A 71,338-nucleotide genomic window follows, 5' to 3' on the forward strand; every position below is an offset into this window, starting at 1 on the left:
ACCGAAATGCCCAGGGTACTCATATTTGGCCTATAACAAGCTATGCGCTATGTTCAAATGTATGATCTTGATCTACAGAAAAGGTCACAGGTTTCAAAAAGGTTTAAATCTTAAACGACCTTCATTAAAAGTCACAGGGGTCAAAAAGGCTAAAATCTTAAAACAACTGCTTTTCAATAACCGAAAGGCCCAGGGTAATCATATTAGGCCTGCAGTATGCTTGTATGAAGTGCTAACAAGTTTGTTCAAATGAATGACCTTGATCTACATTAAAGATCACAGGCTTCAAAAAGGTTGAAATCTGAAAACGACTTCTCAATAACCGAAAGACAAGGGGTACTCGTATTAGACATTCAGAGATCGTAAATGGTCGGAACCAAGTTTGTTAAAATGAATGACTTTGATCTTTATTAAAGGTCATTGGGGTTAAAACACTAAACAATTTCAACTATTTCTTGTGTAAAACTAAGAGACCTGATATTGGACATGTGACATCATTGGATGACGGACTATCAAGTTTGCTAAAATTAATAACATTGACCTACATTCAAGGTAACAGGGGTCAAAATGGCTAAAATCTTTTAAGACGTCTTTTGAATAATTACAATGTAATAGGCATAGAGAGCTGATATTTAGCATGTGACATGCTGGGCTGAAAGGCTTCCAAGTTTGTTCAAATTAATGACATTGACCTTCATTCAAGGTAACAAGAATCAAAATGTACAAAATCTTTTAAACGCCTTCTTGTAAATAATTATAATGTAGGAGACTTAGATACCTGATATTTAGCCTGTGATATGCTTGGATGAAGGGCTACCAAGCTTGTTCAAATGAATGATATTGACCTTCATTCATTGTCACATGGGGTCAAAATGGCTAAAATCTTTATACGATGTCTTGTGAATAACTAAGAGGACTAGAAACCTGACAGTGAGCGTGTAGCATGCTTGGATGAAGGGATATCAAGTTTGCATGTTCAAAGGAATGACCTTGACCTTCATTCAAAGTTACAGGGGTCAAAATGTATTTCCGTTCTATTATATATTGTATGAACAGTCAGATAACCGTTAAGGCCTATTGGGCCTCTTGTAAAGTAAAAGCAATCTTGTTTCTGAAAAAAACCCTATACAGTGAAGATGTTAATTTTGTTGATACATGTAAGACTAATTGGACCCTTGAATTTTCTGTTTGTTAAATACAAGCTGGCATACAAATATTTGACTTACTTTTAGGTCAAATATCAGGTCTCTTGGCCTTTCAGAAATTGACAAGAAGAAGCTTTGATATATATTTAAGGGGTTTTTTTGGCCCATGTGACCCTTGATGAAGGTCATGGCCATTCATATTAAGAAAATAAGCATGCTACAGGCCCAATATCATGTATCTAGTCCTTCCATAACATGGTATGAAGTTGTTAGATTTAATGTTATTTGGCTCATGAATGGGACCTAGATTTTATTTAGACTTGATAATATATTTAGGCAAAGACTCATATGGTCAAGTATAAATGATAGCCTTACTAATAACCAACTCCGCTCACTTTGAGAACGCTAATGAGGGATCCACACCTACATGTATTACACTGTATACCAAATGACAAGTAAATACTATACATTTTAATCAAGTTCATTCAATACGATATCGAAGAAAATGAACTTTTACTCCCGTTGAGTTTGCGTAAAAAAGGCTTTGATTGAATAATTTATTACAATTAGCAGTATGACCTTTTGATTTTTAAATTGGTATAGTTTTCGTTTTCCTATAAAACAATTATTCCCAGCTTTCGTCATATGCAGTGTCATATGTCCTAATATGGTGCTTGGCTTCCTGTTACAAGTCTATTACCAATTCCAGGTAATGTAAGGGTCATGCTTCGTTATTGCCAACCAATGCAGTTACTAATAATAAACACATAATTATATACTGTAGATTTGAACTGCTATCTAGGGGCAGCTGGGGTGATCAAAAGGTAAAGTAGGATAGCTTTACTTTGCTCTAAACTATGAATTTGTGATAAACTGACGCTAGTTCCTAGTGAATACTATTATATTTAAATTGCATTTCACAAATCGACAATAACGATCTGTTTAGGCCGCATGATTGACGAGATACATGTATTTTGTACATTTCGCATTTTAAAACTATGATTTCATGATGAATAAATTAATGCACAATACATGCCCTCAGTATTTACAAGATAATCTAATATCTTTTGTTAATACTCTATATAAAATATTTTATACGTGTATATAAAATTATACATATTTAAGTGAAGACATTATCAAATAGAATGGTTATGGCCTGTGCATCATTAATGCACAAGGACATTTTGTCACCTAACTGTTTATCATTCTTATTGGAATGTCATTTTTCACTAAAATCACTCCATCTGTTTGTGTAATGGTGTGCGTGTGCATGTATTTATGTAAAATGTATATATAGCCTAATTAGTTACATTTTCTATGTTTTGTTGTTATATAATTATTCATTTCAAAATATTGTTAGCTTTGTCTGTTATTCAAAATATTGTTAGCTTTGTCTGTTATTCGATACTTTTGAATGCAACATTGTGTCACTAAAATTTGTTTAAATGAAATATAAAAACTATTTAATCTGCATTATAAAAGGTATGATAGAATCGTCGGAAAGAAATCGTACCTTACTTCAACTCTACGATAATAAAAAGACACCCCAGGACGGGGGGGGGGGCAAACATGTCTTTTTGCCCCCCCCCCCCCCCCCCCCCCCCCATTTTCGCCGACTGAAATGTTCTAAAAATACATATTTGAAAGAAAAAAAGGGTCCTCCTGCACTTTTTTCGTACTTCATTCTAAAAAAAATTCCGCTGCGCGTCGCATTTCCTAAAACGTTCAAGCACATAATGTTCAAACCTTTAATAGTAGAAATTCAATACACATTCACTACACTAAAAATGTCCATTAAGGGATTCTACGTACTACATTTGTATTTCAAAAAATGTCTCTTAAAAGATTACTTTGTTTATATGTCTTGACAAGACAATTAATTCATTATTATTTTAAGTTACAAAACAATGTGCCGATGGTGTGAAGCCGGAATGTTCAGATCGAGCAGGGTTGCACTATGATATGACGACACAATTATCACAATTATCATTTCTAAATGCAGGTTACTTTAAATCGAAAAATTACCATGGTAAGAACGCTTTAAAATCATTAAAATACATCGTAAAACTCATCTCAGCAATTCTAAATCGTAATTTTTTTCTCGGGGGAGACCCCCGGACCCCCCAAACACCAAAATCTTGCGCCTTCGGGCGCTCGCAAATTCATCAAAATGCATCGTAAAACTCATCTCAGCCATTCTAAATCGTAATATTTTTCCCGGAGTCGACCCCCAGACCCCAAAATCTCGCGCCTTCGGCGCTCACACGTTAATTTGGCCAATTTGCGTATTCGTTAATTTCCTTTTAGCACCCCACTGTCTATAAATGTGTTCAAGGATTATATTTAATGATATATGAAAAAGTATATATGATTGTGTGTTGAATTAATCTCCTCCTGTAGGTGCGGCGAGGGGGGTGGGTTACAAAATGGACCTTTGCCTCCCCCCCCCCTCATTACGTTTCATCTTCCTACGCCACTGTATCACACTGAATAGAATTACGGTTACTGTTTGTGAATGCGCTTATTATTTACACTCTCATTCGGTTAAGTGAATGAATCTTTACCTCCGCATCAAAGAAGCGTCTCGCTTCGAGCGAAACAAAGTAAATAACTGTCATCTCGGCTTTCCTAAGTCTCGCACCAAAATAAACCTTGTATTGTAAGATACTAACCATGTATTCTCTATATATATGTATCTAACAACAATTCGGATATTAGATTTCACTGACAAAATGACCAACTGCGATCCCTCTGAGGTACCTTGACGGTGTGTTCTTGTTTCTCCCACTATTTTATAATAACATAGGGGCAGTTATGTTGTGACAGCAGTTATAGTCTGCTTCACATATCCCTTACCTGTATTTTACCTGTGTTCTCCCACATTACCTGGATTTTACCTGTCTTCTCCCACATTACCTGGATTTTACACAATGTTTAAAGTTATCTAATTTCATCATTATTTAAACAATATTTACATATCATATACCATATTTGCAAAATTACAGGTAAAAAATTTACCTGTAAGTCAGTACTTTATCAGAACTGACTATAATTGGTCTGCCATTGTTCTCCAATGTTTGTATAATTCCTTTGATATCGAAAAAGTGGGAGAAAGAGGAACAAACCTCGCATACGTCCTGGTAATCCAATTATAAAACCACAGTTTGTTTTTATTACCCTTCTTCATAAAATGAGTTTACACCTGAATAGCCACGGAACTGTGTTAACTTTTACCGACTGCACTTACACATTGTTATTGAATGTCATCTCGTCTGTTTAAATACCACTGGGTTGTAAGCAGGTAACATGTATAATTATGCTATTTCGTCTTCTATGTAGTCGTACCTACGCCAACGAAGTTAGTAATTTTCAAGCATTATTGACAATTATATAAAATATCTGCGTTATATGGTTTTTTACGATAAAAAACTAATCGCGAGTATTTTTTTCTTCATATAAATACTAAATCCTACTTTCTGGATGGTCAACTCTTTTTCTTTATACCTCTATGAAAAACAAGAGACCCATATGCCTTAACGGTCACCTGAGTTCGGATTCAGAATGAAAGGCGCTATATATTGGCCTATCAGGCCGTTGACGTCAGTCAGTGATTGTTGTATAGAATTTTTAAGAACTTCATTGAGTTTGGTTCCATCAACTCTGTGAATTCAGAAGATTTTTGTTGAAATTTTAGCCTATTTGACCCCTTTTGACCCAACCCTCTGGTGCCTGGGGGAATATCTGACACTGTGCACACACTTGTACAGCTGGTGACTGTAATATATATTACGGTCGTCATTTGAAGATGGATGCCGACGAAATCGGTAAGTTTCGGTTTTTAGCTGATTTTGATGGTTTCAGATGACGTTGTATGTTTTTAATTACTCTTCGAAAGAAGAATTAAACCTGCTGTATCTGAAAACCATGTCGGTTTACACTGAAAGTGTTTACTTTTAACGGAATAAAAACTAGACATGCTAAATCTAACCCCCTCACCAGGGGAAACGTGATACCCCAGGGTCATATATTTCACAATTTTTGTTAAAGACCTTAAGACCATTCATCTATGGAGAGTATTTAACTATACCACATTTATGAGTTGAAAAGAGCATTTTTGAAATTTCAGCAGTTTTGGAGAAGAAGTCGAATATGTAAATTGTCTACGGACATACGACGCATGACGGACGACGACGGACAAAATGCGATTAGAATAAGTAACTTGAATCTCAGGTGACCTAAAAAAAAAAAAAAAATGGCGCAAAAATCCGACGTAACACAGGAAATATGTGTATCGTGACATCACTATAGAGCCGTCGACGCTGCGTATTGAATGAATAGAATCGTTCGTTTCAATGTATTTATGTTTATCAAGTAATCTGAAAAATACATTATTAGCATTGATGTAACTATTGCTTTGAATTTCGGGTGATGAACCGAATTTTGTTTGTAAAATTTTATGAGAATCCGTTTACAGGAAAAAAAACCCATAGAATATTAAAAAAGTCAGAGTTTGAGAAATTGGGTGAGAACTTTTTTTGACGATCAGTTTTGATTTAACCGGTCTGGTTTCTACTTACTTTTTTGTGTCTATCATAACATCTATACAATAATTAAGGCATACATCTTACTGTGTTCAAGTATAATAGCAGTCAAACGTTTAGAATTGGGGTGGATTTGAGAACTGACGTAAATCGATTAAAGTTTACCTTAACTTGGTCAAGTTACATTACTCCTTGCACGTATAAGAACACCTCGGCAAAGATTGAGTAAATGTTTTGTTATTTTGTACTTTTGAGGTGAAAACAAACTTTTTTGATTTGCATAAAAGTTATAAAACCTATTTAAATAAAACTTGTCTTACTTCATTTTGTGCTTACATTCTATACATATGACACTTGTTAAGGAGAAATATGAGTCATGTCTGTCTGCTATCAAAAGAAATGATATTTATTTGGAAAGCGAGATGGGCAAGAAGAAGATATAAAATGTAATAAAAGAACCCAGATCATCCAATTTTATAGTTTAGGTATTAACTGCTCTAGGTTTTAAGTAAATATTCATATTGCTCAGTTAACGTTAAGTATGTTTCACTGTACAGGAAATAGATGATCTATTAAATGTTATATAAGGTCAATCAAAATTGTGAAATGTTTGGCTCCCAACCCCAGGCGCTGTGGGAGGGACAAAAGGGGGTAAAAGTCACTAAAGGCGGGATTGCGAAATCCGCCTACGCTCCGACTTTTTTTCTTCAGATTTTGCAGTGTTAAAGATCTAGGTATATTACTACTTTATATGTGTTTTTAAACCATTTTGTAGTTTTTCAAAATGCATAAAGTTCGGCGGCAAGTGACACGAAAAATATATTTTTTATGTAAGACAAAAGAAAATTATGCGGGGATTTTTTTTCTTTTACGTGCTAACATAAAACTTATTACGTGAGCACGTAAAACATTTTGTGTAAGACAAGAATCCTTTTTTTATGTAAGGTGAAAAAAATATTATTTATGTAGGGCGAATTTTTTTTCATGTAAGACAATTTTTTTTATGTAAGGTGAAATACATTTTTTTCCGTGTTGAACATTTTTAATTTTTTTTAATTGTTTGTGTTAAAAGATACTTCAATCTTTATTTTAAACCGATTTATAACGATATTTATAAATCATATTTACTACAAGTTGATTTTTCTAGCAAAAAAAAAATATCAAATTTTTGGAAGGATAAAAATGAGGATATTGGGTTTGCTCGAATATTTGACATGTTAACGATTTTCCACACTTTTTAACCGCTTTAAAACATGTTATAGTTATAATCTTATAACAGATACTTGTTCGAAAAAAATGAAATCCGGGAAAATAGCTTTTGATAGACTGAAACGTAGCCAGGATAACTTTCTAAAAATTGATATTTACCCTTGATGACTGTAAATTCAAAATTGATCATAGATACCATAATAAAACAACAGTTAGTGATAGAATTTTGTAAACTAGCATATACTATCAAATACGTGCATTTTATTCTTGCCTTTTCCCTAATGGAAGATGTGCTCTTGGATGAAACAACTAGTTTCTTTTTTAACATCAGATATCAAGTAATTATTGGAAAGATATATATTTTCGTCAACAACCCCCAAATCTCAAAATACAGATTAAGGTTATCCATCCCTCTTGTGTAGATAAAAACTATTTTAAATTGAAAATTGATTTAAGAGGGAAACAGAGTTACTCTTGATTTTCAAATAAAATATATTTAATCTAAAAAAGAATACCAGCACCACAAAGGCTATAATCCTAACTTTGACCAATCAAGGAACCTTTTTTTCGTTATAATGACAACAAATTATTTAAAAGTGTTATTATCTCATTCGACCACCCCATAACCCCTACATACCAATTTTCACTTTAATCTGACAATATCTAAATTTCAACCAATCAAAGACCTTCATTTTGTTTCCATGACAACCAATCATTTTGAAAATGATACCTTGCTATTCATCATACCTCATAACCACTTAATAATGGCATCATTTAAATTTCAGCCAATCAGAGGCCTCCGTTTTATTACCATGCCAACCAATATTTTTAAAAGTATTACCATGATCTTAAGCATCTAAACTTATTACTGTACACTATTTTTTATTTACATAGGACTAAGGTATCATAAAATGGAAATGCATAGCTTTGAATACTAACCAGAATTCAGTATTCAGTGGTTCGTTGCTACCTGCACTCGCTATTTTCAAATCACTTAAAAACTGTTTTTCTGGATTCTTATTTCGAAACTAATTTGAACATAGACAGAAAATGTCATGAGAATATTTTTAATGCGGGGTAAACTTGCGGACAAAACCCGTAACAGGATAAAATGAGATAATAAAGAGTATTGTTTCCTTTTCGTTTTTTCCCAAAAGTGTTAAATTTCCACAAAAAAATGATTTCAAACAAAATTTTCGGTTTAAAATCTAAAGGAAACTACTTAGATATAAAATATACGATCTACTCAAATGGTTTATGAATAAAAAATGTAAAATATTTAACCAAGGCTAAACTGTTTTTGCATGTTTGTGCAGGTATTCTAAATGAATACGAAGGATTCAGGCCATTTGGGTCTTTTTAAAATAGCAAAATGAAAAAGTAATGTCAAATTAAATGGATAACTAGTAGTACTTTCGATATGCAAAGTTTCAAGAAAATAGGGTTGTGGGTAGTTTCAATGGGATTTTTAACATTAGCTTGAACACCACCTTTTCATTTTTTACCCGCAGATTTAGTAGAATCAAATACTTTTCCTAGATTGAAAGGTCTCAAGGTCCCACCAACAAATGTAAATTTCATGGCCCTGGGGTCTCAGATTTCCCCTGAATAGGGGTCAAACCAAACTTACTATACTTTATAGAAGAAAAGCGCATATATGAGCATTTTTTGCTCAGTTTTTATAGGAACCGAGTCGAACTTGGTTAGACACTAGCCTGAGATGGCATTTTAACATCACATCCATATCGGTCCTCGCTGATACCCAAAGGCTAGATAGGCGGGCTGAAATGAGCCAAAATCACTAAAATTTCAAAAGTCTTGAATTCACAGATTTGATGAAACCAAACACTTGTCATAGATTGAAAGATCTTAACGATGCTCCATCGCCGACAGAGCATATATGATACTCTTCATTTGAACAATAATTCGGATTTAATAGTGTACATATAAATTATTTTTGTATGTCTAATTAACACAAAAATAATATAAGATCATTTATTTTGCATTTGTCGAATGTGCAATCAGTACTTCATTCCATATAGGATATAGAGTCACAGATTTTTTTCGGAATGCGATTAATTATTTTCAATATTTTTATCTTGAAGAGATATAGGAAGCTCAAACTTTTCAGTGGTGGTAATGGTGTAAATTAAGTAACTTTTGTAACTAAAAAATATTACTAATTCGTCTGCTCGTGTTTGTGATAAAGAAAAAAATACCTTCCGTCAGCCACGGAGCATCTTTAAGGCCCTTCTTGTAATGCATAGATACCTGATATTTGGCCTGTAGCATGCTGGGTGAAGAGCTACCCTACTTTTAAGTTCACTGAAGTTAAATATGTAAATCTTCAAATAACTTCTCAATAATTAAAATGCATGAAAGATATTCACCTGTATCATGCTAGATGAATCTCTCCCAAATTTCCGTTACTTAATAACTACATTGGTCTATTTTGTCAATATATGTATATATGTATCATAAACTAAATATTCTACTGAATAGTTCTTTATATCCAAGATCCTAATTGTTAGTCGAAGAAAGTGTGTATAATTTCAACGTTTGATATTGTATTTTTACAAAGAATGATTTCCACTAATGTATACTTCACCTGTGTTGTATTGTACCGATAGTCAAATGACCACATGTTCAATATCTACATGTATTGAATACGTGACGATGTGAGTGATGAATGGTTGGTTGTGTTTTGTTCATTGAAATGGATAGTATCAACAGAGTTATTTAACAAGTATTTAAAAAAATATCAGTGCATTCAGATCTGGTGTAGTACATAGTATTCCTCTGATTGTGTGATTAAACTAATTGGTGATAGGCACCGTGCCTCGTACCAACCCCACACAAACTCTGATAATCTCTGTAAGCAATTAGAATGAAAAGAATTGTACAAGTCTTTGAATATAAAGTGGAATAAGAGCCATGCAAAATAGATTTTAATTTATTTTAAATCAAGTTGTTAGGTAAAACCATTAACCGGCCAGGTTTATGCGTATTCGATATCAAAAATAAAAACATGCCGAAATGAGATTTAAAACGCTTCATGACAATAAAAGGCATTGTTAGCCTCTTTTCCAAATATTCGCTCGATAAATGCACCTATGAACCCCAAACGGATAACTTTTTAGATAAGATTAAAAGAATCTCTATAAATGTAGCAAGAATTGAAATAATGTCAATTGAAAACACATAACATTAAACATTTTTTGCTGGTGATGGATTAATTCGGGTTCACAATCTCAACGAAAGAACTTACTAAACTATGAAATAATGTTTTGTTGTTGACACTACCAGAAAATGGTGGTTGTGATATACTAGTTTACCGTTGATCTTCAGGTCTTATAAATTCCAAATTACATTTCCCAATAATAATATGCACATTAATTTATGTGACTTTGAAGCGAACGTAAGGGAAAAAATATTTCTTGATCCAAGTTGGGTCCTGTTATATGAAAAACCGGATGTGCTAATTGGTTACAACACATCATTCCAAATATTTCAAGTGAGGTTTGAGAAATGATTTTGATTTCGGGATGACTCTTCTTGTAATATGTCCAAAATTGCTACACAAAAGCTTTCACATTGTTATCAATTTAGCTAAATCCTTGTTTGGTGATCCGAATAGGCTCCCCTCTCCTTAATGACAATACAGTACTAGTCTGTACATGCCATTACGTTTACTTTTCCAAATACAGATCGAATGTATTCTTTTATCAAGCACACTTACGTCATACACACTATAGACTGTTATATGTCCTAATATGGTATAGGTGGTTCAGCAGATTCCAGGTATTGTACACGTAATGTTTTGTTGTTAGTAACCAGCGGGTTGCTATAATGAAACAAAAGTGTGCACGCCATAAACGTCTTTCCATATGAGGTAGTTGGGGTCTTTCTCAAAACAGGAGATTTTTGACAAGACAGGTAGGATATTTTGTTTTACGAAACTTTTTTGTAATATTTGTTTTGCTGATGGACCGTTATGAATCTTTAGCTTTCCAGATCCGAATAAACAAGGTGAGTTTATGCGATTCTGCGGCGTCTTTATAGTGTATTGACTGAAAATTGTACAAATGGTCAGGCTCACTAGGCCAGGTGTTAAATGGCGATTTTCCAAAAACGTAAAAAAAAACTAGTTCGCATTATTCGTTTTTGCACAGAAAAATTCTGGATGATACCATCGCGGCATCCTCGCGGAATTTTAAATATTAAAGATGGCGGTCAATATAGTGGATCAACTGAAATATTCTTCAAGTCATCATGGAACACAAGTCTTAATAATGGAGTTATCTCTTATAACTAGAGTTTAAAATAATAAGTAAATATTCAAATCTGTAATTAAATGATAAAACTGCTTTGTTTTATTAGTAATAAAGATTGGTACTTTTTGTGATATTCATTAAGTCAATACTTTAGATTTCGATAACACAGCTTTTGTTTACTAGGGTGTAAACTGCGTTAGCGCCCCATATTGAATATATTCTTAGAGGAATTGCTCCATACAAGCATGGTTAACATAAAAGCGCAATCCAATCCCTATATTTACACTCACACGACTTTTTATTTATACTTTATGCAATAAAATTGTCATTTGAAAGTGACGTAATTATTCAATAAAAGTCGGTCAAAAGTGGGAGGAGCTTACTCAATTGAACAGCGAATTATGACGCTTCACGTAAGATAGAATTATTCATCCGCGACGACAAAAAGTTCAATATTTTAGTGTTAAATAAACATGCCAAAAAAAAGTAAATTTATGAGATAATTTTATTTAATCAGATCAGATTTTTATATATATATTCAATTTTGCTAAAAGTTAATATATAGCGTAAAAACATAAAGTATTTGTACTCAGCCACATGTGTGAACTCGGTGACCGTTGTGCAACGAGGCGAAGCTGACGCACGCTTACACACTGGAGTTTGCCGAAGTTGTCAAAAACCGAATTTCAAGTAGCTCAATATGTGACTTGACGATATTACATCCTTGGGAGCCATGTGATTATATAATCTACGCTTAGATCTATCGTCATCGATAGATTGAATAACTTCACTTGTGTTCGATGGGTACAATGTAGCTGTGTTGACGCGTAACTGTCAACACGCGGATTACTAGCGGTGCATGTTTTATAATACACACGATTAAATTCTCAAAGAACAAAGAGAACAGAGACAAGAGGATATGTTTATAACTGACCTCTGTCAGAGGGTCTCACGCCCGTCCACCCCAAAGACTTGATCGTAGGACGAACACAGACACGGAGGTAATGTTTACATTTGCCATCCATCATTTTTAACAAAAGTGAAAGCACTGCACGTCGCCCCGGTCGGGATATTTTCCCGTTTCTTTATACAATTGTTAATTTAAAAAATGTTTGTATCATGTATAGATATAAAACATATATGTATTGTTCATATTTTTCCAAATTTCTATGAAAAACAACGATATGCACGTAATGTTGCGTCAAAATGTAAACAAAGTCATGTGTTTCTTTAAAAAAAGTATTTCATACGAAAGTTCAAAGTTCAATGTTACCATGCAGTTATGGTAAACAAAATCGGCTAGTACTTGCGTATAGTGAACAAGCCTAGCAAGTGTAAATATTTATTTATATTGTGTAATATTTGCGGTATTTGTTTAATATATGTGATTTCTTCATTTGTTTTTATTTTCATTTTACTCATGAACTATAGATAGCTTCACCACGTAGCTGACAATTATCAGAAGCAAAACGAAGACTTAAAATATCAGTTTTACAGATAGTGTTGAAGTACACTTTCAGATGTTTGGTATGTGGAGTTCTATGATCAGCTCGAGAAGTACTTGACTCCAGCTTAAGATTGATAAAATATTTAGTTTGAACATAAATTCCTGGGGTTTTACACAGGGATGTTCTACATTGAATTTGAATATATAAAATGTTTTATCAAGATCAGTGTATATTCGCTCAATTATTTACAGTGTCCACAAGCACAAGTTAAAGTTATATGTGCCGTAACTGGGCGATAATTTTGACATGCTATGTTTTCAACATTAATGTATTAAAAACCATAAGTTGTGATGAATTAAGCTGTAAAAACCAATCCAATGGCTTCAGATGACTTATAAACATTAGTTATAACACAGATTACGAAAAACATTGTAAAAATGTGTAATGAAATAGTAGACCACAATTTGGCTTCATGGTCTCATCGTATGTGCTCATTTCACTTCACTTTTGATGTAAATAAATGATTTTTGGCAGTACTGCCAAAAATCATTTTCAGCTCTTATTTGTACATGTAAAATTAAAACCTATGCATTGAAAGCACTGTAACTTTCAAAAAGTTGGTAATTTTTGGTGATGAATAACATATTAAAAGCTCATCTTGATTCGTGAGTATGAAAAATACGGCACATATAACTTTAAGACATAAAATCCAATATTAACTATTCCAATGGGCAATAACAGAGTCAGTAAAAAGTTTTCGAACTTGTTAAAAATGTTTTAATGTTAAGCTATATGTACCTACAGAATTTCATTAAGTTCAAGATCAGTGAATATTCGCAAAATTATTAACAGTGTCCACAAGGAAAAGTTATGACATAAAATCCAATATTAACTATTCCAATGGGCAATAACTGCGTCAGTGAATAGTTTTCGAACTTGTTAGAAATGTTTTAATGTTAAGCTATATGTACTTACAAAGTTTCATTAAGTTCCATGATTATAAACTCATATTACTGTGTTAACAAAGTCTAATAACGATGTTATTACAAAGGGGATTAACTCATTAAGTAACAGTAGAAAAATATTGAATAAATTATGAACTCTGCGTTATTACTGATGTTGAGCTTTAAAAAATCTAATCAAGCTCAATTAATATTTACTTAACTTGTCGTGTTTACAAGGAAAGGTTAATTCACAACGCACAATTACGGACAAAATACTATCCTATGTAAATATACGTCACCATGACTGAGGTCAAATGACATAAAATGTCATCAAACGGTTTCACAATTATTACCAAACATTTGCTTATCCTAAAACTAGTTAGATTTGACATCTCAATTATATTACCTGCACAATGAGTGTCAATAATTTGCCTATATCAACATTTATCATTAATTAAACGAGGCTTGTCAGGGGGGATTCGGGTGGACTTTTTATGGGGATTGTTGTACCTTTACTGAACCCAAAACAGTTGAGACGCTTGTGTTAATGGTTTTGTCTAACCTAAATTGCTCATTGCAACACCTACAATAGTCAGATGACATTCAAGGTTCAATGGGATTCTTGTTATTCAAATGTAATCAATATATTTAACATGAGACTGATTTTGTAGCGAGATATCCTCAACGGTATATAATGCACCATGCTGTCGTGCCATTGATATCAAACTGGTTTTTAAAGGTTGGTTATTTTTGTCCATTGAATTTGATAGTTTAATGCTAAATAGCTTTGGATACAAAGTGAAATGCAAATCATACAGAATAGATTTTAATTTAATCAATTTAATTTAATTTAATTTTAGGAATTAGGTGAATCATTTCGCTGGAAAGGTACATGCGTATTCGAAATTTAGAAGAAAAACAAACCATAAATTAGTTTTTGCTTTAAAACGCTTCGTGATAATATAAAGCATTGTTACTCTTTTTCCCCAATTTTCGCTTGATATATTCATCTAATGATAATACATGTACTTGGCATTGCTTTTATATTTTCAAATAGTTAGTAACCAACGAGTTGCTAGGACGAATTAAGTATTTAAACGCCACAAATATCTTTCCATATGAGTAAGTAGTGATCTTTTTTTTTCAAATCAGAAGATTATTGACAAGGGCAGGTAGGGTACTTTGATTAACAAAATGTACTTTAAAATAGTTGTTTTGCTGGTACATGTAGACCATTATAAATGACGGAGGTGGGTTTATGCGATACCGCGGCGTCCTAACTGAAAATTGTACAAATGGTTACGATCACCTCCATGAAACCGGAGGGGCGGGGTCAAAAGAGGTCAATTTAGCTGGCTGCATCCATATAAACAATTCTTCTCTAAAGGATGGGTGGTGGGGATTCAAAATTGTATAAATTGTGGGCATCACCCCCCCCCCCCCCTCCAGAGCCTCAAGGGGCTGGACCAAAAAGGGTCAATCTGGCGAAATTCACAGAAACAACCTTGCAAAACGCAAATAAAAATTCCTATCTGTTAGTTGTATGGGTGGTAAATAATCCCTGGCATCTCCACAATCTTGAAAGACTGGCGACCTAGCAACCGGCATTGAACGAAAAAAATCTTAAGCTTACATAAAAAATTCCAATCTATCCATTTGACAGACCAATATCGGTGAGATGGTATTATGTACATTTCTTGATTTCATATAGTAAGCCACTTCAAGTGTATAGTAATGTCATTTTCTTATACATGTAAATTAGCCACTTAGTTTGATATTGAGTCTCGTCTCGTCCATTGTTCTCTTTTGATACCAATGTTTTGTAAGTAGGTACTGTGTAACTACATTGTATATGCACAAAATGTTTCAATAAGATAGACGTTGTTTAAAGAAGTGTTCACCTATGAAAGTGCGTACTCTGTTGAGTATTTAAAACATTCTAAAGATGTGATACATTATTTTATAAAAGCGTTTATATAGGTAAGATATACAAGTTATTCTTTATTGTATATATAAATATACTCCAGGGGTTACTCTGATTTCCTTTGATGTTAATCAAAAGAATCGAATAATGGTAAAGTGCGGTTGATTATGATGCCTAGCAGTTAGTCGTCGCTCTCCATATAATTGCCAAAGGAAATTAACCTATAATTGGTCAGTTTTTTTTTCTGAACTGCTTTCAGTTTTACTATAGGATCGTCTAGAAGTGGATATATTGGCAGTGAAAGTAACCCTTAGAGTATCAACGATTGTATTGTAAGCTATTAGCACAGGAAGGGTTGTCAGTTATTGTTTATATAGAGATATATACTATTCTTATAGATCGGGCAGGTAAACAGACAAAAAGACAATTTGGTATCAAGTGATTCTTTTTTTTGATTTCCAGAATGGGAAACGACCACTCTTGCGATATACACGATTCGCATCCAAACAGACACGCACGCGACGCTTGTATTCAGTATGTATGATTTTAATAACTCGAATTCGAATAGAAAAACAGTAAGCATTCTTACAATGTCAATGATGTCCAACATGATCCGCAATTGATTCTTTCATAAAGGATGATCATACTTAATTAATCAAAATTCTAGATAAATGAATGTCCCCTTGTTATAAATAAAGACATAGAATGTTGATTATTTACACTAAAAGTAGCAAAACACTATATTTTCGCTATCAACGCCTTATTAAAAAACTGGGATTTTTTGTTGTCATTATACCTTGTTTTATTAAGTATATTTTTCTTTCTGCTTATAATGTACAAAATTGGATACTATTTTCAGAGAGAGGAAATCAGCTAGCGAAATACGAGAGTTGAAGAAGCAATATCAGGTAAATACTGTCTAAATGACTTTAACACAAATTCATAATCAGTGTAGAATCGGTCTCTATTAGCCTACTGCAGACTAGGGGACTTGTCTATTTCTCGAGGTGAAGCCTCGACAAGGTCGACGGGAGAGTTGCTACATTCTCGCAACTATATACTTAAACTGTTCTAACGACATGATTTGGCCAATTGAAAGCTTTGTTCGTTTCATACGCTGTATTAGTTCCTGCTTTAATTACCATGGTCGTTTGGGACTCAAATTTTAAGCATATAAAATTTAGACTTGACATATCAAATTATTCCGTGATGTCGAAAGTGATTTAATTTTTCCGTTCTGTGTTTCTTCTATTCAAACTGAGATTCAGATTATGGATCTGATTCAATTTTGGTTTCCAAATAATTTACATTTTCTACTTGTATCATGTGAGGCTCTTTTTCCACGTTCATCGCACACTTTGGTTTCGGGTTGACGTCATTTGCACAGAAAGCGATGACGTCAGTTTCCCTGCTATTTTTGGATTGTCTTGCTGCTATTTATTCCTTTTCATCGCAAAATGATGATGATAACCGATTTACTAGCCAGTAATGAACCCGCCAATACAGTTTTTCATATTTTGAGATACATTTTGCAAGATGTTATCGGCAACTTTATAATTTTAGAAATATCGTCGTCAGGATTTTTTTGGGTTACCTAACTGTGAAATGGATGACCATATCTATTATAACAATATTTATGGAAACTACAAGGACAGTTTTCTTATCTTTTAATGGAATTGTTTTTATTGCTTTTTGTAATCATAAACATATTCCAAAATTCATAATTTTAAACATTACATTTCTTTTATCCAAGCCATAGAATGTATTGCAATTAAAATAAAAGCATATCTTACAACAAATTATTTTAAAATTGTTTGCCATTCCATTAAAAAGTGATAAAAACAACTAAAATTGATATAAATACGATTCCCATATCACTGGTCATTTTTTCCTATCTTTTTTTTTATCAGAATTAATATAGTTTTCATGGATAATACTGATAGAATAAAAAAAATATCTTCATATGTCATAAATCATCTGTGAATTTCGTAGAAATGTTGTTGCGTGAGTTGCACGAAAATCTTGTCGGCAACCGGAAGGTATGATTGAAGTATCGTTTTCCTTGTCAGCTAGGTTTGAATATAGGATGAGACAGACCTTAAAAACAACCTAACTTAATCATCAGCATTGGATAAATTTATGTGTATAAGGACTAGTTTGACTTTCGTTTATTTCTGAATATTTTTCAAAGCCCTCTTTGCGCGAAAAAACGATACCTCGCAGATATCACTACGCATTTTTAGGTCACCTGAGACGAAGTCTCAAGTGACCTATTTTAATCGCCTTTTGTCCGTCGTCGTGCGTCGTGCGTCGTCCGTCATTGTCCGTAAACAATTTACATTTTCGACTTCTTCTCCAAAACTGCTGAAGCAATTTCAATGAAATTTTGCACAAACCTTCTAAGGCATAATGCCAATCAAAATTGTTAATTATATGGTCCCCACCCCACAGGGAGCTATGGGAGGGACCAAAAGGGGTAAAATTTAAAAAATCTTCTTCTCCACTCACAGATGTGATGGCATTAAATACTCTTCATAGATAGAAAGGTACTAAGGTCCTTTACAAAAATTGTGAATTATATGACCCTAGGGTCTCAGGTTTCCCCCTGGGGAGGGGGTTAAGTTTACTATAGTTTATATAGGGAAAACACATTTTTGAGTATTATTTGATCATTTGTAATAGGAAAAGAGTCAAATATTGCCAGAACTATCAGTATGAGATGGCCATTGAATCCTATTAACCAATTTTCCATGACTGACCCCAAGGGGCCTTAGGGGCGGGGTCAAAAGGGGTCAAATAGGCTACAACTTCAAAAATCTTCTTCTGAAATTCTGGAAATGGTAGAATCACATACTCTTCATAGATGGACAGGTCTTAAGGTGTTTTATATAAATTGTTAATTATATGACCCTTGGGTCTCATGTTTCCCCCTGGGGAGGGGGTCAAGTTTACTAATTAGTTTATATATGGAAAACACAATTATGAGCATTTTTGCTCAATTTTCATAGGAAATGAGTCAAACTTGTTTAGAATTATTAGCCTCAGATAACATTTTAATATCATGTCTATATTTGTCCAGGTCAACCCCCTCGGGGCAGAGGGGCGGGGCCAAAAGGGGCAAATAGGCTAAAACTTTAAAAATCTTCTTAAATACTGGAAATGGTAGAATCAAATACTCGTCATAGATAGACAGGTCTTAAGGTGTTTTATGAAAATTGTGAATTATATGACCCTTGGGTCTCAGGTTTCCCCCTGGGGAGGGGGTCAAGTTTACTTTAGTTTATATAGGAAAAACACATTTATGAATATTTTCTGCCTAGTTTTCATAGGAAATTAGTCAAACTGGGTTAAAATTATTAATCTGAAATAGCATTTTAACATCATATCCATATTGGTCATGGCCGACCCCCAGGGGCCAGAGGGGTGGGGCCAAAAGGGATCAAAATGGATAACATTTCAAAAATCTTTCTTCTAAATTCACAGATTTGTTGGAACCAAATAATCTTCATAGATTAAAAAGTCTAATTTATAAAATCACTGACTGATTTCAAGGGCCAGATCGGCAAATATATACATGTAGTGTTTATATGCATGTCTTTGTTTCATTCTGTATCTGAACTCAGGTGACCGCTAAGGCCCATGGGCCTCTTGTTTGAAAATTAAACCTCATCCCATCTTTCCGGTAGCATGTAAATAGTTTACAGGTACAGTGTGTGTAAATTTATTTAATTTTTCAGAGTGAAATATAAGGTTTTGTAGTGAAATAAAATGTGATATTTTTCACCCGAGTGAGCATATCACTTTTGATATTTTAACTCAATATTGACAAATCATAACCAAGCATTTACAGTGAAAATATAGATCTCAGACTGGTTGTAGGATTAAAATTTTGTTCAAGTACTTATTTGTAAGTAGCGTACAGGACATTCTAAACAGAAAAATATTACATTTTGTTTTCGTCATAAACGAATGCTAAGATTACATGTCATTAAATCTGCATGAATTATCAAACAGACAAGCGGCTCACTGGGCCTTAACGGCAATCAGACTATTCATTCAATGCAGCATTTTAAAGTAGAAGTACACAGTAATAGCAAAAAACTAATTTGGATAAAATACAAAACTCTGAATACGCTAAAACGTTTTCCATTTTTGACTACCAATTAATATTATTTATTCTAAAGAACTTTTTAGTTGATATTGTCTGTTTCCGATATGCTTAAGCATATAGGTCAGGGTTATTAAAGTGAACAAAATTTAATGTTCTTAATCCAGAATGTTTGAGGCTTAAATTCTGAATACTCTAGGCCTTCATCATACTGCACAGCCATTCCAAAAAAAATGGTCCCACTTTTTTATTTCTCTAAATAACTGTTGTCGTTAGCTCACCTTGTAAATTTGGCACGGATCCAACTCCTCCTGATAGGTGTAAATTTTCACACATATCAAATCTTAATTGAAAAATACAGAAAAGCTTTTATTTCTACATTGTATACTTCTTTTAACAAGCCGTATTCTGGTTAAACTATCGCAAATGTCGATGTCGCATTGGTTAGTCACAAGTATAATTTGCATAGGATGCGAAATATAGTCGGCCAGCATTAACAGTTGTGCATGGATTTGTTCGCAGGAAAGTCAAGATTACCTGCAAAAACACGTTTTCCTGTTCCGAGCGGGGTTCGTTTTACAATGATTAAATTGATGATGTCGCCATAGTCTATATAACATCCGTAACAAAAGAAAATATGTAAAAAAAACAACGTCTGTTTTAAAAGATTTTATGATATTCCAGTATAATGATATTAGGAATGAATCACAGTTTCATAAAGATATTCGTTTGTTATCAACATGGTGTTGTTAAAATACTTATAAATCAGGATACTGATTTCAACTTGATGTCTAATTTAAGGGTCTAACTTCCATAACGGCCGTTTTCTATATATGCAGAAAGCCACTGTTTAATTTTTGCTTTTTATTATCAAAATTATATAAACAGATTCCGAAAAAAGAGTGTAGATGTAATAAAACATATAACTGGCTGTGAAATGTTAAAAAAACACTGATTAGTCTAACATCCGTAACATCTGACATCCGTAACGAATATTGAGTCGCAATCCTTGCAATCTCACGGAACTTTTTCGCTGGCGGTTTTTCTTGTTGCTCACCGGCGGAAACGCAAGACTGTGCAGACGAACAATTTCAGATATGAAATAGCCAACGGAACCAATGGACAGAGACAAAAGGTAAATTTATGTATTGCTTATGATGTATATGAATGTGATATAACTCAAGCAAATTGACAATTCAATCTTATTTGCTGAGGCTATGTGGAATTCCGTTTGAAATGCATGCTAGCAGACGCCAACATTTGGTATACCGGTGTACATTGAAATATGATACCCCGCCTTCTTTATGTGTTAAGAATGTTACGGAAGTTAGAAAAAAATAAATGAATTGAAAAATAAGCCTTCAGCCGGTACTGTATTCGATATTCTGGTAGTTTGTTTGCATAATTATGTGTATATCATATAGAGATGGGCACCTTGATTAAGTGTATGTATTAACTCTCTTATCGTCCTCCTTATTAATCCCGTATGCCTTGTTACGGATGTCAGATGACATCAGTTTTAAAACAAAACTCTTTCACATAGGTCGTTTTACAGTGCTTGGTTGGTTGCATACAACGTGAATATTATGTTATGACAAAAAATGATATTTCTTGCTAAAAATATGAACATAGAAATATAATATAGCTCAAAATATGATTAAAATCTACCGTTACGGAGGTCAGAATTGACTTCGTTATGGATGTCATAAAAATATTTCAACACATTTATAAAGAGAATTTCGGTTGTTTACGTCAAACAAACATCAATAATGTTGTTTTCATGTAGATTTTCCTCTATCAATCATTATTACGTCTTTTAACAGGGCACCACTTTCCAACGCGGAACGTCAACGGCGATGGCGAGAGAAACAAAAACAAAAAGACCTTGAAGACTTCATGAAGAGAGAGGCTAAACGAAAACGTGAGACCTATATTCCGATTGATTCTCTCGCGTTTTCGGCAAAAAAGAAGCGTAGAGACGAAGGCAGGAAACGGTCGAAGAAGTGGTACGACAAAAACAGGAAAGACAAAAATAAAGAAGACGAGTACCAGGAAGAGCTGTCTTCAGGATCACAAAAACTGATTGTTCGCTTACCTCAACGGAAAACACCCACGACAGGGCTTAAAAAAGATACTGCAGGTCACTGAGAAAAACATACCGGGACAACGTGGAAATGAAATCTAAGAATGAGGAACTTCAAAGGTCAAATAAACGACTACAAAAAAGGCTAGAAAGAGTGAAAAGGGACATGTTGAAAAAGAACAAGCTAGATGAAAGTTCGAGAGTAGAGTCTTCAGAAGAGAACGACACCCATGTTGAACATGAAGAAGAAATTGAAGAACCGACGGTTTCGGATATGGTAACACCAAAATCAAAAACAGGCAGAGAAATGCGACAACTCAACCTCCAGAAAGATACAGTTGCCACTCCCAAAAGAATAAGAAAAAAACTGAAGTTTATCGGGAAAAAGATATTGCTGGCAAACACATTAACAACAGAGGTAAAAGAACACTTGGTAAAAAAGAAAAAGAAGAAAAATCAGATGGCTTGGAAAGGTATTTCTGGCAGATACAGGTGTACCACAATGATCAGCAAAGCACTGGGAGTTAGTCGGAAAAAAGTACGGAAGCTTGGGGAAGCTAGGCGATTCAAATGTAAACGGAAACTGAGTGACAGTGTCACAGAATTTTTAGAACGCGAAGACAACAGTACGACATTGCCTGGGAAGAGGGATACAAAGACAGAAATTTGGAGAAAAAAAAACAAAAAAATGTATTGTCGGACTACATGAAGAACTTGTATGGAAAATACCGGTTCGAAAATCCAGATAAGAAGATATCGAAATCCCAATTCTATGCTCTAAGACCACAACACGTTGTCCTGGCAAATTTTGCATCGCGGAAAACGTGCCTGTGCTCGAGACATCAAAATATGGCCCTAAAGCTAAGCTAAGGGCACTCATCGCAAAAGGTGTAAGATGTTCAAAGAACCCAGACGAATGTGTAAAGGATAAGGATACAATTATACAGCAAATACGCAATTTGGAAGTCACAGAAATTTCCTACAAACACTGGAAGAAGGTACAGGAAGGAGATGAATTTCGCCATAAAGAGGTTGTGGAAACCAAAGAAAAAGAAGAATTTCTGGACCAGTTTTCGACACAATTTGAAGATTTTGAAGATCATGTGGGTCGCGTCCAACATCAGTATCAAGAGCTCAGAAAGCTGAGACAAAATTTGCCTATTGGTGAAGTAGTCGTTTGGATGGACTTCGCTGAAAACTATCAATGTTCCTCGGTAGAAGAGGTACAATCTGCGTACTGGAATGCTGCTATGGTTAGTCTTCACACCATGGTAGTATACTATAGGCCTGATGAAGATGAAAGGGGAATGCAGAGCTACGTAGCGATTTCGGATGTCCTGTCTCACAATGACGTGTCAGTGTACGCAGTGCTGTTGAAACTTATACCACACATCCAGGGCTTGGTTCCAAATCTTTCTACAATCCACTACCTCACAGATTCCCCCACCAGCCAATATCGAAACAAAACAATCTTTCGTTTGATTTCCATGCACAAAGATGAGTTCGGCGTATCAGCACGATGGAACTACATCGAAAGCGGGCATGGGAAAGGACCATGCGATGGCTTAGGTGCGAGCGTGAAACGAGGGGCGGATGACTTTGTGAAGCACGGAAAAGCTTCAATACAAAATGCAGATGATTTCTACAAGTGGGCCGAGAAAGCCATGGAAGATGGAAGCAAAGGTAAATACTTTGTGTATGACCAGAATGATTATGACACCGCCCAGGCTGCTCTCCAATCCTTGCCATCTGTTAGAGCTGTCACTGGAACGTTCAGAATCCACTACGTTTTGTCAAGTAGGCCAATGGAAATTCACACACGCGAGACCTCATGTTACTGCCAACAGTGCATAGAGGATGTGACCAATACAACGTGTGGTGGATATGCAAAACACTCGTTGGTACCTAAGGAAAGAAAGGGTCGAACACAAGAACAGCAACTTAGAGGATGTAACACGTTCCAAACGAACGATACACATGAAGGAGCTTACGCACCTCACATAGACGACGCACACGAAAGGGCTAATGGGCTACAAATGGACGACTCACATGAACAGACTATAGGGTTACAAACGGACAACACACACGGAGGAGCTAATGCGCTGCGAATGGACAACGTACAAAAAGGGAATAACACATTACAAACGGACGACGCAGCTGACAAAAAAATGCGACAGAGAAAGAATTTTAATGTTGGGGATTGGATTGCTGGGTTATACAATCGTAAATGGTATATATGACAGATATTTGATGCCGATGATGAGGACATCCATGTAGACTTCTTGGAAAAAACCGGAAAATGTTCAAACAGCTTCAAATACCCCAACAAACCAGACCAAATTTGGATCGACCAAAGTGACATTTTGCACATTTTGACTACGCCTCCAGCGCTAGTTGGATCTCGCAGGAAAGTTTTCAAGATCAGCGAGTTTGACTACGATACTATTGAGGAAAATACGAAATGCATATCTGAACTATAGACCTATTTGACAAATGGTTTGTGTGCAGGGTTGTTGGGACCTTGCAAGTGTAATGATAAATCTGACTTCCGTAACGGAGGATACGAATGCTTTTATACTTTTTATTTTTATCAAGTGTTACCTGTAGGGTTCTTACTGATTGATAAATTGCATTTAATTTGTAATGTGTATCTCAAATAGCTTCAATGTTATAGAAAATAGTTCGCCAAATAACAAACGCTTTAAATATTTTGATTTTCTGCACATTTCTTCTAACTTCCATAACAATTACTACTGCTGGAAATACGTCAAATGGTCAAGTTATATAGGCCGGGATCTAGGGGGGGTCTACGTGCACCCCCCCCCACAACTTAACGAACCAATGTTTTTCTGAAGCCTTATGACCCACTGATAACGAAATCGAGAGGTAACATTGTATAAACTGGGATGAACTTCCGGTTATGACGTCATCAAGATGGCCGCCATCTCGAATTTCACTAAAGATTGAAAAATAGTCATAACATTGACATTTTTCAACTGAAGAAGACAAATGAGGCATCAAAATGACAATAATTGAACAACAATTACATATCAGGACCATATAATCCAATATATGTAGTTATTTCTATGCAGGAAATGAAAAATTCGGATTTTAAGCTCAAAAATGGTAATTTTTTAGCAAATTTTTCATATTTGGCTTGACGCAGCAAAAATGTTTGCCGACAGCAAACTATTATTTCTAATCAGTTATTTGACCTCTTATCAATCAGTAAAAACAATACCAACAAAAAACAATGTTAACATTGTATCAGCTCCGGTTATGACGTCATCAAGATGGCCGCCATCTCGAATTTCACTAAAGATTGAAAAATAGTCATAACATTAACATTTTTCAACCGAAGTAGACAAATGAGGTATCAAAATGATCATAATATAACACAAAATTCATATCGGAACCATATAATCCAATATATGTAGTGATTTCTACGCAGGAAATGAAAAAATATGATTTTAATCTCAAAAATGATAATTTTATAGAATTTTTTTCATATTTGGCTTTACGCAGCTATAATTGTTTCCGAACAAGAAACTATTATTCGTAATCAGTTATTTGATTTCTTATCAATTAGCAAAAACAACAACAACAAAAATGTATGGAAATGCAAAAGAGAATTATTGTTTTACCATCATTTGGTTTACAAAACATCACCGGGTGCGTATACAGGGTATATGATTGCTGTTTTTTCCAAACCGCTGACACTACAGTTTCCGGATGTCTTAGAACTTCCCAAAGATAACATTGGCAATTGACGATTCATATCTTAACACATTTGAATTTTAAGTTGGCTTAATATCTAAGTGGGACTTGATAATTTCCTAACAAAATCCATTTTCATGTTCGAAAGTTTGTAGACTAGTAGCGTCTCAAATTGAATTTTTACTGCACAACGCCAACTAATAGCGTATCAAATTAAAACTGAAGAAAGCATTTGTTTCCGTTAATACCACGACACTTTCCGAAATTTGTTTCTTTTAGAAATAGCGCATCCACTGTTAACTTTATTTTTCTGTGTATAACGTAAGGAAATGTCAGATGGTTACTGCAGTATCACATATTTCTTTCAATAGTTCTTAATAATAATTATTATCTTTGTGCGTGCTTTCTCGCCAGAGTGTCGATGAGCTGATGAGCTGATGTGATATTACATTACCGGTTTACCATCGTGGTTCTAACTTGTCAACCGTCCATGGCCAGAGGTAACATCAAGAACATCGGGTTCGCGGATGTGGGAGCTCATCCTGTTTTCAACCTAGTGATTATCACATATTGTATATGATGTTCCAGACCTCTCCGGTAGGATGGAAAAGACACCAGAGCCACATTCTGCGAAGGGTTGAGTTGCATCTCCTTAATTCGTATGAAGCACAATTCCTCATTCTTGTGAACCCTCAGTGACCATAGATGACACAGGTGAATTATTTGAGGCCATAAATGAGGTCTACAGTGAAGTTCCTCTCTTTGCCAAGTCTGGAGAGCACTGTAGAAAACTTTTTCTGGATAGTCTTCAATGGTGTATCCATGCATACACCAGATGCGACACAACCAGTACCTTCAAGGGACATGGGAAAGTCTGACCAATGAAAAACATTTAACATTTATGACCTCATTAAAGACCTCGAGGATATCACCTGTGCCATCTATGGTCGCACGAGTGTCCACAAGGTTGATGAATGGTGCTTGAATCATTCAACCATTCAAAGAATCTGGATCTGGTGTAATTTCCTGAGAAGTCTGAAACAGCATATACAATATGTTAGAATCTGAAGGAGATCCCACATCCCTGAACCTGTTGTTCCTGATATAAACTCTGGCCATGGATGGGCCATGAAAGATGTCAGGCTAGAACACCACTGGTAATGTAGTGTCACATCATCTCATCGACATCGAAGACGACGCTCTTGGATACTGATATCTCGATTACTCTGATTTGGTCTGCATGTACCAGCTACCAGGCATGCCAAGTCACGTCAGAGGATAGTGCAGTGAGGTGGGAAAGCACGCACAATGATAATGGTTATAATTGAGAACCAGCGAAAGAAATATGTGACATTGTGGTAACTATCTGACATTTTGCTAATAATATGCATAGGAAATAAACGAAACTGTGACTTGTCCTACCCGAGGCTAGATATTCTGTCAACTTTACATTCATGTTTCCTACTTATAAATCGACAATAGTCAAACTTATTTAAGGAACTTATAATACACCAGGAAACTGTAGTGTCAGCGGATTGGAGTTAGAAAAATAGCATATACCCAGTATATGCACCCAGTGATGTTTTGTAAACTAAATGATGGTATAACAATAATTCTGTTTTGTATCTCTTTATATTTTATTTTTTACTGAGTGATTAGAGGTCAAATAACTGTTTACGAATAATAGTTAAAATTTTGCTGTTGGTAAAAACATTTTTGAGCTGCGTCAAGCCAAAGATGTTACTTCGGTGAAAAAATTTGACTAATCTTTAAAATTACCATCTTTTTGAGCTTATAAAATAACATGTTTTTTTTGTTGTTTGTTTAATGATGATAAAGGTCAAATTTTTTCAGTTGCTTTCCTGCGCGTAGAAATAAACGATTTTTACAGAAATACTACATATAATGGATTATATGGTCCTGATATGTAATTGTTGTTCTATTGTGGTCATTTTGATGCCTCATTTGTCTTCTTCGGTTGAAAAATGTCAATGTTATGACTATTTTTCAATCTTTAGTGAAATTCGAGATGGCGGCCATCTTGATGACGTCATAACCGGAAGTTCATCCCAGTTTATACAATGTTACCTCTCGATTTCGTTATCAGTGGGTCATAAGGCTTCAGAAAAACATTGGTTCGTTAAGTTGTGGGGGGGGGGGTGCACGTAGACCCCCCCTAGATCCCGGCCTAATATACCGATTTATACCAATACAAATTGCTGAATATGTTTCCTTATAGTTTGCAGTAGACGGTAATGTGTCCTAGTATAAGAGTTCGTTTCATAAATGTGTTTGTTTTATTTCGATGTTCAAGAAATAAATAAATATACCGAAATTGTAAAATTGCACATTTTTGATATTTCCAATAAAAAGTGATGAGTATATATCTGGTATGAAGGTACATGTTATATGAAACTACAGTACCTGCAGAATTTGTTATTATCTGTGGAACACATATTGTGTAAAAAGTATTTTTCCTCTGGAGCTTGAAATTTATTTCTGACTTCCGTAACGAAGGATTTACCTCATATGGTTCAACGTCGTGTAGTTAGAAAACTATTTGCATTTTGTGTGTGAAACTTTGGACATTTAATAACGAGTTCCATTTCTTTAAAAAAAAAACAATAGTCATTCAAACACACTTTATTTTTCCACGTTCAAGATTGCGCACTATTTTTATTTGGGACCATTATTCTGGAATGGCTGTGAAGATTGTCATTAACTTGCATTTGACCTCCGATACTTTGAAAGTATAGTAGCCCGTTAATTTAGCAGGACACAATAAACCGATTAAAGATGTTAGTATATGTATTTGAACCCAGGAACTTTTCATGACGGTCAAGATAATTCTTTTAAACAAACTTGGTAGCCGTCCGTCCCCGAATGACAGGTCTCTTAGTCTCCCAGTCATAGAAAATAAGTCATTTAAATGTTGTAGCCTATTTGGATCTTGTGACCTTGAATGAAGAACAAAATCGGTTGTCCTTCATCTTAGCATTCTACAGGCCCAATATCAGCTCTGAGGGCATCTTAGTTATTGATAAGAAGCCATTAAAACATTTTAGCATATTTGACCATATGACCTTGAATGAAGGCCAATGTTATTCATTTGAACAAACTTGAAGCCCTTCCTCCCAGAATGATACAGGCCCAATATCAGTACCAAGGACTTTAAGGTTATAAGAAGTCATTTCAATCAAAAGTTTACGAACGATGCACGACGACGGACGAAGAGAAATGACTCGTGCATCCTATAAGTATGATTAAAGTCTAAATTAGTAACTTTGTGTTAATACCTATACTTTTCTTAGAATAAATACAGGTGCGAAAAAGATCATTACCACACGACATTGGAAAGCAAAAACAGTTGTGAAGAAAGGCAAGTATAGCAGAACAAAATTAGCATCATTGACTTAATAAAATTTTGTCCTAAAAATGACAATAAATATCATGACCAAAAAAATATGAGGCCAGAGATGTTCAATAAGCTTTGATGTCGCAAGTCTATTCTAATAATAGGCATTATTGCTTAAACCCGATTAAAAAATATAAAGCTTATTCCTGGTTCTTATTGAGTATTATCAATGCTAACTTTACCTAATAGAATACTTAGTCGTCGGGGCGGGCGGGAGGGGTGGAGTTAAATAATGTTAAAAAGTAGTTAAAGGTCTTGATATTGAATTATTCTTCGGTGCATACGATGTCAGTTTATCAATATTTTAAAAAAAATAACTCGTTTTATTTTAGTGATAGGAGGAAGCATGAGCTTGAATTAGAAAGGGTACGGAGTGCTAGGAGGTACACCTGTAATGCAGGCCATTCGCACAGCAGTTTCGAAGAGGTCCAGTCCTGTCATGATTTGTAAGTAGTATGCTGCCATACCTAAGTTATTACCCTTTATTTAAGGATTGATTGTCAATTTTGTTGCTTGCATTGACTGATGAAGAAAGTCAATCTCGTGCAAATGAAGTGAACTGCGAAGCAGTTCATGTATCATTTGCACGAGATTAACTTTCTTCATCAGTCAATGCAAGCATCAAAATTGATAATCAATCCTTATATTTACATTAACCAATTTAGAAATTCCGCTGTTAAAAAAAGTCAAATTATATGTGTTCGGTATAAGATTATTATACAATTTTGCAACATTGTACCAGTTATCGTACATGTATGTACAGCTACGGAACAGCCGCCAGTCAGTTCTTCTCGTCACCAAGGCAACACAAAATGTAGTTCCGAAAATAACTTCATTCTTTGTGCGTTGTTACGATAAAAAACGGCGATTTTGAAATATTGTTTTTATATTCAAGAATTAATGGCTTAAATTTTATCATAAAATATTATTATGTAGCTTCAAATACAAAAATTGCTGCGCAGTACTAGCAGTGCAGTCAATGTGTAATCCGGTCGCTCGATTGAGCAGGGGTCCGGTTTCGAAGAAAAAGACGATTGTGGTGAAAATGCTGAATAGTTGGTATCTAAACATAATCAAACCTTTTAAAACTCAATTATAATTGTTATGGAATTAACTGAATGTTGTATTTCCGTCTGATAATTATTTGTAGCTGACATTTAAATATGTATTAACTAAACTTGTTGTGAAATCCAACCCCTGTGTCTATAGTATGTGATGCAGTCCAATAATCATGCTTCCGGGGCTCAATAAAACGTGTTAAAATGCGGGACGTAGTCGCAGATCACTGGAAGACTTCTGTGTTATTCTTGAAATGTGATAGCTTCTCTGTCTACTGGAGTTTGGGGAATTAAAATTCGGTATAAAGTTAGTAGAGGAACATCGATTTGAAATGTTGGCGGTTTCCAACGACCCTCCAATGCCGTGGATTTTGACATAGAATCGTTTCGTTAGGCTTAATGTCACTGAAATTAGCCTGTTTGCTATTTGAGCGTATTTTCATGGAATCTATCGTTTCTAAGCTTACATGTATGACACCGTTTCACATATATTGTACACATTAAACTATTTGCGTTCGATTATGCCTACTAGGCTATGCGATGAGTGGTGAACCTCACTGCGTTCGGTCCTAACGTGACACTAACCCAAATTACACTTTTTGAGGATAACATTGTTAAAATTTTCTTACGTGTGCTTGAATTAAGATATTTCTCTAAACATTAAACAAATAAATGCTTTTAGTTTTATTTTCATGCTTTGTTTACTTGTCAGCAGTGCATATATTTATAGGCCTAAATAGAGAGCTTTGAAGCATCCCCGGTTCAGGCTATGCTCAGCATTTTTTTACCTGGGCTTGAACCTAATTCAGTGTTTCATCAAAATACGTGTAAAATATCTCTAGGCGACTATAATATTATAATACTGACAATTTCTAATATCACTTTATCAAGCATTCCTGTCTGTGTTTCTAAATGTACAACGATAGGCCGCATCGCAGAAAATTCGTTCAAAACTGAAGCGGCGTAAAACTACAATGTAGGTCAAAATGTAAACAATGTCAAAATGTATTCTCACGCCGGTCAGAGGTCAGCGCGTGACCAAGCATCTTCATTGGGAAATGAAGTGATCGGAGTTTACTAGTTTCATTGAGGTGGAGCGAAGTGAAAATGTAAATATACATGTATGTTGCTTATATTTTCTATTCATAGTGCAAATGAAGAAATTGACGCCCACGGGTCTTAACGTTCCACTGATTATTAACACAATACAACACGGTCAAAGTACCCATTGGAGAACGTGGAGCATTCAGTTAACAGTTTTATTAGCATTAAATGCCATAGAAGGTTTATGCACATTTTCAATGAGTTCAATTTGGTTGTTTTGAAGCAGAAATTGAAAATGGAAATTATTTACTTTAAATGACGGACGACGCACAACGAAAGACATAATATTAGAATAGGTCACTTGAGATTTCGTGGCAGGTGACATAGACAGTCAAACAGATTAAAAAATTACATTCTAATCGGTGACGTCAAACAAAATTATGCAGTGAACGTCACAATATATAGCCGCTTATACCATCTCTTAAACTCAATGAGATTGACAAAATGAGTCTTCCGTTGCAGTTAATACATCATTATTTTTTTTATAAATGGTATGATGTGAGATATATATTCATATCATTTTTATCTTTTATGACTTAATTTTTTTTGTTTCCATACTAAATCTGGATTTCTGATTGGCCGATTCTTTTTCATACCGCTATTAAAAAAATAATCCGAGAATGGCGCGGAAATCCGACGTTATGGTGACGTCACAATAGAAACGTTGCGTATAGACTTGGAATCATGCGTGTGAACGTATCTTATTTTATCAAGTAGTTAGGAAAATTAATTAAAAGCATTGGTGTCACTATTATTCAATATCATCGGATTATGACATACATTTTGTTTGCAAACTTTTGTGAGAATCAGCAACACGGATTCACACAGTTTGCAAATAAATTTCTTTCATACCCCGATGAAATTACAAAAAATAGTGACATCAATGCTTACGTGAAACACAATCTAATTAAGCTACCGATATTTTTTCTCTTTAGATAACATAGTAGTCACGTTTTGCTGACCTTTCTTTTCTGATTGTCCAACCAGCTTTTCTGATTCCATTTTCTTGAAGGTCGAAGTAGTTGTCAGAGCTTGCAAAAATCATGGTCATATATGTTGGTCATTACACACATGTATGCGTCAGTCTGTGTGTCCAATATTACGAAGAGAAACAGTTAGAATAAGCCACAGTTTTCCAAACCACACACACAATTACACAATACAACACACTACATACAAGGGAAACCATCCCCTAATAACCGTAGTTGTATGCAACAACTTCAAACATTATCAATAATCATACAAACTTATCGGATGTAACATTTAGAAAGTCATATACTATATCACAGAGCTATCAGCCCTTGTGTGTAGGTATGAATTGTGACGTTATGTATTTGCGAGAGTAACGTCATACATTTAAGAGAAAACGACGTGAAATTCGCTCACAAAATAATGACGTCACAATATATACACTATATATCTTTAAGAAAGGTAACTCTGTAATATGCAAATATGGAATGTTTAAACTAATTTACTTATTTCGTTTTACAGCAAACTGAAAAAGACGTACTTAAATGTGTTGAAGAAAAGATGCGAGATGTATGTATATTCGTCTTTTGATATAACGTATCGATCACGTTCTTTTCTTTTGCAATAAAACTATTTTCATTTGTCTTACTGATGGTATTTCGTGCGCTTGATTATTATGAAAAATAACTATTAAACTATAATGAATAACATCAAAAACCTTAATATTCTTTCTTTTTTATTGCAGTGGTAACCCCGGTGGTAAGCCTTCTTTTTATCTTAATGATAAATGCAAAAAAGAATCGTAATACGTTAATCATGTTTGAACTTTAGGCGGCTGGTTGCTTTACGTAATCCTCCATATTATCTGGCTACAAATACGATCCTTCGCGTTCAAAATCTACATGTATTTTATTATAGGCATGGCGGATATGGGGTTTCCTGGAAAGTGTATGGCACTGGACTACAAACCTTCTGTTATCGTGGAACACGACTCGGACTCGGATTCGGATTAAACATTCCTTACTTTCTTTTTAATGTTGATTAAATACCCTTTCCAAAGTTACTATTTTTATGAATTTCAAAATAAAACGATTCACTTAAAGAAAGGTTTTATTATAATTAATATATCATACAAATATAAATTCGATTACATTCGATGAAAATGCAAAGGACATTGCTCTGGGAAATTCAAAAAAATAAAAATTCAAATGCAAGAATGTTTGAATAACACGTTTGGTAGCTTAACAAGATGGTTCATATTGGAATCCGAAAATGTAAGGTACCACTTGCCCAGTTACTTGTAATTTACAGAATTAATCTTTCAAAAAATCGGAATCAGCATCCAGTTCAATGTTACCATTACCCTGTAACGAAGTTAGGGGAGGCAGTGTAACAATCAATGAATCAAGTTCATTCTCAGTAAATGGTTTATTAACCAACTTAATCTCTAGACAATTACAGCATGGTGGCGTCCATCAGGTAGGTCTGACCATGTGCTTTGGTGGTGCCTAATTAACGAAGCATATGGCTGTTAGATAGTTCCGGAACGGACCAAATATCCGGAATTCATAATAAATGTTATATCATTACATCCCTTCACCAAGATGTTTGGATCGCCGAAATTACAGCTACATACTGGACACTGTATGAACTAATAAACTATCAATGTTAACCAGTCTTTGTTATATGTGTCAATACACAGATAATAGATATCTCTATGAACTTTACTTATAGTTCGCGTTTCAACTGAGCACATTAACCTTAAACTCCACAACGTATGAAAATAATTCATAAACTATGTAATTAACACTGTTCAATTAGTCTTTTGGGCTTCACGATAGTTCTTCCCGATCTGGTATGGTCTGGTTGTAGAACTGGTGTTGTTGCCCGATTCCCGTCATCGTCATCAGCATCAGCGAAATCAGAAACTCGTGTCTGATCCGGCTTATCCACACTGACTGGTTCCGGTATGCGACTCATTACATCCTCATGATTTGGAATCAACTTAAGATGTTTACGATTTCTGCGTATCACATATGATCTTGGGCCGACTTCACAAACAACTGAAGCGCGATCTGACCAGGACTGCGCACTTGGCTCTCGGACTCTCACCTGGTCCCCGGTGCAAGCTTATCTTGTAACTTGACATGGTTACGTTTGTCATAATAATACTTCTGACGCTCTTTCTGACTTTCCCGCCATTTTTTAACTTCTATAGCCTTTCTGTCCTTGTTTCTGACCTTTGACGATTCTGGTAGATTTGATTTGAGTTGTCTACCCATAAGTAACTCTGCAGGAGAGTGTCCATTTTCTAGCGGCGTAGTTCTATACACTAATAATGCCAAATGAATATCTTGTTGGCTCTCTCGACATTTTTTCATCATATTCTTCACTGTTTGGACAGTTTTTTTCGGCGAGTCCGTTTGACTGCGCATATCTAGGACTGCTGGTGACATGTTTAATGTCCCAATCTCTTACAAAGTCTTTAAATTCTCTACAACTGTAACAAGGACAATTGTCACTGGTGAGTACCTGTGGTATTCCATGGCGCGAAAATATGCTTTTCAGAGCATTGATGACAAATGTCGCTGTCTGGTTTGGAAGTAATAAAACTTCTGGGAAATTAGAGTAGCTGTCACAAGTGACAATATAATCTTTCCCATCTAATGAGAACAAATCTGTTGAGACATGCTCCCATGCTGTGTTTGGTGCTGGTGTAGGGTTCAGAGGTTCGGCTTGTTGTCTCATAGCATATTTCTGACATACGTCACAACTATCAACCATGTTGTTGATTTCATCGTTCATGTTTGGCCAAAATAGTACTTCACGAGCACGTTTCTTACATTTCTCTCTACCAAGGTGTCCGTGGTGAATTTTCACTAGCATCTCTTTCCGTAGTTTTAGCGGAATGATCAGACGTGTACCTTTAAACAGGAGTCCGTTGATAACAGTAAGTTCATCACGGAAGTTCCAATATGGAATCATATCAGCTGTACAATCACGTCTTTCCTCTGGCCAGCCTTCAATAATGACTCTTGCTAGTCTGTTCAGTGTTCCATCTTGTTGTGTGGCTGCACGTATCTCATCCAGTTTTGTTTCAGTCACTGGTAACGACTCGTATACACAGTTTACATACATTTCAACATCTTCATTCAGAGCTTGTGTTGATTTATCACAACATTCCTTCACTGCTGCTCTTGAGAGTGTGTCAGCTGTGTACATGTATTTACCTGGCGTATGGAACAGTCGAAAATCATATTTCTGTAGTCTCAATCTCATACGCTGTATTCTTGGTGGACACTCATTAAACGACTTTGAAAATATCGCAACCAATGGTTTGTGATCTGTCTCGGCTTCAAATGTAGTACCGTAAATGTACTGGTGAAAGCGCTCACATGCGAATGTTAATGCTAGGGCCTCGCGTTCTATTGGTGCGTATCGACTTTCACACTCAGTAACGGACCTCGATGCGTAAGCGACAGGTAGCCATTCATTTTCATGTCTTTGAAGTAGAACTGCCCCCAGTCCAGTCTGACTCGCATCTGCGGACACTCGGATTTCTTTGGTAGGATCATAGAATTTGAGCACAGGCTCATGGGAAACTAGAGTTTTTAGCTCTTCAAAGGCTCTCTGCTGAGGTTGATCCCATATCCATTCATTGTCGTTGACTAGTAACTTTCTGAGAGGCTCTGCTCTACTGGAGAGTTCAGGTACAAATCTGGCTAAGTAGTTAACCATTCCAAGAAATCTCTGTAGTGATTTTTTGTCTTCTGGTCTCTCCATCTCGACAATAGCTGAAACCTTTTTGCTGTCAGGTTTGATTCCTTCTGAGGTTATTGTGTCACCTAAGAATGTCAGTTCTTGTACTCCAATCACACTCTTGTCACTGTTGAGTTTGAGATTTGATTACCTCGCAATGTCGAGCACCTGTTTAACACGCGCATCATGTTCCTGGATTGAAGATCCACATATTATGATATCATCCATAGATGTATCTACCCCTGACAGGTTTTCAAACAGCGTGTGAATTATTCGGTGATACATTTCTGGGGCACACGAAATCCCAAACGGTAGTCTCTTAAAGCGGTATCTTCCGAACGGTGATATAAATGTGCACAAATCAGCGCTATCTTCATCCAGCTGAATTTGCCAGAATCCACTCGACGCGTCTAACTTTGAGAAGTATTTTGCTCCTGCAAATCTCGACATGATTTCCTCTCGAGTTGGAAGTTATAATGTTCTCTTCTGATGTACTGGTTCAAATTTCTAGGGTCAAGACAAAGGCGGAGATTTCCATTAGGTTTTGGTACGATTACCAAAGGGCTTACCCATTCTGTAGGTTTTTCAACTTTCTCTATAACCTTCATATCAATCATCATGTCTAATTCCTTCTTGACTTATCATGCTGAGCAAATGGAATCTTTCTACATGCTTCAACAGTTGGTTCAGCATTTGGTACAGTTTTAATTGAAACTTTCCCTGGTAGACATCCTAATCCATGAAATACGTCTTTGTAGTCAATTTCAATATTTTCCTTGTTGAGCTGTTCTGGTTTCACTTCAGGTTGGTCTACTTTCACTTTCGTTTTCTGAGAACTGTCATAGTTCTTGGAATTCTGCCTTTCAACAGCAAGCACTAAGTAAACTAGTCCTAACGCCTCACTACTCTTTCTTCCAATGATTGGTTTTACGTTGCCTGGACATATGATAAATAACACTGTGTGTTTCTTGTTCTTGTGTTTTACTTCGCACAGACATTGTCCTATAGCTTCTATGGGGCCTGCATTGTATGCTGTTAGTTTCACTTTCGTTTTGTGTATCCGAGGTTTATTTCTCATCTTGTCAAACTCGTTCTTCGGAATGATGTTTACGTCTGATCCTGTATCTATCTTAAGCGGTATCAGGTTTCCTTGGATTTCTAGTGGAGCTATCCATGTGTTCCCTTCATTACATTCCACAGAGTCTATGAATAATTCATGTTCAATATGTTCTATAGCATTCACTTGTTGTGTAGGTTTGTCTGTAAATTTCTGTTTTGATTTGCATGCTTTAGCAAAATGGTTTCTTTTCCCACACTTTCTGCATGTCTGCCCTCTCGCTGGACACAGGTTTCCTCGATGTACCATAGCGCAGTACGAACACGTGTTTGATGTTTGTCTAGAATGGCTGTCACCTGGAGTTGCCTTTCGAGACGGTCCCCCTCGGCCAGAATTTCTAATGTTCCCTCTCGCTTTACCTCGCGATCTGATGTAATCAACATCTTGCTCCTTGCTTTCAGCTAAGGCTAATGTTTTCATGTGTTTTTCGGTCATGGACGCGGCTTTACATAAGTCAATGCATTTTTGTAAACTCAGGTCACTCTCGCGTAATAACCTTGCTCGTAGCGCATCACTTCTAATTCCTTCAACAATTTTGTCTCGGAGTATACCATCTTTCAAGTCACCAAATTCACAGTTCTTTATCAATATTCTCATTTCAGTAAGAAATTCATCAAATGTTTCATCAGTTTTTTGACTTCTACTGTTGAACACGTGGCGTTCATAAGTAACATTTTTCTTTGGCGAATAAAAGGTTGTAAATTTCTCAATCAAACTTGCAATTTTATCTTGTTCATCTGCTGTAAATGTCATAGTGTTGAATATTTCAACTGCTGTCTCACCTGCTAACGTGAGGAACGTAGCACATTGTTTTTTCTCCTCCAGCTCATCTCCGGCGGTAGCGGTCATGTACAGTCGGAACTGTTGCAACCATCTCCTCCAATTCTCGGAAACATTTCCTTCAAATGACAAGGTCTTCGGTGTAGGTAGCTTGTGCTCCATCTTCTGACACCATGTAACAATCAATGAATCAAGTTCATTCTCAGTAAATGGTTTATTAACCAACTTAATCTCTAGACAATTACAGCATGGTGGCGTCCATCAGGTAGGTCTGACCATGTGCTTTGGCGGTGCCTAATTAACGAAGCATATGGCTGTTAGATAGTTCCGGAACGGACCAAATATCCGGAATTCATAATAAATGTTATATCATTACAGGCAGTATTTATAGTTATGCCCATTTGTTACACAACGATCGACCGAATACTTCTCCTAAACTTACTGCGATTTGTTGATAATCCTTATACAGTTGAGATGTGCTTCATCTATTATATATTTCCAAGTTTAGTGCGTGCGTGTCCGCACTATTATCTTCGTTATCGGCGTTTACTTCCGCCTAGCGCAAATTGCAATTGTGTACACGATACTGGAAATCACTTCCTTATTCTGCAAAATTACAATCAATTTGACTTTTGATAAACAAATAATAACATAAATTCAACGATATCCTGTAACTATAAATTGGGAACTGTTGGTAAACACACACATTTGGTGTAAACTCCAACGCTCCTTGAAGAATCTTAATATTTGTTCCAGGGAGAAAATATATCTTGTTTTCCCGGCTTTATTTACGCATGTTCAGGAAAAGTAAGATTTTATGTAGTAAGGAGTTCGCATGCACCCAATGTCTAACCGACATTTCTAGTTTTAGACTTATGTCCCTTTGTTTCAATATATTAGACCGGCATGTTTTGTGTTTTGGATCAAACACTGAAATACTATCTGTGGCGATCGGGTTTTAGGCGGAGGTTTAATTTGACCTCCTGGACGGGAATTGACACTTTAAAGTATCTATGATAAAGCCATATTCATTGTCAAATGACAGAATTAATATGTTTGTCAGGTGAATATTAGTATTTTTGAATGAATGTGTAAAAAACATTTAATCGCTATAACCTTAGTATATAATTTACCTGCATCGTGATTTGAGCTTAAATTTACATTGTCAGAGCTATGAAGAGTTTGTAAGACGACATGTCGTATCTGATAGCAATAATACTTAGGAAAAAACATTATAATATATGCACGAAGTGACAAAGACCTATACTTAACTGATTAACCATCACAGTATACTACAAGTTTTACAGGGCTATTGAGATAACAAAAGACAGATGATATCACAGAATGTGTATTTACGATATCACAGAATTTCACGATATGACAGAATGTGTTTTACCGCAAAAAATAATTTAAATCCCGACACTTAACAATATCCACCTCGAACGTTGGGGATTATTTAACGCCGTATGGTAGTTGATATGACCATTAAATGACGCTAAAAGAGCAACAGGTACATTGTATTTGTAAACAGGTGTACGGTGTCTGTACAGCGACCCATCACTTGGCATTACATGTAATTGTGTTTAGTTTGACCGTGATCATGTTTCGCTTAAGGGATATATTTTAGCATACTGCATACATGTACTTTCATAGGGTGAAGGTGCCGTACCCGATCTGTCGTATAAGCTACTACTATCCCGGTCGTGTATTGTAATTTTATGTCTAGTTTGACTAGGCCTCCATACAAAACAGCCACCATACAAACTGGTAAAAGTGCTTACCCTATGGCCACAGCATTATAATGCATTATTGGTTGAAAACACCATTGACAGACTTTATATAGTGTACAATCTAGGCTTCAAATAACGACAAAATCGGTAAATGCACATTATCCTTAGGCATGGTCCGTATTTGTTATTTAGATTATGTTCCAATAATTAAATGTCAGGTAATGTAATCATTTAGATCTCTTTTTTCACTTTAATGATTTCGTATTTTTTTTTAAAAATTTAGTTTTTGCTATTTTGTGTTTGCAATACATCTGTACATTAACTGCCTCTAATAAGGCTTTCGCAGATATCAAATTCAACCCTGACAATATGGCTTAATGTGAAGTATGTAGTCCTTAAGGCCTATATATATATATCTGTAAATACGAAAAACAGAAATAACCTCCTTATTTTAACTCTAGAAATTTAAAACTTATAATGAGAAAGAACGATTATTTTATTGGTTTGTTAAACAACATTTTCGGAAGCTCTTGTGCAAGTAGTATTTTGTTTTAATTTACCCTGGCTTAATTATGGATTTCCGCTTTCATTTGTTTGATTGGTTTGATTAGTTTAATGTCCTATTAACAGCCAGGGTCATTTAAGGACGTGCCAGGTTTGTTGGTGGAGGAAAGCCGGAGTACCCGGAGAAAAACCACCGACCAGCGGCCAGTGCCTGGCAACTGCCCCACATGGGATTCGAACTCGCGACCCAGAGGTGGAGGGCATGTGGTAATATGTCGGTACATCTGAACCACTGGGCCACCGCGGCCCCACATTTGTAAATTATTATTCTCCGCAATCATATATCATTTATTGTAGCATTTGTTGTTATTACCAAATTTATAAAGTAACTTTAAAGTACTAATGTTTATGAATTATGAGTTTGAATTAAATTTTCGAAAAGAGATACATTCAGAAAACACAAAACACCAGGACGATAATGCTCCTCTGTGGCTATATTTTGTTTATAAAGAATCCCAACTAAGATAACCTTAGTGGCATGCTAACGCAAAATAACTGAAGATCTATTTCCGATTTTTCGAAACAAAATAATAATGACTGAATTCAAAAATTCAGTTTTTCTCCTGATATAATTTATACGAACAACTCAATTTTGACTTAAGTTTGTTTCAATAAATAGGAAAAAAGGTAATATATTCTTATTTCAAGAAAACTATGACATTTTAATGTTATTTTGGTAATGATTTCGAAGCGAACTACAACCCATCTCACTACTATCTCACTACTATCATCTTCAAGTAGTCTAAGGAAGATCCTCACCTGCTGTGTGTGACACTTGACCTTTATCTGGGATAGTGTATCAATAAGTACCTGGAACTCATCACCAGGTAAAGTATGTGTGCTCCTACACCTGTTGTTTGGAAGTTTAGATCGTAATGTTGACAACATGGACTGTCTATCGGACGAGAGAAGGACAAAAGTGGATTGAGGTATTATACCATAAAATGGACATCTATTACTTCATCTTCAATATGCTTATCTGTATTGCATATTGTCCAGGTATGTAATGCATATTTTCTAAGAAATAACACGTTTACTTCCATTCTTTTCTGTTACGAATTCATCTATTTTATATGTTATTAATGCTACCTATTTACTGCATCAATTCATTGGATGTTTTTATCACATTTTCTATTAAAGGCATTTAATCTGATTCTAGCTGAGATGAATAACAAAAAAACATGTACATTGTATATGCATTTAATTGAAATAACACACATCATTTGCCAAATAAAATCAAAAGTAATGCTTAAAAACTTTATAAGAAAATCTTTGTTTTATTTCTTACTTTAGGTTTAACACAAGGTGGACCAATGTCACAGAATGGGAATTTATTCAAAGGCTTGATTGGTAATACAGGTAACAACGGACAAGGCATATCTCCGTACAATGCTCAGGGAGGTTTAGCGGCGATGACCGGATATGGAGGAAATTGTCCCCCTTTACAAGGGATGTCTATTAGTAAAACACAGTCGAGTTCTATAGGATACGGAATGAACCCTGTTCGGAATCCGATCAATCCAGTTCAACCATTCATGGGTAATTATCGTACACGTGTTTTACATGTATAGTCGGTTATTAACTTGGGTCAAAACATTTCGGGGTTTTATGTAAAAACGAGTAAATGACATTTTAGAGGTTTGAAATATATGCTATCTGGCAATTACGTAATGTATTGGTCATTCATTACTAAACATTTTATGCGGATCCAATTCTAGCGATGTGAAAAGCATACGTCTTCGTCGTCGTAATGAGCTTAGATGATGATACTGTTCTTTTTATTAACGACAGGAATGAATTCCGGGTGCAGATGTACTTTGACCGTAAACATGGAAGGCTGTTTCATCTGTCCTTGTGGAAATACTGGTAATGTCTTTTTTTGATAATTCAGTTTAGATTTCAAAGAAAGTCTAGCGATCTGTTATTTGTGATTGATGTCATTTTAATATATAAATGTGCTTTAGAGACATACGGCATTTTGAATCTTGTATATTTACTATAGCGTAAGCCGCTTTCTTCTCTTACTTACATGGGAATATGTTACTCGCTAAAATAAAGTTATTTACAGTTGTTAATGCTGTGAATCTACAAAAAAACCTGAAAATATGGCTACAGTATTGCACATGTTAAATAATCTGCTTAACATCTTTCCCAGTGATACCGTTTCCGACCACAGGTGTCGGAACGTTGATGACCCCTGTACCGGAAGTAATCGACAACACAAGTCTTCATCCAAAATCAACGAGGCCGTCAAGGATCGCGATAACAATGGATGCTAAGTTTTCTAGTGTATCGACTACAGTCTCTGGCAAGGACAGCAGACCAACACAATCAAACGTGGATTCGAATTACGAAAATAAAGCTAGTTCTGGACAAATCACTGCACAGATTAGTACGAAACAACCGTCCTTACTCAATGGAAATAGTGATATCCCGAACCAAAACTTAAGCTCTGATGAAAATACGCCTAAAAATGAATTAACAAACCAACCCTTAAATCAAAACATTTCAACGTTGAGTGATAATGAGAGCGACTTCACTAGTGAAAGGAGTTTCCCTTTGGCTGTTTCTCTAGGATGTTTATTTTTCCTGACATGCGCAGTGTGTTGTGTATTGGGATACCACTTGTTGATGACGAAAAAACAAATTAAACATCAAGGAAACGAGTTGTACTTTGTTGAAAAATCATTTAGACAATCTATTTCATCGGATGACGATAGCATGAAAAGTGCCGATGAAATAATATATTCTCTAATTGGCAGACGTAACCCACCAAATCTACCGTCGAGGTCGCCCCCTTTGACACCGACAGCGCCATCTGATTCTCCTTCCGGTCATACCCACTTTATGTTCCCACCGGAAGAAGTTATACACGACTATTTGGAACTGATATAAATATCTTTGAGTATAATCCATGTGGAAGAGAAGACATTGTTTAGTTAATTGACGATTACAATACAATTGAGGTTTTATAACAATTATTAAAAAAATATTTGTAATCAGGAATTAAAACGAATCAGCGAAAAATGGATTTCATTCTTTCTTGATTGTAAAAGCATGCACTCCTTAAAGCATTGCTATTTTCCTCAAACCAATGCTGTATATTAAACGGCTTTTAAGTTATAGGGTGAAAAATATTTGGTACTGTAAATTAACTTTCTTTCGCGGCTACTTAATTTTGCTATTTCAGTTACAAAATGAATTCGCGTACATAGACATTCGCGGGTTTTAAAATTAAATGGGGATTCCTGTCAATATACATGAAGTAAATATAAAGTCGCGGAGATAAACTGATGTGGATCGCGAAAATAAATCGTACGCGAAAGAAAGTTGATTTACAATGCAATCTATATTTTGTATACATGTATTTAACATGGATTCCATAAAATAGACCACAGTGACCTTAATTTTATGGAGACACTGGCCTACATAGGTAAATGTAAGACATAATTATGACAATTTGGAAAGCAATATTCTGAGTGGGAATAATGCACATTTGGTAATCAAGTAAAATTCTAAATAATAGGATGTTTTGTCTTTCCTCGTTGATAACATGATCAAAATAAGATGTCACCAATACCAAACATTAATGAATATTACGTTTACAATAAACATTTCACATTGATGCTGTAGGGCATGGTCCACTTTCACCATTCTTCATGTTATACATGTTTACTATGATGCCTCTACTGTGATATATATTAAATAATGTATAATAACTTGAATATAAAACAGTTTAGTTTTACGGAAACTTTGCCCAGTTTCACAAATATTTCTAGCTCCCAAACTTAAGTTTTTTCCTTAATATCTGTAATGCTTTTCAATAGTGATAAGTTCTAATCGAGTCCTTAAAGTTTAGAAATATTCGTGAAACTGGGCCCAGGGAATAATAGACGCTATTCATAAGCGTTCGAGCTCATTTTTTTTTATATTAGCAGGTCTATCTATGTGGTATGGTATAAAAGTTTATACAAAAAACTAGCGCAAATGATAGTGACCATTGCCAAGCATTGCCTCAAAGCAGAATAACAAATAAAAAAGAACAATATTTTAAAACTCAAACTGAACTCAATAAAGGATAAAAATATGATGACAAAATTAGATGCTTGGAACTCATTTTGAAGTTACTTTTTATTTTTTCTTATATAGGTCTAGAAAAATAAAAAGAAGAAAAAAAACCCACTCATCAAAGACCCTATACATACATATATTTACATTCTGTTTAATTACTATATGACTCAACCAACTGACGAAAGCAAACATTTGCTTATGAAAACACTATGAATACACTATGAATGCAACGATTCTCATGCATCGATCAGCTGATTTCAAACATTACGCCAGTTTCATACCAATAAAAATAGTCCTCCACAATATTTTAATTTATAATCTTTAATATGTTGTTTCTTGATGTAGAATCAACTAAGGTTTACTGTAATAAGTCAACCAAATCTTATTTCAACTATATTTCTTGTTTATCGTTTGTCATTTGCTAAAATTGGTCGACCGGAAGATGAAAGCTTGAAAACGCGTGGTTGTGGAACGACGTTGTCATCCAGCTGTTCCATTTATCTCGTTTCTCGTTGTATTTGCATGTCATAATATTAAATATAATATAATAACCTTTTAATAATGTTTATTTCCACAATAATAATTTTAATGTAAATATATGTGTTCAATTAATTTAATCCCTTTGTATCATATATTATATAACATACCGACTGTTTATCGTTCCAGGACGATAACTTCACTTAAATGCCTTACCCGATGTTTACAGAGTACTAGGCAATAACACACCGATGATGTGACGTAAGTTCCGCTAATAACCTAAATACATAACTGAAACCAACACACTGGTCTTATCTTCTATATAGTGACCATGGCACTGTCATGTTTATTGATCTTGTGTTGTGATGAAATTTATGTTCCACATCTGATTTCCTTGGAAATGACTTCACTAAGCACTACTACATGTTAAATCTTTTTGATCTTTGCGAAAGCATTTGTTATTAATAAACCGACATATTTCAGTGGGAATTTTACCGGAATGGAATTCTAAGCATGCCATAAAACACGAAATAAATATCGTAAGTGTTAAAGTTGTTTTCTTAATACGAGAAGTTGGTTATCATTAACAGACAATTCGTTATTTGCTATACACTATACATGGAGTCAAAGTTCTTATAAAATCGGATTAATTCAACACTATGAAAACATTATTGTATTAATGTATCAATCACGAAATAGTTTTCTTCTTATGAAAACAATACCTCTTGTATCATTTAAGCGTCCAAAACCGTTTCAACAGATAATGCTTAGCTTTCCGTATGAAATATTAATATGCTACACAATCTAAACTTGTTACTTATTTGTGCGATCCAATCTGTTGAAGCGTGATAGAAATGCAGAAAAAATCAAAGACTGTTATATTTATTGGCATTCAGAAAGAATATTAATGCAAAATTGCTTTCAAAATAAAAAAATGTCATTTTAAAAATAGAAATACGTATGAAGGATAAAGACAATAACCATGCCCAATATTTCTACTATTGATTAAAAACACATTATCAAAATCAACAAAAATAACATATACCTTTGGGGTCTACAAACTAAAACGTCAAACTTCCCATAACGCTGAAAGATTATTCCAACGTAATATGATAAAATAGTGGAGGTCGCCCTGTGGTCATCCTGTGGTCATCCTGTGGTCAGCAAGTGTCCACCTGTCGGGTTAGCCTTCCTATCTATGATGAGGACACACCTGTACATGTGTTGTTGTCTGGGCGATACTAATATGATTGTACCACTTCAAGTGTTTCCACACTGTCTCACTGGAATTATATATTGATTCGTATTATTTCCATCGGGAAAATTTGGAAATTTACGTATGGATTTTGTGTTTTGTTTGATGTTCCTGGTCGTGCCTATCTGCAAAGGTAAACATTATTCTATAAAATGTTAGCAATAAAAAGTAATATATATCATCGCAATCAGACAATAGTAGAACATATAATGTTTAATTTAACTGATATGCTTCTAAACATAATCGTATGTATCGGATAATCTTCATTAGATAAGTATAAAATGTTCCTTTTATGTCAGAAAGGATTAAAGAAATGAGAAAAATCCATTACGTGACTTCGACTTACCAGGCGAGGCAACTCGAGCGAACTAACCACAAATGTTTCACAGATTTATCTCTCTTGAAGCGAAGACCTTTTACCATTTCATCATTTTTCTGGTTTGAGGTAGTCCTCTCACAAATATTTGTTTCCTATCTAAGAATTAATCTGTTTTATATGGTAGCCTTTTTAACATGTGCAATGTCCTGTCTTTAATCGATATAAATACATCTAATTCAGACCGTTTTAGTCGAGGATTTATATAACGTAAATATTTTAAATGTTATACAGATATAACACAAATGAATAAAAGCGGTTTATAATAGGAGTATACCAATTTTTTGGTCATATTTCCATTGCATAAAAGGGTGAATCCTTATAATTCAGTTCATTGCAGTAAAACTCCAATTTCACTGAGATAATCTTTTCTTTAAGATATCGCTACTTCATTGTATTAACAAATTAGACTCTTCAGTATGAGATGAAATCGTGCAAGTCAATAAAAATACATGTTAGTAGATTGCATTATTGTGAATAGTAATGAAAGGAAAGTTCTCGTTCCTACAGATCATCTGTCGACTCCTCTTAGGAGTATTGCGTAAATGTGTTGTCTGGCCATACCAGCGCTTTTGTATATATATGTAGCACTTCATTGTGCTGTATATAGTTAAATGTTTGTCTACTTTGTCCCGCATTACTGTTCGTATCCTATTATGTAATCGTGTCCGTTTTTCATGTCTTGATAAAGGGGCAGATCGCCTCGAAAATTTGATAATTTGGTTTTGTCAACACGGTTGGAACTACTTCCTTGTCTCACATGTAGCACTTCAAATATAAAAGTCATAAAACGTTTACAATGAAAAAGCACTTATCGGATTTTGTATTTTTTTTTTGTAAATGAAAACAGCAGCTTTATGAATTGCGTCATGGCATTATTTATGTTAGAGGTAATATCACGACAATGCTTGTTTTAGTGTGGCTATTTTAGATGTAAAAAAGATTTTAGAAAGTAAAATAACTATGTGTACAAGCACAATGCGATGCTTTTTTTTCTATTTCAGCTGGTGTCGTAACACGGAGCCAGTGCAGCGCCCTGCCTTACAACTGTCCGCAATGGTGTATGAGTACCAGCAACGGATGTACAGTGTGTGATTGTTCTAAATATAGCTCTATAGGCATGGTCAGCGGAATGTCCGGACTAGGAGCGGTTAGTGGGACATCAGGGCTGTCCATGATAAACCCAGCAAGCATGATCGGATTCGGTTCCGGGAATTCTCAACCGTCTCCAGTTTTAGGGAATTTTAATTCGAATCTTCCCGGTGGCTTTAATTCGGCCAGTTCGGGGATGTCGAACCCTTTTCTGACTGGAATTGCGGGGTCAGATCCCAGTAATCCGAACAGTTTCGGTAATCCTGCAAACTTAGGAATGGCTGCTGGAGCAGGAGTCCCGTCTAATCCAGGGGGCAGCGGTGCTGTCGGGGGAGGTAATTAATAACTGTGGATAATTGATTTATAAAGTCATGTTTATCATGAAAAAAACCCTGTATTAATTAATTTGTAAATAAGGGAAATTGATTTATTACCATGACTTAGTATACATGTATACACAATATATTTATTGAAAAACTATCCTTTTATCGGTTTATTGAAATCGGGTACATCATCGACTATGATGCAATTGGACAGCTTTCTATTTATTGCATAATAAATATTATTTCCTATCGAATCTTTAGTTCTAGCATTTTTAAAGATACAATTCCGGCCCTAGTTGACCTAAACTGTTGATAGACTGTAAAACTCAAACAAAAAATTCTTTGTTCGGATCTTAGTCGATATTGGAAAATTAACCGTTATAATTACTACTTTGTCCAATGAATATTTACTTAGTTTGAGTAATTTCGGGTTTATATTCAAGGAAATCATATCGAATTATTACTTCTGTTTTAAGGTAAGCTACAACAGACGGGACAGAGCGGATCTCAAGGTAAAAGTTATTACATGCTCTGATTTTAGCTTGGAATCGCCTGCGTTATAGATTTGTAAACATCATCAACAGACTTGATAGAATATTTATACTTATTTTTCCAGGACCAATTGCACAGTCCGGATCCGGAACAGGAAGTGTCCAACAGATGACAACAAAACAGATACAATCCACAAAACATTGTAAGAAAATGATACGTACCAGATAATCACTCCATATCCATTGATTTTGGTGTGGTTAATAATCATGTATGACGTCCTTATAAAGTTTTATGGATTGTAACTTTCAAAATCACGAATCCAGAAGAGCTTCTGATAAAGAACAAACAGGTCAAATAATTGATCAATGACATTTATGGTCATATTTAAGTTCAGTGACGATATTTTAGATATGATAAACATTAATGAAAAACAAAACTATTAATTTGAAATAATTTGATAAATTTTCATCAAATGTAAAAAAAAAAAAAAAAAATAACAACAAAATAAAATAATAACAAATAAATTGATCACAAACTTTCCATAAAATCCTTGAGTTCACAGCGTTAAGCGCTACAAATGATATATCTGCACTTTTTTATATATATATATTCCAATCAATCACCAAGACAACATACGTTTGTTACAGCTGCGATCCAAACAACGATGTCAACCAAATCAACGAAACCACCGCCAACAGTATCCACGTCACCACCACAGACAACAAAATCCGGTCCATGCGCACCGTTACGATGTACACCTCCATGTGACCAAGGCGTGGTTATTGCCCCTGATGGATGTCCAATGTGTCTGTGTCAACCATAACGAATGTATTCATGCTGCTATGAATAAACCCATAGAAACAAACGTGACTTTTTATATAAGTAAAATATACAAAAAAAAAATATATACAAACCTATATTTTGAAGTAATTTTTTATTCAAAAATCTGGATGTTGCCTTCTAGTAAGTGTTTTAGTAACAACACCATTAAAGCGGCTTAATATGCCGTTGTAACGACTTATTATCTCGTAATAACGACTTTGTATGTCCGTTATAACGACAGACCATAGTCGTTATTACGATATACTTAGTCGATATTATGATATACTAAGTCGATATAACGAAATATTTTCTGTTTCATCATTCATTATGGTAGTGATACACATTAACATAAATATTTTTTTTATAATTTTCTTTTTATTCATGATTTTCATTCAGTACAATTAAATATACAAATACACTCAATATACTCTCAAACACATACATACTTACTTAAAAAACATACACTCATATATTTAACACATGTATAAACATTCACATACATACAAATACGAAGCTTAAATTTCTAGTACATAAGGAGGAAAAATGATACTACTTAGGAGTTTGGAGATGAGGGGAAAAATATATTGCACTGAATATTAAGGAAAGGAATCAAAGACAGGATTAGAAGAAAAAGAAAAGAGTGATAGAGTTATAAAGAAAGAAAAAGGAAAATGAAAAAAAAAGTTAAAAAAGTCTAGGTAGGATGGAGACGGAGGAACAATTATAACTGTATAAGAAATCTTAAAAAAAATGCAATTTCGGCCATGTGCAGGGAAGGGGGAAGGGGGAGGGGGGTAAAATAAAATGAAATAAATAAATTATAAATATGGATTTAAAAAGTTTAATAAAGTAAATGTGTGATAAAGTGCAATTATAACTTGATTTGTTTTTCCCATTTTCTCCATTCAGTTTTCAAATTTTAGTTTTACTTTTTCATCTTTACTATTTGAAATATATTTTGAATTGTATAATAGTCTATAATTGTAATGATAAGAACGTTGATGCTTAATGAGTTGTGTAAACATCTCATTCTGTAAATGTATTGCTTTATAATTATGATAATTTCATTGTCCACTCTATTATTTTAGAGATAAATTTTATGCAACAGTCCAAAAAGAAAGGATTTTTTATTAACAGAAAAGGGAATTTAGAGTGCATGTAATAATGTGTCAAAACTTTCAAGTAATCCTTGCACTTCCTCACACTCCCATAACAAGTGTACACGTAATAGTTTCAGGCTCAGTATTGTAGAGTACACAAAGAGGGAGGATAACTACTCTGATTTTACACAAAAATGAATTTTTTGCCAAAATATAATGGATTAATCTATATTGAAACCACTGTAGTATGGTATTTTGTGTTCGCTATGCTCTAACTTCGCAAAAATATACTCATTATTTTACTGGCTGCTGCTGAAGCTCTGTTTTTTACAGATGTGATATGTAATGAAATATATAACAGAAACCATAATTGAGAATGATTGTCAATTTATTAATTGACTAGCATATCCAGAACAACTGGATAACTGAACAATTAACACAGACTTGTGTTACAAAACATTACATAATATAAACTCAATTATGAACATAAAAAATAGCATCTACAAAAAAAGGTGGCGAACCAAAAAAGGCCACAAAAAGCCACCCAAATATTTTTTGTAACATTAAATGGAATTTTATATATTGTACACCAGGTTTCATAATCTATGTTATTAAAAATTGCACACCGTTTTATAGGACCAGACGGTAATATATCGGACTTGTTTAAAAAGCTATAAAACAGTTTTGATTCTTTTCTATCTTTGAGAAAGAGTTGCAGATTAATAGGCATATATGGATAATGAATTTGTTTTCTTTGTAAATCACATGAGGAATTAGTTTTTTGGTAGCTAAAACAAGACCTTAGTACTGAAAAAAAAATCTGTTAACTTGGTAAATCTGAATAAATTCTTAATATGTGTAAAATAAACTTCCTTTTACACTCTTAACAATGCCATTTATGATGCACACAACTTTCTGATACTAGTTTTTATAGAAGATTATCTTCCTATCCACCTTAACATCACTGTTATACCAAATTGGAGCCATCTAAATGTTTTCCTGACAGATTTTCTCGTTATATTTTGAGCTTTACATATACCACGATTTAAAAACATCACTCCAGAATTTATTTTTACATTTATTTTCACACATCTTTATATATTCCTAACCACAGTTTGAAAGAAGATCACTATTGATAAAAAGTTTTTAGAATTGTCTGCCATTTCTTTTTAGTCTGATAAAGTCTTCTTACCCATGTAAGTTTAAGAGAATTTATAAAAGCTATGGTATTTATCATTTTCAATCTTCCATTTGCATAATTTTGTGTGGTTGTCTCCCTTTTAATTTTGTCAGGTTTCCCATTCCATAAATAGTCAAATAATACTGAATTGCGTTTGCTTATAAATTTATAATCTGGATTGGGAAGAGATATAAAAAGTCCAGAAATTTTTGGAAATCTATTAAGTTCCATAATTGATTCTTTTAGAGATTTAAGTGAAGTATCATCGGCACACTGGGATAACAAAATAGGACAATTTTCAACATTTACTCCTTTTATATCTTTATTATTTCGCAGTTTTTAGCCAGAATCTCAGCACAAAGAATAAACAAATATGGTGCGATAGGATCCCCCTGACGGCAGCCCCTCCCAATACCAAAGAAAGAAGAGATATTTCTACCATGATTTATAGCAGATTGTACATTACAATGTAGAGTTTTAAACCAGTTTATAATACTATTTCCGAAACCACATAGAAACGGAACTTTTTTCTATAAATAGCCACGACACCGAATCAAAGGCCTTCTCAAAATCAATCATCAAAAGTATGCCTAGTATGTCAGTTTCCTCAGTATAATGCATAATATCATATATTAATCTAGTATTTACTCCAATATAACGCCCAGAAATAAAACCAGTTTGATCGTCACTAATTAATTTATAAGAACGGTTTTTATTCTATTAGCAATAGTACCAGATGCAATCTTATAGACAATGTTTAAAACTGATATAGGTCTCCAGTTTTTAATGAAATGCCTAGGTCTATCTGCCTTTGGTATGCAAGTTATAATTCCTTATCTCTGTGTGATAGAAAGTTGCCCTGAACGGTAGCCAAAATTTATTGATCTTACAATAAAATCCTCCAATTTTCCCCAGAAACATTTACAAAATTCTGCAGTAAATCCATCTGATCCTTGACTTTTATTATTTTTCATTAATTTTAAAGTTTGTCCTGCCTCTTGATATGAGATTCCCCTTCCAAATGATCAGATTCTTCTTGAGATAACTTAGGTATTTCATTATAATTAAGATAGTTTGATAAATTCACATTTTGCATATTATCTTCTAGATCTGTATTTTCCGGAACACCATAGAGAGTTTTATAAAATGAACATACTTCCTCCAAAATATCTTCTTGTTTTATTAATACCTTATTACTTTGAGTCTGCAGTTTTGGTATTATTTTTGAGGTATAGTTTCTATTTTCCAAATTGAAAAAATAACTAGTTGGTTTTTCCCCTCCTTCTGCCCATTTTAGTCTTGATCTTATAATACTACCTTTTATCTTATGTGATCTTATCCTCTCTAAATCCTTTTTCTTATCATTTAATTCATCTAAATAAGTGTTTTCCTATGCCTCAAGTTTTGTATTTCTTTCTTTAGATTATCTTCTCTACAGTTTTCTTGTTTTTTCTTATATGATGCATATGAAATTGTACATCCTCGGATATCCATGAGCAACGTTTCTAAAATATGTTGATCATAAATAGAAAATTGAATCTCGAAATTAGCAATGTTTTCAATATTATCTAAAAGGTATACTGGTAAACAGTATTGCTTTTTCACTTTACTAATGCAATTATTAACTAATTTCAAAAAATCTTGGTCATACAGAAGATAGTTATTAATTTTCCAAGTTCCTTTACCCCCTTTGAATCCATTTATTGTAAGAGATATATTTGGAAATAAATGATATGATCTATACCCAGAATATATGCCTGACTGGTCAAAATTTGGCAGTAAACTCTCTAAAACATTGAAAAATCAAGACATGCTTGTTTCACTGGATTTTTCCCTCCAAGTATATCTCCTAACATTTTCGTGTTGTTCTTTAAAGATATCTATAAGGCCAAAGTTTTCTATTATATCTAATACTTTTTCCCTGGCTTTTGGATTATTTATATTCGTGTATGTATTATCATAATCATGAGTTGGATTTAAAACAAGGTTAAAGTCGCCGCAAACAATAACATGATTATGGCCAAAGTCTTCAATAACATCGGAGATTTATGACTAGAAGTCTGGACTATCCTGATTAGGACCATAAATATTAATAAGTGCAGAATCGATTTATATGTCTAAAGCTAAACAATTTCCAGATAAATCTTTCTTCTTCTTGTGAACTTTAAACTCAAAGTTACTACAAAAAAGAATTGCTACTACACGCGCATTCTCACGAAATGACGAAAAATACGATTCGTAACCCCATTCATTCCTAATAATTTCTTCATTGTCCGCAGTAAAATGTGTATCTTGTAGACAAAAGATATGTTTATCGTGTCTCTGAGATAAGAAAATACATCTTTACGTTTTATTCTATTCGAAAGACCTTGCACATTAGCCGAGACTAGCCTCAAACCTTCCACTTTGACTTTCTTAGGAAATACTTAAGTTCCATCGTTTCCAGCCTAAAAAGAGTAGGGAGATGAAAGATTACAGAAAGAGGAAAAAAATACAAGAAGAGAATTTAAAAACATTATAGAATTGGGCGACTACTACCTGACATACATGTACGACAGATTCTTAAAAAAAACCACGGACACACCATGGCCATCTGGCCATGTTCACTCACACCGCAAAGATTAGACTGGTTCCCTTCCCTTAGTTCTCTACTCTCCGCCAGGCTGCGCTCCGCTCACTAGGGACCGGTAGCATGTAACCATTATGATTTTTCTGATTGGTCAATCTACATATCAGGTTCGCTGGCATCGCTGTTTTAGACGTGGGAAACCCCCTTTACGCACGAAGCGAAGGATCTTATCATAAATAATAAATAATTTATTTGAACGATATATAAACAAAAGTAAATAAGGTTTTAAGTTTTGAAATTATTTCGTGCTAACAGAGTTTAAGGGTGCTCATGGGAACGACGTTAATGACGTTGTTTTCTCTTAACGGAAGTAGCCGTCTCCATGATGACATATCATGCGCAGAAATGATGCGCACTCTGGAGTTGGAATTCTCACTCAAGATGGTTACTCGCTACCGGTCCTCAGTGAAGCGTACGCAAGGGAGGTAACTGAGGCGGGAACCAGTCTATGCAAAGATGAAATATAATATCAGTATATATAACATTAACTTAAATGTGTTCCCGAGTACAGGACACCTCTGATATCATGGACTCAACTAATAAATCACCAAGTTAATAAAGCACAAAATATGGTGGAAAATAAGAAATAGAAGTATCGTTTATTTAGATTTAGCAGTCGTATAGCTCTTTAAAGACTATCAATCTGCGGTAGTCTACAGTTTATACAGTTTACATCATACTGGTAGCAATAATCAATATATATACTGACTTGATATTCGATATGTATGAAAGAGTGACACGAAGCCATTGTATAGCGACACGTTAGAAAAAAGTAGAGTACACTTAGAATTAACGCAAGAAAAATCTGCTTACGGTTTTATTATATTACACAAGGTCAAAGTACAGAAACCCCATCTCTTCATTATATACAGTGCGTTCAATGTGCCCATTAGTGGATGTTCACGTCAATATCCATAGCCTTACAAACACTTTAAATAATTCCAGGATTGAATTTGCCATTAAGATAATAATGTTATATACGAAGAGATCCGGATTAGCTTTAGGAACCCTTCTGATGTTATCGACAACGTCCGAACGTGAACCAATATCCGGTCACAATCATATCTATTGCAACAGGCGTGTCACGTGAATTGATTTCAATCGCGCGCGAGTCAAATTGAATCGGTAAATTAATGCGATTGGTTCCGGATTTTACACGTGACCTTCACAAACCACTCATATCGGTATTCCATCTTTGATCCTTTTAGACCCGTATTTTATAACTGATTCAGTAGCACGCTTGACCGATGGTGCGAACACTTGTAATGAAAAGGCATTATAAGTCTATCACTATATAGTGAACCATTCAAGTCTAATACAAAGTTCCTTATATTTCACTGGCTCTTGTCGTGACACCGTTTGCAAGATTTATTTTTCGAATGCTTTTAGTTTTGTTTTACGTCTTTTTACTAGAGCAAGACATTGCAATATGGTCAGTTATTTGATCATCAGTGTACATTTACATTGTAGTCTTTACAAACAATTGAAGGGGACAATTAAAAACAGATATCTGGCAACGTTTTCTCACCTTTTCCATCTATAAATGTCTCAACTATTTCGGGGAGGCGAAATATAATGGTATTGTAAAAGATAATGTACAAGTATTTGTGTAAGATTTCTCGTTTACAGATCATGCAAATAAAAAAAGAAAACAATGAACCATCTCTCTATTTAACAGACAATAGACGATTGTATCTTTGGGCGATAAAACTGTATTAAAGTTTCATCAAAGGCGACAAAGCGACGTTAAGCATGCACGGCACAGACATTGGTTTCAGTTGAAAGATTATTGACATTTTATTTGTATCACGTGAATAACATCTTACACCCAGAGTCCCGATTTCTTGTCTTCCTTACTAGGTATCAGTGTTATGCAATCGATTATCACGCAAGCATGTCAACCATAGTGCTTATGAAGTTGTATTGTTACAATTTCTGCCTCTTTTTTTTCTATTTTTTTCCCAATTAAACGTTTAAATTTGCAGTGATTTAAAATACAAAGGAACATTTTCATCGAAGCAATTCCGCCTTTGAAAAGTCAGAATATCGATGAAAGGGGATTTAATGGTAAATGATTGCACTGTATTGCGTTAACATTCAATTTGCACGGCATTAATTGAAAACCTGCTCTGAATGGTTTCCAAATTATGTGGCTTCTATTTGCACCGGGTAAACCTTCACTTCCTCTAATAAAGTTTAGGGTTTTCTGAAATATTTGATTTTTTTAAAAACTAAAATGCAGCAAAAAGTAGAAAAAGTGATGTGTTCAATATCGACAATGGGCAAGATGAAAAATTTCAAATATCAAGTGTGTATTTGACAAGTTTTGAAATTGGTTGCGATGCTCACCTAGAGGCAAAGGCATTACTTAACAAGATATTACGGACTGGGAACAGAGAAATAATGCATTTGTTACTTCGTGCTTAACGAGGTGAAAGGTTATAACCTTCGACACAGTGATTTTATTAAAGTAAGACACTACCCACGTTCTCATTAAATGATCAAATGCCAATGATGTCAGTAGTTTTAACGGTTGTCGATCGGTCTCTGATCTTGGTGTAAGGAAAACGTTGATAGAAAAATGCAGTTCATCACATTCAAGCCTAATATCTTTCAATCAGATTGAGATATCCCTATCAACATGACATACTGATGTAAGATTACATTATACGCCGCTTCATTACTAACACTCTGTTTACAAATAGGTTAAACCATGAATGCATTTGTAGATTACAATAACAAAACAGTTCCAGTACCGACAAAGGAGCCATAGTGAATGTACAGAGGGTACAAATTGTACCGTAAAGGAAAGAGATTACTTTGTAATGACCTCTTTATGGTAATCATTACAACGTACCATCAGGATTTATCTATCTAAACGTGTCAGTATATCTAACTAATAACATGGTGTTAAACAAATTATGATCTAAGATACCCGTTTGGTACTTACATCTACAACCACACACGCTATTAACCTCCATTATATCCCTATATATTACGTGAATGTCAGCGTACATTATCCTCAAGTAACCTTGCATAGATATAGACTAAAGAGTAAATCTAGTCGTTGCTAATCCTCATACACTGGTGACATTGAGCGCATCTTCCGCCTTTGCATATTACAGAGTTAGCTCCCTTGCGGTTAGGTATCGATATTTTGTTACGTCATTATATAGTGAGTGTAATTCACGTCGTTTTCTCCAAAACGTATAACGTTACACTCACAAACACATGACGTCACAATCAATATCTGCCCGCAAGGGAGATAACTCTGTAATATGCAAATACAGAATAGATTAAAAAGTAAATCTCGCTGAAATTACAGAGCATCTTCTGTTATAAATCACGTATATACCATCAAGATATATACATGTTGATTTCATGGTCTCCTAACGAGATGGTGTTGTGTGTACTGGATATAAAGCCGTGATCATATTAGATTGAAGCACCCATTCAAGACAATAGAATAATTGGGTAAGAATAATAAGTAAATAAACGTCACAACAAAAATGTTTTATTGCTTAATATAGGGGTCTACAGCAGTGCCCTATAAGGGCATATGGAAGTTATCAATTAAAGGAAAATAGAACAAAATATATTTGTATAGCTGTTTGCACTCAAAAACATGTTTGCATTTAGGTCTTAAAAGGGAATTTTGAAGATATACATTAATTATAACGAATTAAAGTTTGCATACATGCATGTTTTGCTTTCAAATACGTTTTGCAACAAGACATTGGAATTAGATATGGAAGATGTGCATTAGAGATAACGAAGTTAGAAAATAATGTATTTGTACACATGTTGCACTCTAGCAAGATTTAATTACGCAGAGTGTGTCTTCAAATGGAATTCCAGGAAACATGTCTACAAGACATTCTAGAACTATTTACTAACATTAGAACGTATTTCTTGTTGAATAGCAAAAGTACAAGGAAAGCAAATTAGATCGGCAGATATGTCGATTACAATCTGTTCTGCTAGATGGATTTTGAGAGCTCTTAGAATCTCATTTGATTTAGGAATATCTGATACGATTACTTTATTTCATTAATTAATACAATTACTTAAGTAAAGATTTGATTTGTTGATTATTGTTAACGTCCTGAGTATATCAATTGTATACTTGGAATATTTTACAAGGCCGTAAAAGGAGACTAAATTTAGGATCATCTTATCTTTTCTCGTCTACCTAGCTTTCTTTTTCCTTCCTAATACCTCTCTTGACACCGCCTTTTGGCCTTTGGTCGAGCTCCTGTGTACTGTCCTTTAGCCTTTATCAATCTGGTAGTTTCTGCTCCGGTATAGCGCTCAGTGTACAGAGAATGGACGACGCGTTCGCTCTTAACAGTATTATGTGGCCAGATGGGGTGTGCTGGTCGGTGGCTCTGGTGACATGCTTCACTGAGATAGCGCTATGAATAGAAAATAATTTCTACTATTGCAAGGGAACATATCGAACAAACCGCGCTCCAACATATACAGACATGCAAATAAATAGCTCCATTAGGACGTATACAAAATATACAATAACCCGCCAACGATCCAATTATCGAAAACGTTCAGAACGCTAAGCTGCAAAATCTAGGCTAAACCATTAGGGCTACGGCAGATATGATTTACGCCATTTATCATGCCTCAGCGCTCGTTAAAAGGATAACACAAATTATCCTAAAGAACCGTAAGGAGGCGGTCTTCATTACAATTGGTAAATGTCCACAAAGAAAATAGTTGATAAATTTTATGCAGTTTACATTATTTGGAACATTTTTTTTTTATTTAATGAAATTATACTAGTACAAGCAATGCAGCATTTACCGTTTGGATTAGACTCACTTGTCATAAACAGTAAAATGGCATTATTTTTTAAACCATTGATATACTCTGTGCATGATATAAACCCTAGAGATAGGCATAGAAGGTTTGATGAAAAACGCCAATATGAAATGATTTAAAATTGACTTTCACGCATTTTCACACATTAAATAGGAAATTGAACCACAACATACTTATAACACGAGTTTCGTCCTTACATGAATATATTTGGGTTGTCAAACCGGTCGGAATTCACTAACCGGTTACCGGTAACACGAATCAAGACTGTTGGAGAAGCCTTGTTTTGACATATATATGTTGGCGAGATCGAGATCAATATGTTTTAGAGATGACGGGACAATCCGTTTTCTGATTATATGGTACTGTTCTTGTTTTGATAATGTCAAAATGTATTGTCTTGATTATAAGATATCATCCTTGGTAAAAGATGAACACATCAATTTTAAGATTTAATCCGTTATTGAATGTCAACGCTAACGTCATTAAGCATGTTAGAGATACACTAGTTCATCTCACTTGTTAAAGAATGACAAGTTACCGCCAATCACGCATCACCAAACTGTCATCTCTCATTGATCACCACACCCTCGATCAATGTTGACGATATCGTCATAGGTAGAGCTATCCGACAGATGTCATTCGTGACATGCTTCATCTGGTTTGTCTCTGTTATGTTCTTACATAGCTCTCCTCTCTTGGGATCTCCGTGTAGTTTTAATACTAACTTGATGTTTTATACCGTAATCTACATGTAACTTTGACGTACGCTATCTACATGTAACTTTGACGTACGCTAATTGAGTATCGTATCAGCTGTTATTGCTACTAAACATGTAACTGTCCTATCCACTAGTCCTCTATTTAAAGTATTATCCTTGAGAAAGTACATTTTAATAATTAATTTGTTAGTAATAAGTTTAGTGCACAGTGTCCGTTACACTTATCGTTTTGACGCCCTGTAGGATTTAATTGTTTGATAATTTGCCACTTGTAGACAACATCTAAATACACGTTTCCAATGTTAATTTTGGTAATGTGTATATTTGTACATTACGTTTTATTACTCACAGTGATTATTTTATATTTCTCTCTCCCTATTAAATATACAAGCGATATGAAGTTACAATATTGTCTTGTCTAATATATCACAAGAATTCAATATCATGCACATTGAAGTAAACATTAAGTGATCGAAGGTCAGTATTTAATCCCATATCGTTTTCCTCCTTTTAACACGACATTATATAGGTTTTGTTTAAACTGCTAACACATAAATACAATACCCCATATGTAGTAATATATGTAATTTTATATTAACTTTTAACGATCTATTACCTATTTGTCGTCATATTTTGGGAGGTTGTGGTATTCACACCTGGAATGCCGTCCTTAAATGACCCTATGACGGTAAAAACAAACCAAAACCATTGTCATATATTAGTCTGCCTGAACATGAACTCATCATCACAGAATGCATCGATCTGCCTACAAAGCCAACCATCTGTATATCCCAATACTATCAACAATTATATTCTTATGTAGTAAGAATATAATTCATCATATAAGTAAATGATGAATTATTAATCATTATTTCCTTATTTAGGCAGATCATTTGGTACAAAAGTCCCAAGGAATATACAGAGGAAATATCGAAAGGTGATTGATCAATCATCACGAAACCTTTTATATCTTTCCTACTCCATTAGTATAGAACAAAAACCCAGCCAACATTTTAGGTACATCGCGTCCAGACAGCAGGTGGTAGACAATGCTAATGACTCTTATAGCCTATTATATAATGTATATTTGTGTCATTCACGGGTATAATTTTAGAATCAGGTGATTCAATGGGAATCGATCGTACTTTTTTTACAAATTTATTAGGTATACTATGGTATTATGCAACACGAGAATTCACCCCTTCTCGCTAGCTGTCGATTCAACATTCCTTACATTTAAGGATTTAAAGGAAGGCTCTTTAACTTAAGATATCCCCTTGATATCTGTAATACTTTAATGATGTCTTTAGCAATGTAAGATAATCAAAGCTATTGGATATGTTTAAAGAGATTTAGTTGCGGGATTGTGCATGTCATTTCGTCCTTATTGCATTTAACCTTGATTTTGGATTACAAATGCTATTCTTGCTGTAAAATAAAGCTTACAAAGCAATTATTGTTCTCTTTCTGCTATATCAACAGTTATAGTACCACAAGACAGGTGTAACACTACACGACCTAGTGGCCAATTACGTCAAAAGCGCATTTTCCAAATGTCATTTTGGCTAATCAGGTGGGATGCCAGACACAACGATTACTGGCCGCAGACGACATCTCGTATGAAATTGTACCATGACAAATCTGTCCATGGTTTATTATGAAGCGTCTTTATGGCACTGATCCAATTATGCCTGATACAGATGGTCAGAATTGGTAGGGGGCAAAATATAGAACACAGAAACAACTGTTTGTTTCCGTGTGCGAACGGTGTTTTTCTTATATTTTTGGATGTGCTATATGTAGCTATGTTTTGATTGCATCGAGTCAGAAAAGTTTTTTTTTCTTCGAAAAACTATCTGTTTTACGCAGTCTTCATATGATTCATATGATAGGAACACAAAGTTTCCGTAAAACCTGAATAATCTTAAAACATTACCAATACTATTTTCATTTCTTGACCAAACTTCGTATCCGTTTTATTTGACAACAAATATTTAACTTTAAATTTTAATTTTGAAGTTTGAATTATTTCATTTCACGGATTTGAACGTTTCTGTTCAGGTTGTCAGCATGCGATGGTTATACAATAAAAGGATACCTGTTTAGCCACGGTCGTAAAAGTATTGGACAATTAGAATAATCTATTTACAAAACATCTCGTCTAGTTATTTACTTATATTGACTTCTACAGACAGCAACACAAAAGAACGTGTGACAATGACTAAGTATTTTCACAAAAAGTTATCAGCAGTTTAGAATGCAGTATGCAGCAAATACAAAAGTGCTGAAATCTAATTTTGATTATCTGCTGTTGCTAATAACCTTACTTGAATACAGAGTCTACTAGACAGCCTTTTAACGACGTCTTTTGATTAATTCAACAACACATCAGGGAGATCACAGATCAATATTAATTCATGAATAAAATGCATTTCAATATTTTGCGCACAATAGTCAATTTCTGGAAATCAATTACTTTTCAAAGATATATTCATATAGTATTTTCACGAATGCAGAGTGTTTTGAAATTTTGATTTAAAATATGAAATTCCAGAAACATTAAGATTTGAAAACATTATGGATTAGAAATGCGTCCAAATGTATATTTTGAGAATTATTTACACGAATAAATTGTTCACTTGGTTACGGATTCATCTGTCAAAGTGTAAGGTTATTCTTCTTGTCTCTGAGGTTTTTTAATCTTTTATAGAAAGAACGATGATTTTGGGACAAGACGTTAACAATTTGGTAGCATGTTTTTTAAAGGCAGAAGACAAGACGGATAATGTATTACACGTGGACTTTAAATAAACCATTTAGGGTGTAGTCAGGCGCGGAATTGGATTCTATTTTTTCGAATATGGTGCGTCTTGATAAAGGGACATACTGCACAATCACACCTCATACGGCTGACAATGGGTGAATAACTCGTTTCACTCGCTTTCTAATAAGGGACAGATCCTAGAGATAAATCAATGAATCTTCAACATTGCTATGTATGTATAGCGGTTGGTCTTATCAAGGCCAACATATACTTTTCAATCATTCCAATGTTTAAGCCATAAACCAACAGTTTTGGCGTATTAGTTTACAGCTAACCTCTATGCAGTATGTTCTTAAAGTATGGCTTACCTATCAATCAATTTAAAATAGGTATGTCACTTATTGTTACTTGATATATATTTAGATTTTCTAATACAATAATAACAACTTTTCAATCTGACCAAACAGAACAAGCGTTGTAGTGACATTGATTATATTTCTATTTGATCCGATAAATCGTTACTATAATAGATACAGACACGAAACAAACATTATGACGATGATTTCTTTTCTTGGTTACTTGTTGATGGTGGCCGGGACAATGATGCGTACTTATTATTTTCCTTACAACTGTAATCCTATTACGAGATTGATTATTTCAAAAAATAGAAATGAAAGAAAGATATTTTTTTCAAAACAATGATCCGATGTAAATATTTAGAATAGGAAACTCAGTAGTGAAATATGTAAAATGTAGTGGCCTGGCCGGGGTTTGCATCCGGGACCTTCGAACACCACCCTGAATGCTTTAACGATTGAGCTTCCTGGTCTCTGATGTTCGATTCAGCTCAACTCCGCTACAAATATCTGATTATCAACCAACATATCGCTCTCCTCAAAAAAAACATATCAACCAGTTCACCCTGGCATTCTCACCACACCGAGAATCCGTTCCACTCCATCACCAAAAATAAATCAACAGTCCCGACATTTTGTAAAACATTCCAACATTAATTAACATAACAAGAGACTAATAGACATCAGCAAGACAATATCTATTTGTGCATTATCACCACAATACAGATATATATATATATATATATATATTGTTATGTTAGATAAAAACTGTATCATATTAAAGATGCTCCACCGCTGACAAACGGTATTGTTTCACTATCAAAAATAGGAGCAGATGTTTTAGTTTTTTTCTTCAGTTACAAAAGTTACTTTCTTAACACCATACCCACCACTGAAATGGCCCTGCAGGTAGGGCGTTAGAATTGTACCTGCTGCCCCTATTGCATGATCGTAAAAGGCGACTAAATTTAGGATCTTATCTTTTCTATTCTTCCTAACTGACTTTATCCTTCCTAATGCCTCCCTTGGCACCGCCTCACTTTTGGCCTTGAGTTGAGCGTTCGCCCCTTTGAGGAAGGCTCTGGGTTCTGTCCCCTGGCCGAGACACACCAAAGTCTATAAAAGTGGTAGTTTCTGCTCCTGCTTAGCGCTCAGCATACAGGGAGTGGGACGACTGGTTCGCCCGTTGTCAGTATAATGTGACCGGGTGGGGTGTGTTGCTTGGTGTCTTCGGCGGCATGCTTCAGTGATATAGCACTTTAAAAAGGGCAACAGTTCCACTATACAAGAAGACACAACATGAATATACCGCAGTCTCCCGAAACACGCACCTCGCACAACATACACGCAACGCACCTCATACATGGGAGGCCGTCCTTACATGACCATAGCTGTTAATAGGACGTTAATTAATCAAACAAACACCACTGAAAATGTCTTCGAAAAAAATCCTTGGCACTATATCCTATATGAAATTCAGTACTGCTTGTATATGCACCAAAGGCAAAATAAATTATTTCATATTTACTATTTGTGTTAATAAGATATATATATCTACATCATTAAACACCAATTATTGTTCAAATAGTGAATATCATGTATGCTCTGACGGCGATGGAGCATCTTTAAGCGTTTCCAGTAATGTTTGAATGTACCTTCAGGTTACTATATTTGTCATATAAACATAATTATCCGTTTAAGCATATAATTTTATACATATAAAACCAAAGAAGAAACGATAGGTCACTCACGCTCCTATAGTATCCACTTAAGCTGTTTTACTGTTATTTATTGGAACGTCTGGGTTAAATGAAACGCACCATGAGAGTGTCCGACAATGCTTATTATTTTCCCTGATCGATTGCAAATCATTGATAGGAAGGTCAAGGACACGGCCCAGTCATATTTGTTATCACCCTGCTGAACTACTCCAACCTACAACTGAATGTGTAAGCACAATGGCACCATATCATAAATGTAGACATTCTGTTTATGGTCAGGGACAAGTACTCAGTTTGTCTCTGTACTCTCCGGTATAGGAACGTCAGAAACCTATTCCTAGATTAGAAGATGGATTTCACGTACTATGTGATATCAAGACCAAGTGTAAATCCTGAAGATTTGTTTTTCCAAAGACATCTTAATCCTGTATTGAGGATCCAATAATGATTTATAAGGGGCTGATGGTCTACATACTAAAGAAGATAATATAACCGGTTGTTTCTGTATTTGTTTGGTTAAAGTATTGTCCTATTAAAAACCGGGGTCATGTAAGGTTGGCCTCTGACGTATGCGATGTGCAGCGTGTGTAGTGTGTGATTTGGGAGACTGCAGTATATTTGTGTTGTTTCACCAAGCAACACACCTCACGTAGTCACATTATACTGACAACGGGCGAACCAGTCGTCCCACATCAAATTCACAACTTTGTTTGTTTGATTGTTTGATTTATTAACGTCCTATTAACAGCTATGGTCATGTAAGGACGGCCTCCCATGTATGCGGTGTGTTGCGTGTATGTTGTGCGAGGTGAGTGTACTGGGAGACTGCGGTATGTTCGTGTTGTGTCTTCTTGTATAGTGGAACTGTTGCCCTTTTTATAGTGATATATCACTGAAGCATGCCGCCGAAGACACCAAGCAACACACCCCACCCGGTCACATTATACTGACAACAGGCGAACCAGTCGTCCCACTCCCTGTATGCTGAACGCTAAGCAGGAGCAGAAACTACCACTTTTATAGACTTTGGTGTGTCTCGGCCAGGGGACAGAACCCAGAGCCTTCCTCACAGGGGCGAACGCTCAACTCAAGGCCAAAAGTGAGGCGGTGCCAAGGGAGGCATTAGGAAAGATAAAGTCAATTAGGAAGAAGAGAAAATATAAGATCCTAAATTTAGTCGCCTTTTACGATCATGCAATAGGGGCAGCATAAACGCTAAGCAGGAGCAGACACTACAACTTTATAGACTTTGGTGTGTCTTGGCCAGGGGGAAGAACCCAGAGCCTCACTCACAGGGGCGAGCGCTCAATCGAAGGCCAAAAGTGAAGCGTTGTCATGGGAGACGTTTGACCGACAAAACTGAAAGATAGCAATTATTAGATATTGAAGACTTTACTCAAACACAGTTTTTTTTTTACCTTTTCATATTGTTTATAAATAATCGCCGGCAATCACATTAGATAATAAGCATAAAGTATACATACATCAACGATCACTTGACATAATTTTTTGTGTTTGTTTGATTAATTAACGTCCTATTAACAGCCATGGTCTTGTAAGGACGGCCTCCCATGTATGCGGTGTGTGTTGTGCGAGGTGCTTGTTTTTGGGAGACTGCGGTATATTCATATTGTCTTCTTGTATAGTGGAACTATTGCTCTTTTTATAGTGCTATATTACTGAAGCATGCCGCCGAAGACGCCGAGCAACACACCCCACCCGGTCACATTATACTGACAATGGGCGAACCAGTCGCCCCACTCCCTGTTTGCTGAGCGCTAAGCAGGAGCAGAAACTACCACTTTTATAGACTTTGGTGTGTCTCGGCCAGGGGACAGAACCCAAAGCCTTCCTCACAGGGCGAACGCTCAACCCAAGGCCAACAGTGAGGCGGTTAGGAAGAAGAGAAAAGATAAGATCCTAAATTTAGTCGCCTTTTACGATCATGCAATAGGGGTAGCAGGTACAATTCTAACGCCCTACCTGCAGGGCAGACTTGACAACATATATACTTGCTTGACAACATATATACTTGATACAAAATATAACAGATCGTTAAGGCGTTTCATCTCGTTTTGCCGAATGAAACATCATGAACCTGTAAGCAAATTCTGATACAGCGGCATTATAACATTAGCTTAACGAATGGATTACTGAACAAACTCTTGTCTATCACACAAAAGGTAAATTCTAAGTCATAGCAAAGAGTGCATTCAGTACAACCGGTAGGTGATCGTTATTTTTGAATTTGTTAATTATTTTCTTCTATTATATCATGATGCTAATTGTAATAATGTCACATCTACAATGTACATCACTAGTTTAGCAGGGCAATATCAAAACTGATTAACATACAGAGCCATGGCAATTTGATTGGCGATTTCCAAAGGTTATATGGACATGACCTCTAATGGGATGTTGTTAGATCCTCTTATCAAACGTAGTGATAATAAGGATTTGTATTTTAATCAGTTAGGGCTATAACAATAATTAAAATTGACACTGCAAAACAATACCGTATTCTTCATCAGAAGTTAGTCAGCAGACCACGACACACACCATGGTCATCTATTATTGTGATCTTTGTTTGTTTGTTTGTTTGATTAATTAACGTCCTATTAACAGCTATGGTCATGTAAGGACGGCCTCCCATGTATGCGGTGTGTGGCGTGTATGTTGTGCGAGGTGCGTGTTTTGGGAGACTGCGGTATATTCATGTTGTGTCTTCTTGTATAGTGGAACTATTGCCCTTTTTATAGTGCTATATCACTGAAGCATGCCGCCGAAGACACCAAGCAACACACCCCACCCGGTCACATTATACTGACAACGGGCGAACCAGTCGTCCCACTCCATGTGTGCTGAGCGCTAAGCAGAAGCAGAAACTACCACTTTTATAGACTTTGGTGTGTCTCGGCCAGGGGACAGAACCCAGAGCCATTCTCACATGGACAAATCTTATCTAAATAAGCTGAACATCAAACCTTTGGAAAATTGCAAACATCACATTAGAATTTCCGTTGAAACGTCGTGTAGCCGGATAATATTTATCTCCATTAATGGTGGATTTTTGCCGCGTCTGAAATATCACTTCATCATTGTAATCCATAAAATAACATTACATAATTACCTCAGAGAGTTACCTGGTGCATGGTGACTTCAGCTATCTGAATAAAATCTGAAACCATTGAATTTGATGGGTTTTTTTATTAAAGAAGATAAGTGGCCGGTGACCAATTTGGTATTAGCGAACTATTTGATTAGTTTGTGTGCATCTTAACACAAGTTTACATAGCATTATTCTGCACTTAATATGGGTTTTATTAATATTTCATAACCACTGTCGAATGATGGTATGTATTTGTACCTAAAACATACATACGCCATGACCAGAAACGTTAGTTTAACGAAGTAAAAACACATTGTTTAACTTCAATCCCTTCCCCACAAAATCCCGCCTACTACTGATGTTCTTTACCGATGATCCCACGCTTATGCAGTAAAACCCACCATACCAAATTACATATATATTTAAAGAGATTTATCCGAACACATCTTCGTCTTCTTCAATTGAAACTTTTTTCTGATTTCTTTAACGAGGATGGTGATGATTTAAGTGTAGCGGGGTTGAACTAGGTCGATCATCGGTGACAAGGTAGCTCAGTCGCTAGAGCACTCGGCTAGTGTTCGGAGGGTCCCGGATTCGAATCCCGGTCTGACCGCTACATTTTCTCCTCTCCTGTTACAGAATTGGTGCCCAACTAAATAACCCACGGTGGTGGTGTTTGGAAGGGTCTCGTATGTCTTCGAGGGCGAAGACTTCGAGAAAGGAGGGAGGAGTGTAGCGGAGATGGGATTGGGTCGATCATCGGTGACCAGGTAGGTAGAGCACTCGGCTAGTGTTCGGAGGGTCCCGGGTTCGAATCCCGGTCTGGCAGCTACATTTTTGTCTCTCCTGTTACATAAGAAATACATACTTATCCAACCGTACTGATACAAAAAAACCTGGATGATAGAGTCGATAGAAACAGCTGACTTGCATATGAATATATAAAATATCGTTCACGTATTACATCGCTTGACTTATCAGTATTGCTATATAATATTCATATCAATCTGATTAAAATACAGATCCTTATAACCTCTCCGTCCAAAAGAGGTCTGGCAACATCCAATAAAAGGTCAAATTCGATGATATCTTTTTACCACGTGTGCTTTAAATCAAATACATTTTCTACACATTGTTACGTCAATTGATTACGCCATTTCGTCCCAGTATATATTAAGATTTAGTATTGTTGTGCTCTTTGGGCGAGATGACTAGGTACAGAAAAATAATTCGGTCAGAATTTTTCCAAACTATCCAACCCCAGTCAATATTCTGGTAGTGCTAATTTAATTGGCCATTTCCACAGGTCATCTGGACTTGACCCTAATTGGATGTTGTCATATCCTCTATTTAACGGAGTGGTTATACGGATCTTCAACTTCAATCAGATTGTATTCATATAGACCAATAATACAATATCTCAAAAGAAAAGTAAAAGCATTGTTGTATGTGCATCAGGGATATGTATAGTCCGAATAATACTTGATCACCTTTGTATAGTTGTGTATGTTTGTCCTATATTAATAGATATGGTCATGTAAGGACGGCCTTTCATGTATGTGGTGTGTTGCGTGTATGTTGTGCGAGGTGCGTGTTTTTGGAGACTGCGGTATATTCATGTTGTGTCTTCTGTTCATCGATTTAAGGCCTACCGTATAGATGTAATATTTCGCGGGAGTTTTTATTTCGCTAAACCCGCGGTTCCATCCAAAATCACAATATGTAATACCTCGCGAAATTGATCAAAGGTTTAACTTATTGCAGCATGTCGTATGAATGACGATTTCAAGTCTAAACCTGGTGAGGTATGAACTCAAAACTGTTTCGGTCTTAATACTGTTTCATGATCCTGGGGCCTGGTATTTTGTTTCTGGTTTATTTGGATGATGTTGATTACTTGCTAAACAGAATTTTGTCATAGCGCAAACGTTGCGCTGTGACAAAAATGGTGATGTATCTTTAATTACGTAATATGCATCCTCCTAATATAACTGTCTGAACCGAGAATGACGCACTGGTATAGGATATAGAAAACCAAATGGACAAAGCATTGGTATCATGATAAGCAATTCCCTTGTGTGTCAGTATTACATAGTATTTTGTTTAGTAATTGTAAAACATGGGTGAAGATAGCGTATACAATTACCAGCGTTTATTATCTCACCAGAGTCATTGTGACAAGGCCAATAATTTACAGGGCGAAGGCAGTCATATTTTATTGAATATTTTGCATGGATTGCTAGAAATGACAGATGAATGGGAGACCCAGCTAATACAATACTACCAATTCTTCGATTGTTCAAAAGCATTCCGATTAGGTCAGGAACAGTCACATTTGTCATAGGCATTTTTACATCGTAATGATAAAGGAACACGCTCAAGGGCTCATGATAATTCAGTTGGTCCAGAGAATACCGATGGCAACAAGGCAATTATACCTCAATGCCTGATAGCTTTAGAGTTTCGTCAATAATTCGTATATTTTATCTAAACAAATGAAGCTGTGATTACTATCTTTTATCTTTAGTCTCGGTTTCAGACAGAAATCAATAACGTATCTTTGTTGAAAAATGGCACAATCAAGAAATGAGAAGGAGATCTTATCGAAAAAGGACACAATGACGAAAGGAGAAGTCCATAAGGTCTTTTGATACATGAGTTACTAATATTAGGCTGAGGACATTCTAGAACTGTAATAGAACACAGATAGTAACATATCTCCTAATTAATGAGTAAAAACCTTACATAAGGATTAAACACGCCAATTACTCGCGAAGATAGATATGGAATATTAGAATACAAATAAAATTTAGAATATTTAACATACTATTACATACAAGAGACTAGCATCTCTAGTACCATCGGACTTTCCTCTGAATCCGATACCACTACATTGAGATGACTGGTATCAATAACTATCATTCATCAATGAATTATTGAATCTTGTGGTAAATGTAATTTATAAAATTCAGATATTTAAACAGTGCAAATGTCTTTTCTTTTAAAATTTGTGGACTCTTGGCCAATATTATTTGCCTTTGTTGCTAACATATTCCCAGGGAAGTGGCAGATCATTTCATGAAATGAAACATAAAGAATTATTTAATTTACATCGGTTGCAAAACAAGCCATGTTAAAATTTACATTTACATAACTGAATGAGGTAGATGAAGAGGGATGGTTAATTGAAATTACCTTTTGCTTGGGTCATGCTAAATTTCAAAGGCTGAATACCTAACTGATCTTGAGCAAATAAGCGAAATCATGATATAAGTGTAGGAGTCCCCAAATAAGCGAAATTGGGAAATTATTTTATCTTCTATACTAAGTGTAGAAGTCCCATGTATTGCAAGTTGTTAAATTGGGAAATGTATTTATTTTGATTAGGTATTCTGCTGTTAAAATTCCATAACCCTCCAACAGGCACATATGATACAGTACTTAGTGAACACTGTTATATAATTTTCAAATACTATTAAAGAGGCTTTAATAAAGAATATCTGTCTAGATTGGATCTCCTTGAAGGTTCTTCCGGTAAATCAAAGATCCTTTAAGTATTGATTCAAGAAATCTTGTTTTCCAGTAATGATGTGATAAGTGACTGCCACTTTAGGACGAGGACTCCGATTCCGCCGTATCTAATAACTGTAGATTAGTGTAAATCTCTTCCTGACATGTTAATGGTTAGAAATGTAGCTTAACTTAACTGGATTAAGTTACATCCATTAAGTTCAACTGGGGCCTGGTTCATATATCATTAGCTGACGTACTTTTGTCATCACATTATACATCGTCTTGTATTTTAAAATGAAACATTATGCTTTATTTATGTCATGAATTGCATTTTCTAATATGGATCATGTTTATTTATCATGGAGATTTAATAAGTATCACATTAAAACGTGCACTTCTCAGCAATGTCTACATACATTCGAGCGGTAGAAATGATAGAACGAGAAAAAAACACATGACATACAGCTGTTAAGATGGGAATATTATTGTAATATGATAGCAAAATAGCCATCCTAACTACAGTTGCTGTTATTAAGATTGATTGTTATCAGATTAACGTCAAAATGTATTATATTAGGACGTCTTAACTATATTTGCTTTTAAACGGATTGGAA

At 35.0% G+C, this 71,338-nt stretch overlaps 3 protein-coding genes across 3 annotated transcripts; 2 read left to right on the forward strand and 1 right to left on the reverse strand.

Moving 5' to 3' along the window:
* Nucleotides 1-1,917: 1,917 nt before the first annotated feature.
* Nucleotides 1,918-33,126, forward strand: LOC138305567 (uncharacterized). Its single transcript, XM_069245875.1, has 8 exons — nucleotides 1,918-1,969; nucleotides 15,948-16,019; nucleotides 16,345-16,393; nucleotides 28,705-28,772; nucleotides 29,141-29,254; nucleotides 32,462-32,509; nucleotides 32,685-32,698; nucleotides 32,858-33,126. The coding sequence occupies exons 2-8, from the start codon at nucleotides 15,949-15,951 to the stop codon at nucleotides 32,950-32,952; spliced, it is 459 nt and encodes a 152-aa protein (XP_069101976.1). The 5' UTR covers nucleotides 1,918-1,969; nucleotide 15,948; the 3' UTR covers nucleotides 32,953-33,126.
* Nucleotides 33,127-36,320: 3,194 nt separating this feature from the next.
* LOC138306638 (uncharacterized) lies at nucleotides 36,321-37,757 on the reverse strand. Its single transcript, XM_069247078.1, has one exon. It carries the CDS (start codon nucleotides 37,755-37,757, stop codon nucleotides 36,321-36,323), a length of 1,437 nt encoding a protein of 478 aa, XP_069103179.1.
* Nucleotides 37,758-45,618: 7,861 nt separating this feature from the next.
* LOC138306312 (corneodesmosin-like) lies at nucleotides 45,619-48,840 on the forward strand. Its single transcript, XM_069246743.1, has 5 exons — nucleotides 45,619-45,825; nucleotides 47,073-47,495; nucleotides 47,960-47,995; nucleotides 48,100-48,177; nucleotides 48,623-48,840. Exons 1-5 carry the CDS (start codon nucleotides 45,777-45,779, stop codon nucleotides 48,796-48,798), a joined length of 762 nt encoding a protein of 253 aa, XP_069102844.1. The 5' UTR covers nucleotides 45,619-45,776; the 3' UTR covers nucleotides 48,799-48,840.
* Nucleotides 48,841-71,338: the final 22,498 nt, after the last annotated feature.

The sequence above is a fragment of the Argopecten irradians genome, chromosome 13 (assembly GCF_041381155.1).
Source record: "Argopecten irradians isolate NY chromosome 13, Ai_NY, whole genome shotgun sequence".
Lineage (NCBI taxonomy): Eukaryota > Metazoa > Mollusca > Bivalvia > Pectinida > Pectinidae > Argopecten > Argopecten irradians.

What these genes read in the sequence shown, in the direction of transcription:
- LOC138305567 (XM_069245875.1), top strand. Translation starts at nt 15,949, where the DNA reads ATGGGAAACGACCACTCTTGCGATATACACGATTCGCATCCAAACAGA. An exon ending in AGTTGAAGAAGCAATATCAG is followed by an intron (nt 16,394 to 28,704) that starts GTAAATACTGTC and finishes TACTTTTCTTAG; the next exon opens with AATAAATACAGGTGCGAAAA. An exon ending in GTCCAGTCCTGTCATGATTT is followed by an intron (nt 29,255 to 32,461) that starts GTAAGTAGTATG and finishes TTCGTTTTACAG; the next exon opens with CAAACTGAAAAAGACGTACT.
- LOC138306638 (XM_069247078.1), bottom strand. Translation starts at nt 37,757, where the DNA reads ATGGAGCACAAGCTACCTACACCGAAGACCTTGTCATTTGAAGGAAAT.
- LOC138306312 (XM_069246743.1), top strand. Translation starts at nt 45,777, where the DNA reads ATGGATTTTGTGTTTTGTTTGATGTTCCTGGTCGTGCCTATCTGCAAA. An exon ending in GGTCGTGCCTATCTGCAAAG is followed by an intron (nt 45,826 to 47,072) that starts GTAAACATTATT and finishes TTTCTATTTCAG; the next exon opens with CTGGTGTCGTAACACGGAGC. An exon ending in GATACAATCCACAAAACATT is followed by an intron (nt 48,178 to 48,622) that starts GTAAGAAAATGA and finishes CGTTTGTTACAG; the next exon opens with CTGCGATCCAAACAACGATG.